This window comes from Gossypium hirsutum, chromosome D03 (genome assembly GCF_007990345.1).
Source record: "Gossypium hirsutum isolate 1008001.06 chromosome D03, Gossypium_hirsutum_v2.1, whole genome shotgun sequence".
NCBI classification, from domain to species: Eukaryota; Viridiplantae; Streptophyta; class Magnoliopsida; order Malvales; family Malvaceae; genus Gossypium; species Gossypium hirsutum.
In genome coordinates, this window is record NC_053439.1 from 14,670,052 (window position 1) to 14,742,140 (window position 72,089).

At 32.2% G+C, this 72,089-nt stretch overlaps 3 protein-coding genes and 2 non-coding genes across 8 annotated transcripts; 2 read left to right on the top strand and 3 right to left on the bottom strand.

Moving 5' to 3' along the window:
* Positions 1–8,895: 8,895 nt before the first annotated feature.
* Positions 8,896–8,968, bottom strand: TRNAA-AGC (transfer RNA alanine (anticodon AGC)). The gene has a single exon. It is a non-coding gene; the product is annotated as a tRNA-Ala (tRNA).
* Positions 8,969–28,022: 19,054 nt separating this feature from the next.
* LOC121215858 (U1 spliceosomal RNA) lies at positions 28,023–28,184 on the bottom strand. Its single transcript, XR_005911827.1, has one exon. It is a non-coding gene; the product is annotated as a U1 spliceosomal RNA (small nuclear RNA).
* A 74-nt stretch (positions 28,185–28,258) lies between these two features.
* LOC107949587 (uncharacterized) lies at positions 28,259–30,074 on the top strand. Its single transcript, XM_016884297.2, has 3 exons — positions 28,259–28,594; positions 28,899–29,015; positions 29,153–30,074. The coding sequence occupies exons 1-3, from the start codon at positions 28,429–28,431 to the stop codon at positions 29,779–29,781; spliced, it is 912 nt and encodes a 303-aa protein (XP_016739786.1). The 5' UTR covers positions 28,259–28,428; the 3' UTR covers positions 29,782–30,074.
* Positions 30,075–51,791: 21,717 nt separating this feature from the next.
* On the top strand, positions 51,792–53,634 carry LOC107949588 (ras-related protein RHN1). 4 transcript variants are annotated; one of them, XM_016884299.2, is made up of 7 exons: positions 51,792–51,955; positions 52,233–52,310; positions 52,401–52,568; positions 52,690–52,738; positions 53,003–53,076; positions 53,160–53,253; positions 53,326–53,634. In XM_016884299.2, the coding sequence occupies exons 1-7, from the start codon at positions 51,917–51,919 to the stop codon at positions 53,427–53,429; spliced, it is 606 nt and encodes a 201-aa protein (XP_016739788.1). In that variant the 5' UTR covers positions 51,792–51,916; the 3' UTR covers positions 53,430–53,634. The 4 variants fall into 4 exon arrangements, with proteins under 4 accessions (XP_016739788.1, XP_016739789.1, XP_040945763.1 ...); XM_016884300.2 differs by having other exon boundaries at positions 51,798–51,955; positions 53,003–53,070; XM_041089829.1 differs by having other exon boundaries at positions 51,798–51,955; positions 53,003–53,064.
* A 788-nt stretch (positions 53,635–54,422) lies between these two features.
* LOC107949589 (protein ALTERED PHOSPHATE STARVATION RESPONSE 1) lies at positions 54,423–59,446 on the bottom strand. Its single transcript, XM_041089830.1, has 5 exons — positions 59,312–59,446; positions 58,195–59,224; positions 57,097–57,278; positions 55,769–55,992; positions 54,423–55,442 (listed from the first exon to the last, which is right to left on the bottom strand). The coding sequence occupies exons 2-5, from the start codon at positions 59,213–59,215 to the stop codon at positions 54,641–54,643; spliced, it is 2,229 nt and encodes a 742-aa protein (XP_040945764.1). The 5' UTR covers positions 59,216–59,224; positions 59,312–59,446; the 3' UTR covers positions 54,423–54,640.
* Between the last annotated feature and the right edge of the window lie 12,643 nt (positions 59,447–72,089).

The window sequence follows — 72,089 nt, forward strand, 5'->3', positions numbered from 1 at the left end:
TTCCAAACACGGTCCACAAAAATAAACAATCTGAGTCATCAAAATTAGTATTGAGTAAACGATCTCTAAACTTAATGAAACAAGTAACTAATACTAAGCAGTACACATTTGGACCTGAACTCCAGTGAAGAAAAAGGTGCAAACTGAAGAATGATTAAAGCAGTAACGTATTCCCTAGTGAGCAACAAGACAGCAGAGGAAGAAATAAGAAGTAAATCAGTTATCAGGAGTCCTACTCGAGATATCTGATACAACATTAAGGGAAAGTAATTATCCCAAAAGCTTAAGCCAATACCAAAGAGCACAACTATCATCTTTAACTTTCAATGCATTTAGTGAGGAAACGGATTCTTTAGGTAAAGAGCTTGCCCTAGATTAAGTGTGAATGAATCATTAGGGGAAAGGAGTAAAAGACACCTAAAACATTATCTGTCATAAACTACCATCCAAAATTTGGTTATTTATGAAGAATAAGTGAACTGCCTTCACCGCTGTAATATTTCTATCTTCCATTAACAGAATTCCAGCTAATTTCACAGATTTAAACTAAAAAAAGGGGCAATTTAATTATATACCTGAGCTTTCTGAAGAAACATGCCAGAGCTGGTTCGAACTTCACTCTCAATGCTATCACCCGATTCATTATCCGCCACCATTGACTTCTCTAATTTATCCTTAGCCTGAAATTCACACATTTTAAGAAAAAAATGAGAGGGGGTTAACATCACAAATCGAAATTAATCAACAAATTAGTTTAAAAAAATGTTGCTTACCAAAGTAATAAGGTGATCACATTCCTCACTTGATAAAAATCCTTTGTAAAGGAAAGCCACGAAAATAAAAATAAAAACATAAAGTTCACAATTTTGAGTAAATTAAACAGAAAAAAAGTTACAAAATGCGAAAAAGAAGAAGAGAGAAATTAAAGTGACCTAGGGTGCCATGAGAGTTGAGTAACACGAGTGGGATCAAATGGAACCGAAGAAGTTCCTCTCTTCATTTCAAGCACCGATCCATTGATCTCAACTGAAACCAAACAGAGATGAAGCAAAATAAGAAGCAAAATCCTATAAAATACCAATGATCCATTAAAAGGGCAAAAAAAATCCTTTGTTTGGATTCAATCGGTAATAGAATAAAAGAGATGATAGGTCTTCGAAGACTTTTGCCTTGGAGTTTGGTGGGTTGTGTACTGCTGTTGATGTTGGGAGGGAGAGGGTGGGGTGGAGCAGCAGATTTTGGCTGGGGAGAGTAAAACAGAAACGATTAGCTAATCTTTACTTTTGGAACGGAATGGCTAATCGTTGTTGAAGCAGAGAAAATGAGGAATACATCCGTGTTGTAATAGGCCCGTAATAGGCAATACATCAAACCAAACATGGGATTAAGTAGGGATTAGTGGGGCCCACGGAATAGGGGTGTAATGGCTAATCCATTACACCAAACCAAACATGCTCTTAATTGCATAATGACATGACATATTTTGTATGTTGCATTGCATGCGAGGCAAGGTTACAAGCTTAGTCATTCAATTACCCTTCAAGAGGGTTCACATATATAAACACATCTCACACTTTGGTATTTAACCAATGTGGGATCTAAGCTTTTACTTTTCCTCAACAATATTACTAAGTAGCTTACTTTGAGCATCAATTTCTCATTCATCACTCAACCATTTTAAGTATATGATACACCGTTGTAAATGTTTCATGGAGTAAAATATGAAACCATAATAATATGATTCAATTCTCCACCTTTACCTATTAAGGATATGCCTCAAAGTTCCCATAAAATGTAATTTTTCCAACAATCCCCCACATGAATGAAAATTGGTAGTTTTATTGAAAAACATTGACTCGATGTGGTGATAGAATCTACAATCGATAGTTGCATAGGATAGGTAGGTATCCACCCTTGAACCTTCCCTTTCGAAAACATATTTACTTTACTAACTAACCAGTAGACGTGATGTCCTTGAACTGTTTTGCCTTTTGTGTAAACGATGATATACTTCACACAACTACCTCCCTAGCAAGGTTTTAGTTCTCATGGTTATATTCATATAGCTGTGAACATCTCCTAGTTCTGCAAGAGTTTGAGAGAACTATACCCCAATAGTCTCTTTGAAGCGGCCCTACTTTACTCTCACATAGGTGACTTATGTTGTTTGACTCACCGAAACGCACAATGGTTATTAAAAGCATTGCTTAACCTATCCTATTTTTAATCATTGTTTACATCATAGGAACGGACTTGGATAAGTACCCCCAGAGTGACCTTACAAGGTCTATGCAATTAAGTTGTCCCTTTGAACCTAGATATTGGGATCTTTAGTCAACTAGATAGGGTTTTCCTTCACATAGCGCCTTTTATATTCATGGGCTTTAGTCACATTCCTTTCGATGTTTTAACAACATGATATCCTTTTAAGCCTTTGGTTAGCGGGTCCGCAATGTTATCTTTTGATTTTTCAAAATAATAAAGATAACTCCGTTTGAGATCATTTGCTCCATTTGAGATCATTTGTTTAATGGTATTGTGTCGACGATACATATGTCTCGTGTTACCATGTTACGTTAGCAAGACACCCCTCACACTTTCAAGTGGTTGTAGGATGATTTTCTGCCTTTCCATAACTCATATGGTGTCTTGTCCCTTTTCTTGTGGGGTACCTTATTTAAAAAGGTAATTAACTCATAGAAACGCTCCCCACACATTTCATGTGATAACCCAGAGCTTTTTAGCAGTGCATTCATCTTTTCCTTTAGAGTCTGATTTCTTGCTCGGCTACTCTATTTGAGAAAAGTATGGTGGTATTATTAAGTTTTGTACATTATTCAAATGATTCAATATATCTTTTTATTAAGTTGATTTTCAACTTCTTGCTTATAGAGATTAAAATTCTCTTCGTCTTAGCTCTTAAGCAAATATACGTAGAGATGAAGGTAATAAACATTTTTATTCCTTTTTCTCATTTAAACAAGCTTTACAAGCATTGTTATGTATTAGATCAAGTGGTTTTTGACCTTTGTTAATTTTACCTCAACACATGTTTCACATTTATAATTATAATTATTGTGAAACAAAGGAATGTTCTCTAAGTTAATTTATGTATGTAAAGTATCATAATTAACATGTCCGAGCCTAATATGTCATAAATTAAATAACTTAAGCATATAAACAAAAAAAGAACAACATTCTTATTCAAAGTTTTTCTTTTACAGAGATAACATTTAGTTTAATACATATCTCATTCCCACTAACATTCCCCCTTTTTAAAGAACCTTCCTATTCATAGTTCTTGCGCATGTTAGGCACATAATTCCATATCGGACACTTCCTTGGAAATTTCTTCCACAACATTCTAACTTTTTTTAGGATTCTACAGTCGTATGACTTATGCCCCATCTTGTTGCAATTGAAGTATTTTCCTTAATTTTTTTTGCTTCTTGGAAACACCACATTTTGGTCCCAATTTAGACCCATTATACGGCTGTTTTCCCTTCTTGAGGTCTTTCTTGACTTCTACGAAGTTTGCCTTAGCAATATTGCCATTTGATGCGTTGTTGAGCCTCTTTTTTGTACCTTTATTGTCTTCTTCAATCTAAATTCTGACAATTAGGTCTTCTACTGGCATTTCCTTTCTTTTGTGCTTTAGGTAGTTCTTAAAGTCATTCCAAGCAAGAGGCAACTTCTCAATAATAGCTGCCACTTGGTAGGATTCACTTATTATCATCTCTTCAGTAAGAATTTCATGAATGATCAATTGAAGTTCCTACACTTGATTCACAACTAATTTAGAATCAACCATTACAAAATTCAAGAATTTAACAACGAAGAACTTTTTAGTTCTAGCATTTTCGGCTTTGTATTTATGGTCCAACGATGTCCATAATTCCTTAGTTGTTTTTTAACACTATAAACTTCGTACAGTGCATCCGACAATCCATTCAGGATGTAGTTTTGGCATAGGAAATCTGAATGTTTCCAAGCTTCAACAGCAGTGAAAGCAGTAACTTCATCTACCTCGCCCTCTTTAACAATAGGAGGGTCATCTTTCAAAAATTTGGCCAAGTTCAACATGGTAAAATAAAATAGCATTTTCAGTTGCCAAGTCAAATTCTGTCTTGAGAATTTTGCAGATTTCTCGTTATAGCTTACAGCAGCAGCTACCGACAATACTATGTTTTGGATTGAAGATTGCTTTTGACCCAAAGCTTTAGATTGCAAGTTGATTGAACTTGTGGGAGTTTCCATTTTTTCTGTTAAGAAACAAAACCAGAATTAGAAAACTTATCAAATATTGTTAGACGACAGGAATCTAATAAAACCCGAAACAAAAATTTATACGGTCTAATAAAAAGTACAATAAAATAATGCACTAGGTAGGTAACCCTAAAAGAGAGGTGGTGCTCTCAGCACGCTTAAATATCAAGTCTTTCAAATAACCAATCCGAGACATACATTCTCATATTGCCTTTTTAATTCATTGTTGATAAATTTCTTTTAATTCAATTTAAAGCCACAATTAAGACCACTATAAACAGAAAATTTTCTCTTTGATTTGCTAAACGGTAGAATAAAAATTCTGAAACGAAATCAAAAACAATTTTGTTCAATAGCAGGATTAAACCCCGAAACAAAATTATATCATTAAATCAAATTAAAATTTGTTAAACGACGAGAATAAATCCCAAAATAGAATTAGTTGATTACGTTTTTGTTTGGAAACAAAACAATATCGAATAAAATCTTGTTCAACGGCGGGAATAAATCCCGAAACAGATTTTATTTAATTCAATTCAAATTTGGAAACAAAATAAAATCAAATAAAATCTTGTTAAACGATGGGAATAAATCTCAAAACAGATTTTATTTAATTTAATTCAAATTTGGAAACAAAATAAAATCAAATAAAATCTTATTAAACGGCAGGAATAAATCCCGAAACAGATATTTAATTATATTCTAATTTGGAAACAAAATAAAATCAAATAAAATCTTGTTAAAGGAATAAATCCCGAAACATGTTTTATTTAATTATATTCTAATTTGGAAACAAAATAAAATCAAATAAAATCTTGTTAAACGGCGGGAATAAATTCTGAAACAGATTTTATTTAATTTAATTTCTCATTTTTGGCAACAAAATTAAAATGTAATAAATCCGTTGAACGGCAGGAATTAATCCCGAAATGAATTTTATTTTACTCGTTTTTGGAAATAAAACAAAATTTAGAATAAAATCATTGAACGGCGAGAATCAATCCCAAAACGGATTTTATTTTACTCGTTTTTGAAAAATAAAACAAAATGTGGAACAAAATTGTTGAACGGTGGGAATCAATCTGGAAACAGATTTTATTTTACTCGTTTTTGGAAATAAAACAAAATTTGGAATAAAATCGTTAAACGGCGGGACTCACTCTAGAAATGGATTTTATTTACCTTTAATTTCCCGTTTGGAAATAGAATTAAAATAATGGAATAAAATCCGTTGAGCGGTGGGAATAAATCCCAAAATGGATTTTATTTACTTTTAATTTTGGAAATAAAATCTAATAAAATCTGTTAAACGGTGGGAAAATCCCGAAACGGATTTTATTAGTTTTAATATTCATTTGAAAATAAAACAAAAATAGAGGAAAAAGAAATCTATTGAAGGAGGGAAGAAACCCGAAACAGATTTATTTAATTTTTAAAAGAAAATAGATTTTTGAAAAAAATATTTTTTTTCTTCGCCTTGGTGTCTCGTTTGTCTCAAATTAGAAAATTGAAAAAAAATCGGATCTGTCTTAAGATTGTTAAACAAAACACATTAGCTAACAAAAAAATTAAATATAAATAAACATATATGAAATAAAATATAAATAAAATTATTTATAATTAATTTATCAAATACGAAAATCAAATAAAACCGTAATAAACAGTTGAAATAAAAGAGAATCGAGATTTTACGAAACGTTGAGGCCTGTGAACAGTTTCCTTAAGACAGATTCTGTCACTCCTACAGTACTTGGAGAAACGTTGGTCGAATGTCTCCCAGGATACAACAACAATAGTGATCAAAGTAGTAGCACCTCTACAAAGATCAACGAACGAACTTTGCCTTTTTCTATCGCCGGAACGTTTGAAACTACGGAAAGGAAAAGGAAGAGTTTTGAAAATGAACAGAATTTTGGTATCAAAATATTGTTGAGGAAATAAACACATATCACACTTTGGTATTTAACCAATATGGGATCTAAACGTTTACTTTTCCTCAACAATATTTCCAAGTAGCTTACTTTGAGCATCAATTTATCATTCATCACTCGACCATTTTGAGCATATGATATACCGTTGTAAAGGTCTCATGGAGAAGAATATGAAACCATAATAATATGATTTAACTTTCCACCTTTACCTATTGAGAATATGCCTCAAAGTTCCCATAAAATGTAATTTTTCCAACAGATATAAAAGAGGAGTGTTATGTTAAATAGCAAACTAGCTTCAAAAAGATAGATGAAGGATAGATATCTCACCATATCAAGATGTTTGGTTGTTGAAAATTGTGATATTTATTACTATTGTTGTCTTGTGTATGCTATGAAGTAAAACATTAATGTTATTTATGAATGTACAATCTTACCCTTATATGTAGTAACCCTTTTTCTTTTCTTTTCTTTTTTTCCTTTGTAATATGGGTTAAATCTATCATCTATGAAGCTTTTACACGTGAATTAAAAAACACACACACACACACACAAATATAAAATATATACTCTAATTTTATTTTAAAAAGTATAGCATTCATGTGAAAATAGTTAACTTGGTTTTCAACTAAATCAAGAGTGGGTTATAGAATACATATCGGCAATTGAGAACTAAAGATATTAATGCTTGTTTATAGAGGAAATCTGGAAAAAAAGAAAAGAAAAGAAAAAATTGATAATGAGTCATGAACGACGACATCTTTTATTAACAACTTGGGGTATTTATAAATGTATCTAATATCGCCTCACAAATGATGAAATTTGAACAATTTTTTTTTCTTTTGTTTGACAACAATGGCAGTAAAAGGAAACAGAAAAAGTTGGAGAAGATGAAGTCCGTAAATAAGGTGTAATTTTTAGTTTTAGATGAAGTCGAAAGCTGTCTTTCCTCTTCTCTTCTACAGTTTAGTGTTTTTTTAATGAAACAACTTGGGACGCCACAGATTTGTGAATCAAAATTCAAATAATTTTTTCTTCAATCTTTGACATTGATTGTCAAATCGATTTGGATCTAAGGTATGTTATTCTACTCATTGATGGGTGTCGATCGACCGTATCGCTTGTTGATTGTCGCTTGGAGCTCACTAGTGAAACTTTTAAAAAAGAACTTAACATCCCAATGACTTAAATGAAAACTTTTGAATAAGTCAGTGACTTAAATGAAAAATTTTGAATAGTTCAGTGACTAAATTGTAACTTTTTTTAGTTAAGTGGCCAAAACGAAAACCTACTCATAGTTTAATGACTAATGGTGTAGTTTACCCATTAATAAGTACAAGTGCTTTTTGTCCAATGTGATACTTGTATTTAGTAATTTGATACCTGAGTTTGATAAATTTTATAATGAGATAAATGTGCTTTTTTGTCAAATGTGATACTTGCAATTGACAAAATTTATAAATTTTGATACTCCAAAATAACGGTATTAACTTTTTATTGTTTAATTTGGGTTTTAACGTTAATTTTGTGAAAAATCATAATTAACTAATAATATCAATAATTAATTTTCAACAAATGAATCCTAAAACTAGGAAAAAAAGATTGTATTTAACAAATTAAACAAATTCACAATTAGTGCTAAATTTATTTTATTAACAAAATTGTACAAGATTTAAACTTAATAATATTAGCAATTATTTTTTATTAAATCAATATCTAAACTTGAATTAAACATTAAAAATTTTCCATCATTATCATTGAATACCAAAATGTATAACTTTTACCAGATATAAATATCACATTACATAAAAACACAAATATTACATTAAAAAATTATTCTTGAATTCAGTAAAAAACAATGCATTATTAAAATAATAATAATAAACAATTTTAAAGCAATGATCCTTTTTCATTTCAATAAAAGAAATGCATTATGTATTAATAATAATTAATAAACTAAATTTCTTAGTTTTAGAAATGAATTTTAAAAAAAGTGTGGTTTTCAAAACCTAGAGTAGATGGAAGCAGCGGTAAGTTTCCTCCACCGGAAAACACAAGTCTTGAGAACTATGTCTCTCTTCTCTTGCTTACATCCTATTTTTACAAGTTACCTACTTTTCACTTTTGCTGCAAATTATTCTTCAAAGATTCTTTTTTTTAAATTGAGCAGTGTATTCTTTTTATTCCATAAACAATTTTAAAAAATTAATATATGTTTTTTTAATATTTTACTAGCAATGTATCAAATATTTTTCTCTTACTAAATTAAGAAGTTATTCAAAAATATTTTTAAAATTTTCAAAAAATATTAAAAAATTATATTTATAAAAACATCAAAGAAAAATTTCAAGCAAAACATAACAAAAATTCAAACCTTTTCATTATAAAAAAAATCATATTTTTGGAAATTAAAAAAAATCATTTTTAACCAATTTTTTAGTGAGGGTTTCAAGCTGTTATATAGAAATAATTAAAATTATTTTGTATTTACGAATTATTAGTTCAATCCAATTTAATTTTTTCAAGTTGAGGGAGTGAGGTAGTTACTAACCTTAGTCTAGGATACCCTTTCTTGCCTTATCATTTTATAATAATAAAAAAATATTTAAATAGGAAGTTGGTGGATTATGGGGATAAGAGGTAAGTGGGAAATTGAATACAATTCTGCTCTTGCGGCAAAAATATATCAAGAAGATTGTGGAGATACGGGGTATCGATCCCCGTACCTCTCGCATGCTAAGCGAGCGCTCTACCATCTGAGCTACATCCCCGACGCTCTCTACCTTCATATTTAGATACAAATCGTTTATTTTATTTTCATGTTTACATGTGATTTTACCCAATCTTATTTGCAAGTTAATGAAATAGCATAACAGTGCATTATTGTAATTTATATTTTTCATGGTTTCACTAATATTTTCTTTTCAACTATTATATTAAAAAACATACTATTAAGTAAATATATGTTTCATTATTGGTTTATCTCAAATAATTATATGGATTACTTTTTCAAATGCAATGATTGTTTAATGTACTTAAAATTTTTTATACTTGCAAAATGCTTAATAATATTTTATTATAGTTAAAATTTTATGTAGATAATTTAAAACACAATTTAAAATTACTTACAAAAATACATGCTCTGTAACATTTTACAAGTATATTGTTTATTTTATTTATAAAAACCATTTTTTTGAAATTAAAGTGAATATTAAAATGAATTTAAATTCACAATTTTGATTGATTTAATTAAAATTATATATAAAAAATAAAAAAGTGAAGGTATATTAAATATATATATATGAATTATTTTCCCCTCGGCCCGAATTTCAGTTAAATAAAATTTTAAAATAATTTTATTTAAATTTAATAATAAAAATATATAGATAATAATATAAAACTATAGATTTTGTTATTTTAATGTTGTAAATTATTTAAAATGAAATTTGTTTTTATCAAAAATTAAATTATTACTTTCTCTTAGTTAAAATGAGGTAAAATAATATATTTACTTGCTTTAGAAAAAGATTATTTATTAATTAATATCATTCGTTATTAAAATTTAATTCTAAACATGAGATCCGCTTTAAATATAACTAAAAAAGGAAATATATTTTAGACAAAAAAAGAGAGAAGATTTTGGAAGCCAAAGAATTAACTTTGAACTACTTTTGTTTCTTCTTTCATATTATATATAATTAGTTTGAATTTCTGTGCGATGCATGGATAGGTTTTTTTTATCTAATCTTTTTTATTTAAGCATCTATAAAATATTTTAAAACCAATATTTAAATGTAAATCAAATTATATGTATGTATCTATGAACTTAAAAGATTAAACAAATCAATATTTTAATATAGTTTTTATACCCGTGCCATGCACAAGTTAACCATGCGTATTATTTAACTTTTTAATAAATTATAATGTGAGAAAAAATTTTTGTAGAATGTACTGTTAATAAAGTTTTAAAAATAGAGAATTTTGTGTTTATTATTTTAATATGAAAATAATATTTTAAGGGTATTATTTCAATTTATGTATCAAACATAAAATTTATTTATAAATAATAAGTTAAATTCTAGAAAATTTCAAAAATATACATTCTAGAAAATTTATAATAAATTTTAAATTTTTAAAAATTATAAATTCTAAAAATTTAAAATAATAGGTCAAAATTTCAAAAATAGAAAAATGTTAAACTAAAAATTTATAAAGTCTACAAATTGAAAAGGTTTTAATATTAAAAATAAAAAAAATCAAAATACATATCTTTTAGGAAAAAAAATTAGTATTTTAAAAAATTCAAAAATAGTATTTTTTAATTGATATTTATAAAAAAAAATTAAAATTCAAAGTCAGTAGTTGATCAATGCCTATCAACTCTCGGCCAAAGGTCAATCAACGGTAGTCAATGTTGGTCAATAGGGGGTCAAAGTCAAATTTATTTTTAAAATTTTTAAATATATAATTTTCTTTTCTAATTTTTGAATTTAAATTTAAATTTTTTAATTTTAATAAACTCGGATTTATGTGGCACATTCTTATCCGCAACACAAGTCAACTTTTTTTTTTAACGCCGTTACAATAAATGGATTGAACTGAAATGATAATTTAAGGTTTATTTATAAATCATCAAAAGTGGCTTAAAACCCTTTTGAAAAGATTGTATAACTGTTGGTTACAACGGACAAATTTTGCATGGGTTATTCAAAAACCATGCATTCCCTCTATTCCCTTTTACATAGGAGAGTATATTTGATATATTTTACATTTCATAAGGAGGGTTAAGATGATGATAAGTGTTTGATAGGGTATATTAAAATATTTAAAAGTAAATATATAAAAGAAATATATTTATATCTTTTCATATATTTTTGTATAATTAATATTTTAATGATTTGATCGTCATATTTCATATTCCATTCATATAGGTCATACATGGCAAATTTGACATAAATTAAAAATTTCTAAATATTTTCTTTATGTAAAAAAATTCAACCGTTCAATAAATATTAACATATACAATATTTTAGATCGATATAATAGAGACATTGGGTCATCAAAATAATAATCGTATAAAAATATATGAAAGGACATAGTTAATTTTACACATTTATAAGCGGATCCCTCCCATATATATATATATTTCCAGTGATATCTCAAATGCAAGAAATAATTTATTATTTATTTTTCTTTCTTTTATAAGATTCACCGAGTGTAACACCCCGTTTTTGATGATGTTAGAAATAGTGGTTTCGAAACTACAATTTTGACAAGTGAGTTATTATTTTATTATTTATTTAATGTCTATGAGATTATATTTAGGTCGTATTAAAATTTCGTTAAGAAAATTTGATGTTTAAATGGTTAATTGAGTGAAAAGAACTAAATCGTAAAAAGTGTAAAAGTTGAAATCTATTAGTTAAAGGGGTTAAATGGCTATGGAATTTTAATTTAATGGACTTGAATGATAAATATACCATTTAATTAGTTAGTTGATAGTTATGGACAAGGTTTTAATGAAATTTTAATGATTTTAAAAGGTTAATTTGGTAACTTGACAATTAAGTTAAAATGTTAAGTAAATTAAAAGGTAAAAAAGATATCATCTTTTTTGTTTTCTTCTTTCCAAAACTGATTTTAGCCATTAAAGAAGGAGGAGAGTTTGGCCAAGGCTTATTTCCTTTGCATGGTATGGTTTTGTGCCCCATTTTTAATGATTTTTATGTTTTTTGAGTTCGTTTTAGCTTAATCTAGCTAGCCCAGGGCTTAATTTGTAAAATTTTTAAAGGTTGAGGGACTTGCCATAGATGTTTTTGAATAGTTTTTTTTATGTTAGTTGATATACTACTGGTTTTGGTTGTAAACAAACATGTTTTGTTAAGTGATTTTGATGAAAATGACAATTAGGGATTAAATTGTTAAAAGTGTGAAACTATGAGTTTTATTGTGAAATGTTGGTAAGAATGAGTTGTTCCAAGGTCCCTTATATCTATGGTCAACCTAGAGTTAGGCTAAAATGTATTATATAGAAGTTATGAGTTTAAGGACTAAATTGTGAAAAGTTAAAATGTTAAGGGAAAATTTGTAATTTTTCATAAATAAGAGTTATGGACTAAATTGAATTCTAGAAGTACTTAATTGAATGAAATTATTTTTTTAGATCAAGATAAACAACATTCAGACTTAAATCGAAGAAAAGTTAAAGCTTCAGATTAGTCGAATTATACTTTTACGCCCTTAATTATCGAGGTAAGTTCGTATGAAATATAATCGTTTTAATGTTAGTTAAATTAAATGCTTACTATTTTTTTAATATAAATGAATCTAAATATAAATGTATCGATGCTATGATGAATTGACGAATAACAAGTCTTGGTTGAACCTTAAGAATTCTTAGGATACAAATGACATGCCATTAGAGATTTCATGTTTTGGGTGCTGGTTTTGAATGTCCTATTGATGGTTGAGGTCCTGCATTTGTTGCAGATTCTCTACAACTCGTGTGAGCAGACCCATTTCATAGCTCGTGTGAGCATCGATGTAAAGGAAAAGTTATGGTTATATGTAAAGGCACACTATGTGTGAGCCTTCCCGAGTATCCGATATAATTCTAGATGGTTCAACTGGTAAGAAAAGGAAATGAAACAGTAAGTATACAATTGGGATGTATCATGATGTTACAAAAAGATTGATGAGTTAAATGATGTACTTATATATGAAAATCTACTTATGTCATGGATGAACTCATTTATATCATGGACAAGTGCACTAACTTGTGAATTGATGATGTTGTTTAGGCTTATACTAAGCTTATGGCATTGGTAATGGTTATGTTTAATCTATGAATTGTATAAATGAAATGGTAAGTTTAGTTTAAGTTTATACGAGCTTACTAAGCACTCACTGCTTACGTAGTTATTTTCCTTTGTCTTAAAGATTATCGAAAGCTCAATCAGTTGGAAGCTTGTCGGATACCTATCACACTATCCAACATTTATTTTAGTGGATTTTGAGTATTTTTGGCCAAGGTTAATAATGACATGTATAGGATGTTTTGTGATGGTGATTTGGTATGTTTATGCTTTGAAGATTATGTTTGGTTGATGGACTTGTAATGCTTGTTAAGTTAGGTCATTTTGACCATATTTAGGTAATTGAAATGCATGGTCTTTTGGGTAGGTTTGTAATGGCTTGATAATGGTCATATTTTGATATGTTTTGGTAAGTAATTGAACTAAGTTATAATGCTTGAAATATGGCAATGTTGACTTGTTTTTGTAAATAATGTCTTGATGCTATTGTGGTGCCTTTGAATGGCATATTAATTAGGTGATTTAGGATAATTGAAATGGCATATTTATGTATGTTTGAATGGTGTTTGAACCCTTTGAATGTATGTCTAAATGGTTTGAATGGTTAGGTATGAATTGGAATTGTAATGGCTTGATTTTAGGTAAATTTTGGGTTCGCACGGCCTGGGACACGAGCTATCACATGACTGTGTGACACACATGGTGATACGAGTCACAAAAGCCCAAATTCTTGAAGGCGAGGCCCAATAAGCAAATTCCCAGCCCAATCAAGAAATCCATCCATACTTAGTTGAAAATCAGGCCAAATTGTCAAAGTGGCCCAAGTTGTAAAGTTTTATTTTTATTTTTATTTATTTATTTATTTATTTACTTAGTTTAAATTTTTATGTCAATATTCAGTCCAAGAGTCCCAGATAAAATGACCTTTGACCGAATTTACATATTAAAATAATTAGGAGTTTTTTTATTTTAGTTTTCTAATTAGATTAGGACTAGTTATAAGGCCTATTTAAAGGCATGACTGTCCACCTTGTTAAACACTTATCATTATTATTAAAATTTCAGATTTGTTGAGAGCAGAATTTTCTTTGAGTTTTCTCCAAGATTTTTCTCTTGAGTTTTCTTTAGAAGTTGTTTTAACAATCTTGTGATTGTGGGAGCCATCTTCAACCTTCTTCTTGCCATTGATATTCTTTGGAGGGGAGATTAGAGCCGTTTGAAGGGAGTTGTGAGATCTTTCGAGATTTCAAGGCTTCTTAGGACTTATCTTTTAATTTCTTACTGTCAATTCTTTCTTTATTTCTACTTGTGCTGAATCATTATCTAATCTATTTTCTGTTCTTATTGTGTTTTCAGCCTTTTTCTATCTTAAGGAATCAGCCCAAAAATCCTCAATTTCTAGGGTTTTTCCATACTCTTTTTGGGTGAAATTAGATTGTCGAAATTTGGGGAAAACTATCTTGGTGTTCAATTGGGCAGAATCACAATCTCCTTGAGGGTTTCAAGAACCCTAACACTTATTTCTATTCTCAATTTGATTCTTTGCTGATTTGGGGATTTTATTTCAGATCTGAAAATTCAAAAAAATCTAATCTTTTAATTTTCTGTTTCGTTTCAGATCTAATTGTTTAGGGTTTTCGTAGGAGTTTCTCGTGACTTGGCAACTCGATCTTGGTCCGCGCGCAACCCCGTATCACATGGCCTAGCGACTTGGTCGTGTGTCATTTGAGATTTCTTAGTGTTTCAAGTCAGTAAGTTACATGGCCTAGCACACGACCTGGCACACGGGCATGTGGGGCAACTCAATGAGTTACACAAGTGAGGACACAGGCTGGGACATGCGTGTGTGTCCCTTGCTCGAATGTTACACGGCCTGGCCACACGGTCGTGTGACTCCTATTTTCCAATTTTTGCAACATTTTCTTAAACTTTCCATTGTGTTTCTAATTAGTCCTGAATTGCTTCTAAGCTATTTTTAGGGCCTCGAAGCCTCGATTTAGGGACAAGATGCATGCGATTGAATGAAATATAATATGTTTAATTTATTTAAATGTTAAGATGTTAAAATGTTTTTGATTGTTCGGTAATGCTCTGTAACCCTAATCCGACAACAGAGATGGGTTAGGGGTGTTACACTAAGACCTTATATCATAAGTTAAACTATGCCATAAGTCTTGTATTCTTCACGAATTTGAAATTTAGATCATGTAATTTTATCTTCAGGAACTTACAACCTGTTTGGTTGAATGGAATGAATCATTCAATCAGGCCTGATTCAATGGGCCCACTACAATACAATGTTTGGTTCATTGTAATAGGCTATTACAGCTAAATCTGTTTAGCTTTCTATTCCCCCAAAACGTCGAATATCATTCCTTTCATCCACTACCGAATTGCAATTATAGCCACTGACGAATAAAGAAAAAAACCATACCTGCCATTACTACCCTTTACCACTCTTCCTCACCAAGCACCTTAAGCCACCACACCCCAGTCTTAGTTCCTCATTCCCATTTGATTTAAGGTATTGTAACACCCTTAACCCCGTCTCCATCACCAGATTAGGGTTATAGAGCATTACCAAACAATCAAAAACATTTTAACATCTTAGCATTTAAATAAATTAAACATATTATAATCCATTCAATCACATGCATCTTGTCCTTAAATCGATCCTTCGAGTCCCTAAATATAGCTTAGAAGGAATTCGAGACTAATTTGAAAAAAAATGGAAAGTTTAAGAAAATGTTGCAAAAATTGGAAAATAGGGGTCACACAGTCATATGGCCAAGCCGTGTAACATTAAAATAAGGGACAGACGGCCATATCCCAGCTCGTGTCCTCACCTGTGTAACTCAATGAGATGCCACACGCCTATGTGTCAGGCTGTGTGCTAGGCCATGTAACTCACTGACTTGAAACACTAAGAAATCTCAAATGAGACACGGCCGTGTAAACCCAAAATTTACCTAAAATCAAGCTATTACAAGTCCAATTCATACCTAACCATTCAAACCATTTAAGCACACATTCAAAGGGTTCAAACACCATTCAAACATACATAAATATGCCATTTCAATCATCCTAAATCACCTAATCAATATGCCATTCAAAGGCACCACAATAGCATCAAGACATTATTTACCAAAACCAGTCAACATTGCCATATTTCAAGCATTATAACTTAGTTCAATTACCTACGAAAACATATCAAAAGATGACCATTATCAAGCCATTACAAACCTACCCAAAAGACCATGCATTTCAATTACCTAAATATGGTCAAAATGACCTAACTTAACAAGCATTATAAGTCCATCAACCAAACATAAGTTTCAAAGCACAAACATACCAAATCACCATCACAAAACATCCTATACATCCCATTATTAACCTTGGCAAAAAATACTTAAAATCTACCGAAATAGCTGCTGGATAGTGTGATAGGTCTCCAACGAGCTTCCAACCAATCGAGCTTTCAATAATCCATAAGACAAAGGAAAATAACTACGTAAGCAATGAGTGCTTAGTAAGCTCGTATAAACTTAAACTAAACTTGTCATTTCACTTCTACAATTCATAGATTAATCATAACCATTACCAATGCCTTAAGCTTAGTATAAGCCTAAACAACATCATCAATTCACAAGTTAGTGCACTTGTCCATGATATAAATGAGTTCATCCATTATACATCCCAATTGTATACTTACTGTTTCATTTCCTTTCCTTACCAGTTGAACCATCTAGAATTACCTCGGATACTCGGGAAAACTCACATATGGTGTGCCTTTATATGTAACTATAACATTTCCTTTACATCAATGCTCACACGAGCTGTGAAATTAGCCTGCTTACACGAGCTGTGGATCGAAATGTAAGATACACGATGCTACTCACACAAGCTGTGGAGAATCCGCAATAAATGTAAGACCTCAGTCATCGGTAAGACATTCAAGACCAACACCCGAAACATGACATCCTTAATGGCATGTCATTTTTATCCTAAGAATTCTTAAGGTTCAACCGTGACTTGTTATCTGCCAATTCATCATAGCATTGATAAATTTATATTTAGATTCATTTATATTAAAACAACATAGTAAACATTTAATTTAACTAACATTAAAACGATTACAGTTCATATGAACTTACCTCAAGAATTAGGGGCGTAGAAGTAAAATTCGACTAATCTGAAGTTTTAGCTTTTTCCTCGATTTAAGTCCGAATGTGGTTTATCTTGATCTAAATAAATAATTTCATTTAATTAAGTACTTCTAGAATTCAATTTAGTCCATAAGTCATATTTATGCAAAATTAAAAATTCCCCTAACATTTGAACTTTTCACAATTTAGTCCTTAAACTCATAACTTGAATATAATACATTTTAACCTAACTCCATGTTAACCATAGATATAAGGGACCTTGGAAAAACTCATTATTACCAAAATTTCACAATAAAACTCATAGTTTCACACTTTTAACAATTTAATCCCTAATTGCCATTTTCATCAAAATCACTTAACAAAACATGTTTGTTTTACAACCAAAACCAATAATTTATCAACTAACATCAAAACCTATTCAAAAAAGTTCATGGAAAGCCCCTCAACCTTTATCAGTTTTGCAAATTAACCTCCAGGCTAGCTAGATTAAGCTAAAATGAACTCAAAAACATAAAAATCATTAAAAATAGGGCACAAAACATAGCATGCAAGGGAAACAAGCCTTGGCCAAACTCTCGTCCTCCTTGAATGGTTAAAATTGGTTTTTGCATGAAGGAAACAAAAAATATGATATCTTTTTACCTTTTAATTTACTTAACATTTTAACTTAATAGTCAACTTACCAAATTAACCTTTTAAAATCATTAAAATTTCATTAAAACCTTGTCCATAACTATCCACTAACTCATTAAATGGTATATTTACCATTCAAGTCCATTAAATTAAAATTCCATGGCCATTTTACCCCTTTAACTAATACATCTCAAATTTTACACTTTTTACGATTTAGTCCTTTTCACTCAATTAACCATTTAAACATCAAAATTTCTTAACAAAATTTTACTATGATCTAAATATAATCACGTAGACATTAAATAAATAATAAAATAATAACTCACTCATCAAAATTGTGGTCCCAAAACCACTGTTTCTGACATCATTGAAAACGGGTTGTTACAAGTATTTTCTTTTCTTCTTCTTCTTCGTTTTTTTTCCTTTTTATACCTTCCATTTTTCTTATTTATTTTTCCTATCAGATTTGATCTTTTTCATTTTTTATATTTTTTTATTTTTATATCTTCCCATTCAAATTTTTTTTCCTATTTTTCCTATTTTCTCATTCCCAGGCAATTCGATTTTAGGCATCTTTCAATATGTGATTTAGAGTTTGATTTTCACTTTCTTTTGATTATGGGTATCTTTCTTTTTCCATCTTCCCATTTAATTATTTTTTTGTTCCCTCATCCCCATTCGATTTTAGGTATGCGTTTGATTTTCACTTTATTTTGATTCTAAGTATTTTTTTTAGCCATTTTTATTGTATTTGATTTTGTTTTGAAGAAACAATTGTAGTTTTTGAGTGATTGTTTAAGCTAAATGGAATTTTCATTCATTCAAGTATCTCTAACTATTATTACCCACGTAGTTGGTACTAGAATTTTTATCTACACATTTAACAAAACAAAATAGCTCAGGAAATGGCTAAAGCTAAACAACAAATAACAAGTTCCCAAGAAACATGCATGTAGCAGCATATACCAAAATACACGAATCTCTACAAGGTATAGATATAGGTGAAATTACCTTTTTCTATTTGGTTTTAAGAGAAAATAGCTAGCAATAGCATCCAACAGAGGTCTTTAAAAGAGACCTGTGGGGAAGTGCTTTTGCTTGTATTATGAGATTAGTGAAGTGAAGAAGGTGGGTTTAGAGGAGGGGAAATGAGTGTGGATTTATGTCTAATGGTGGGAATGGGAGGGGGTATTTGTTGGAGGGTACAAAGGCTTGGGAATCATGTCCAATGGACCCGTTTCCCACACTACCCATCAACAGACTCCTCTACTCCTTTCCAAGTTTTTGGTTTTGTAGGAGTGCTTTTTTCTCAATTGATTGTGGAGATTTATGGAATGTTTTAGGTTCTTGTTTTGAGGTTTATGCCTTGTGTTAATTTTTATTTTCTATTATTAAGAAGCACTTATTTTGGAGTACTAGTATTGGTTGTGGTTATAGAGTTACATCTAGCTGATGTTTTACGATTCAAGGAGTGATTTGGATACTGTTATTGATGCTCTTTTAAGGGAATTCTCTTTGAAAATAAATTTTGGTGACTTTGAAAGTTCATTGTTGTAATTTTGAATCGATGGCTAATGTGTCCTGGGTGATTGGTTAGTGTTTCTTTTATTATTCTTATTGTAAGTTTAGCTGTGTGTCTTTGCTGCAAGTTGTTAGCTATCTTGATCAAGGTGCGTGATTGTTTTCTTGTAGTAGTGTTGTTGTTAATGTTTTCAAATGTGTTTTTTCTCTGCTACTCATAGTGTTTTTCCTTTTATCACAAAAGTTGATGATTAAAGAAACAAAATCAAAAGTTTAAAGTAGTGGTATCCTCTATAAAATTCTCAACTATTATTTGGTTAACGTAGTCAAATTTTTTTATTTTCAAGTTTATCATGTAACAAAAATACATGTTCAATATTTCATATCATTATTTCACAAAAATACATGCTTTTCTAAGGTTTTTCATATATTTGGAGGAATCTTGGAGGTCATATCCCCATATTTGTAATAGCTCATTTTTAGTGGTGTCAAAAACAGTGGCTTCAAGACCACGAATCTGACATTTCAGTTAGTAAATATTAAATACATAGTATCATATTAAATTTTGGTTAAGAAATTATATCGTTTGGATAGTTAATAAGTAAAAGGGGCTGAATTGTAAAAGCTGCAAAAGTTAAGTTTATAAATTAAAGGGACCAAATGAATAATTTAACCCATGAGAGTTAAATTAATGGATTTAAATGATGATATACACATGTGGATAAGTTTAATTAGGCCTAATAATAGTTAATTAAGAATTAATTATGAAAGTTGAAATATTTACAAAAAACCTAAGTATATAAAATAAATTAAAGTAAAATAAATATGGTAATTGTTTCATTTTACTCATCTTCTCCACAACACACAAGGGAAACTAGGGTTTCCATAGTTTTCAACTTTGAACCTTTGATTTGCAACTGAATCCTAGCCCGTTTTTAGCAATTTTTATGTTTTGAGGTTCGTATTAGCTTAATCTAGCTAGCCCGAGGATCAATTTATGAAACTGTTAAATGTTTTAGATTGTCCCATTGTTGAGTTAGAGTTATTATTTAAATTTTATGGAGGATTATTAAGCTTTGATGTTATATTTGGTTATTTAGTAAAGTATTTTTTAATGAATTTAATGTTTAGGGGTTAAATTGATAAAGTATTATAAATCCAAGGACTTGATGTGAAATTATTACAAAAGTAGGTTATAATGGGAGCTATTGATATTCAGTTAGGTTGGTTTTTCAATAAAAATGGATAATTTGCATTATTAAGGCCTAGGGACTAAATTGAATAAAAATGAAAAGTTGAGGGTAATTTCATAAAGTAGTAAAAAGGACTTAATTGCGTAAAATGATTTAATTTTACTTTTGGATTTAGTTAATTAAATGAAACTATTGTTTTAGATCACGAATGTGTAGAGGAACAAGGAAAAGACAAGGTAATAGAGTAGTCCATGTACTTTGGCTATTACTACAAAGCAGTCGGTAAGTTCGTAATTTTTTATTCTTATAATTGGTGTTTCTTCCCATAAAATTTATGAATATTCAACTTGGAGAATTGCTAAGCTAATTGGATCAAAATGAGATATGGTAAAACGAATAGTTAAGGTGATTAGGCCTTGGGCCGGGACGTGAAGTGACGAAAGGACCACGTAATTCTTTTATGAAAATATGGACTAATCTGATGGTTGAGAATCCTGCTTAAGTTGTGGATTCTCGACAGCTTGTGTGAGCAGCATTAAGATTTAGTGAAATGACTAAATGCTTTGTTCTAATGAATGAACCATAACAATGGCTGAGGTCTTGCATACGTTGCAGATCCTCTACAGCTTGTGTGAGAAGCATTGTGAAACGGTCAATAATCTGGGATCTATCCGAATGAATGATACTCTGCGTTTTTAAAATGTTGAGCTATGATATTTGATCAAACTGGTTTAATGAAATGAGTGGCTCTTATCTGTGGTAGATTGTGAACGTCAGAGAATTATCTTTGTTGTTATTCAGTTGTATTATTAGGATAACTTGTGTTAAGCTTTATTGTTAAATTTTATGAACTTATTAAGCTTCAAGTAAGCTTACATTTTTTTGTTCTTTGTTTGTAGATTTCGTTTTTGCGGTTGAGAGATCAGATCAAACTCGAAGAAGCACACTATCCCAAGGACTAATTTGGTAGATTTTGGATATTTTGGCTATATGGCATGTATAGGACCTTAAATAGTAATAGCTCTTGAATGTGTTATGATCATCTTGGTACAAAGATATTTTGAACTTAAGTATTGTTTGATGGATTTTAAATGCTTTGATAAGTTTAAGTCTTTTGGTCATTTTAAGCACTTGGAATATAAGCCTTATATGGTATGTTTAAAGTAAAAATGTGAATGGTTAAGTCGATTGTTATGTGGTGGTAGTTAGAAGAACTAAGTTTGTGCTTGAAATGTAGCTAAATTTCTTTACTTTGGTGAGAAATGTTTTGATGAAATGTGGTGCCTTTGACTGACATATTGGTTAGTTCGAATTAGGATCTTGAAATGACATTTTGATGTTTGTTTGGGTGATGTTTAGGTTCCTTTAAAGTGTGCTTAAATGGGTTGAAAGGTTATGCATTAAATTATTTGAAATGGCTTGATTTTAGGTAAATTTGGGTTCACACGACCTGAGACATGGGTGTGTGACTCAACCGTGTAAGGCATACGGCCTGGCGACACGGTCGTGTGTCATCTGAGGATTTCAAAAGGTTCAATTTAGTGAGTTACATGTCCTAACACACGGCTTGGCGCACGGGCATGTGGGACAAGTCAGAGAGTTACACGATCTGGTACACGGCTGTGTGACCCTACTCAATGAGTTACACAGGTGAGGACACGGGCTGGGACACGGCCATGTGTCCCATGTTTGAAAGTTACACGGCCTGGGGTGATTCCACACGGCTTGGCCATAGGATCGTGTGACCCCATGTTTCTAATTTTGGCAACTTTTTCTTGAACTTCCTATTTTGTTTAAAATTAGTCTCAAAATGTTCTTAAGCTATTTTTAGGGCCTCGGGGGCTTGATTTAGGGATAGTATGCATGCGAATGAATGATTTATAATGTTAATAGTATGTGAAGGATATGATGTTTAAATGTTTTTGATTGTTCGGTAATGCTCCGTAACCCTAATCCGACGACGGTGACGGGGTTAAGGGTGTTACAATATTCATATCCATTTATTGGATACGAGTACTTTGAGCAGTTTGTGTAGCATAGCTTCTATCTATATATGTGCGTTCTTTCCTTTTTTTTCTTCGTTAACTATGATTTTTTTTCATCCATTTACGACAATACAATAGACGAGATAAAAAAAGCTCCCAAACGTGAGGAAGAGAAACGAGTGAAATTGCCAATCTTCATGGTATGATTTTACTTCTCTGGATATTTTTGTATGGAGAAGTTGGTCGGTTCCACTATCCCCTTAATTCCCTCTAGTTACTTGTTCTTAGATCACACCTCTTGATTTATGAACCGTCGAAGCATTGCTCAAAGTTTCTTCAGTATTTCACTGGATATTACTTTCTTAAGTCTTGTATGATTATCTCAAGAAATTGGTTATGATATATTAGGTTTATATTTGATAAACTGATTATACAAATTAAATGATGACACATCATAAAAAAATTTAAAAATAAACACAAGTGGATTTATTTTTAATTATTTGATGACTCACAGGTAGTTATACACTATGAGTGCATCATGTTAGATTTTAACATTACAGTATATTAAGTTTTATGTTAAGTCAAAATTTAATAAATAATAATTGAATCAAAACAAAATCATATACAAAATTAAACAAAAACAAAAAAAGACCTAACTAAATCATATTAAATGTACAAGGACTTGATCTGCAATTATCATGATGCTTATAATAACTAAAAAAACTCTTCGATAAACAAAAACAAAATCATGACAATCACAATGAAATTATTACCATTAAACTACTTTTGTTCTATAAGTTTTTAAATGCACTTTTGTTAATATTTTTTAAAACTATTTTTATTTTCAATATGTTTCATTTATGTTATATTTAATTTTGGTCTTTAAACAATTTTTTATATTACTTATATTGTTTGATTAAAAATTATAATTAACACTATGAACATATTTTATTTAAAAAAAAACTGGGCATATTTGTTATTTCATAATTTGCAAATCATTCTACAATATATATACAAATCATTTTATCCATTTTCATCCACTTTTGGATTGCATGCTTCAAGTTACTAAGTCAATGAAATCCTATACTTTTTGCTTAATGTAAATTCTAGAAGCAAAAGTTTTATGTACAATTGTTTAGATGTTCATCATTAAATTTTCTTTTTAAACAACTATAATTTTTGTTCAAGAAATTATTATTTGCAAAACAAAAAGCTAGTTTTGTTGAATGAAATTTGATAAAGAAATGAATTTCAAGTTTTTTAATTGCAAAGATAGTTGTAATTTCTATTTTGTGCTTTGCAAAGATTTTTAATATGTATTGTTCATTTTCTTTGACAATGTGTTATTGTTTCCTCTTCTTCTTTGGCTTGTTTGATTGCTTCCTCCACCCACAGTGGAGCCTCTTATATTCACTGAATCATTATAAGTTCTTTGACAATTAAATTCTTTGATTTTGTTTTACTGTTATTGAAATTAGTATTGAAGAAACGTGACCCTTTTACTATGATTTGAAGATATGTAACATTTTAATATCTTGCATTAATGAATCGCCTGCCTTTAATAATACAAAGTGAGGCGCAAAAGAATTGGCCTTGCATTGACAGTATGGTTGCAAATGTGTACAGTTGCGAGTTGGTTCTTAGTTACATTGGGTGTCATCTATAGCCTACATACTTATAGACCAAGGATTAGATCATATGTTTTAGATTTTTATGAAAAACGAGATTATGTGAAAAGACTTGTATATGCTAGTGATGAGACATTTATTGAACAAGTTAGGATGAATAGAATTACCCTTTTAAACTATGTGAGATGTTACAAACTTTAGGAGGATTGAAGTTGTCAAGGAACATGTTTGTTGATGAGCAAGTGGCAATATTTTTACATATCATTTCTTATCACTTTAAAAATCGAGTTATTAAGCATCACTTTAATAGGTTCGGGAAAACCATTAGTAGATCATTTTCACAATGTTTTAAATGCTGTCATATGCTTATAAGATGTGTTATTTAAAAAGGAAGAGTCTATTACAGCTAATTCTACAAACCCAAGGTGGAAATGGTTCAAGGTATTGGACTGAGTTCCATATATAGCTCATACATAATTTAGTTTATTTAGATTTAAATATAGTAACCTAACCTGAGGTTTTATACATGTGATGTACAATTGTTTAGGTGCTTTAAATGGAACCTACATCAAGATTAGGGTTCCAACAATTGATAAACCTAGATATCGAACACGAAAAGGGTGACATAGCAACAAATATGTTAGGTGTTGGTACACCTGATATGCATTTTTTTTATATTCTTCTTGGTTGGAAAGGTTCTATTGCTGATGAACGAGTTATTCAAGATTCTATTAGTAGGAGACATGGACTAAAAGTTTCTCATGGTAAAGTGCAGAATTGGATAAATTTGAATTAATTTTTAATATCAAACTTTTTTTAGGAAAGTTAATCATGATAAATAGTTTTTTATTTCTTTTTTATAGGTTGTTATTATCTAGTTGATGTTGGTTACACAAATTGTGAGAGATTTCTCGCGCCTTTTAGAGGATAAAGATATCATTTGAATGAGTGGTGTCGGGGTTACCAACCAAGTACTTCAGAAGAATTTTTTATATGAAACATGCTTCAGCACGCAATGTTATTGAAAGATGCTTTGGATTATTAAAACTTAGATGGAGAATGCTTAGGAATTCATCATTCTATCCTGTGAGGGTGCATAATAGAATCATTATTGCATGTTGTTTACTCCATAATTTTATTCGAACCTATGAGTCTTAATCCTATTAAAGAAGATTGGGAGAAGGATTAACTAGTAATGTGATAGATGACGATGAACCAAATATCGTAAATATTCATCCATCAGATACATGGGCTACTTGGAGGATGGAACTTGCCAATCAAATGTTCTATGAATGGCAAGTATCTAGAAATTAGTTAGGTTTATCAAAACATAGTAGAAGATTAATTTGTTTACGGTAATTCATGTATCTAGTTTACGAAACTTTGGTGTTGTTTGAATTGTCTTTATGTATTGTAATGAACTTGTTGAATTACAACTTTAATTTATTTTTTTATTTTGATTCGTCATGTGTCATAATTTTATAAAATGTCAACCTTCTGATTCATAATATCGAACCTAATTTTAATTTGTATTCTTTCTTAGGATAGTTATGTCAGGTTTTTCACATCAAGTGTTTCTTCCCAAAATTCTCAAGGAACCACAAGGAAATGGGTTCTAGAAGAAAATGTTGTGTTGGTTACTTGTATGGTCGACTTGTACAATACTTGAAGCTATAACGCAGATACGGGATTCAAAGCTGGTTATTTAAATGAGCTGGAAAGAATGTTAGAAAATATTTTACCTCATGCTATGTTGAAGGCTAAACCTAATCTTGAATTGAGGATTAGGACATTGAAAATGGATTGGACAATCATTTACGACATGCTCAGTGGAAAAGACAATAGCAGCTTTGGTTGGGACGAGCATAGGCAGATGGTTGTTGTTGAAGATGCTGTATGGAACTATATAAGTGTAAGAATTATTTCCTGTTTTTATTATCTTATTTTGACCAAACTTATATCTAATGTAGATTCCTTCTTTTTTTATAGAGTCATAAAGCAGCCAGTCAATTCAGACATCGTAGTTTCTCTTATTATGACCAACTTACTTCCATATATGCAAAAGATCGAGCCACTAGGAATGATGCTCAAACAACTGCATATATTGTTGAAGAAATAGATGCTGATGATGTAACTACTACAAATAATCTTGAAGAAAGAAACAATTACCGTGGATACGAAGATGATGTTTCCTTGGATGAGATAGATGTCTCTGCTACACAATCGTAACCGCTGAAGCCAAACCAAGGTGGTTCCACATCTTCAAAGAAGAAAAAAAAAGATGGATAATGGAATTGAACAAATTTGTACTTCAATTACTGATGCTACCATGTTATTGGGGGAAAACATATGAACTATCGGCCTTGAATTAAATAGGAGCATTGCCTCCGAGAAAGTGATCCAAGAAAGTACTCAAAAATTATATCCGACCTTATGCGAGTAGAAGGATTAACTGAAGATGAGCGCTATCATGCATTAAGCAAAATTCCTGACCATCCAACACAAATGCTCATTTTTTTCAGTCTACCTTCTTCAGTTCGATTGGAATGGGTGAGAAGATTTCTTTCTAACCATTAAAAATCATGATTGTGTTGGTGATGTTTTGATAACTTTTTGTATATGTAATATTTGGATGGTAAGATGCCATTAGTAGAATGCCATAGACTGTTGTAACTTTTTAGTATTGTAAAATTTAATATTTAGTTTATGACATATAAGTTAATGACATCATGTAACTTTTTGTTAATATATGAAATTATGTTTAGATGTAAATTATATTAGTTCTAATATTTTGCTTTTTAGTTTAGAAGATAATTAAATTATTTGTTTCACTAATGATATTTTAGCACATTGCAATTTAACAATAATAAAGTAGATTATATGTTATTTTCTAATATTATATATTATAATTTTTATTAATTCATATTTTAATAATAATTATATTTTATTAAATTATATATTATTTTATTAAATTTTATTTAGTAAAAAATTATGTTAAAATATGACTAAATTATATTTAATAATAATCTTATTAAAATTTAATAACAATAACAATAATCATCTACCTAAAAAAATTCTATTAAGGGTACTTTGGTCATTTAATACTTTTTCCTTATGCTATTACATCTATTCCATTCAACCAAATACAAGAATGCTATTATACCTCTATTTCATTCCATTCAACCAAACAACTGAATTACTAATTACAGTTTTATTCCATTATAGCTCTATTCTATTACAACTCTAGTTCATTACAACCCTATTCCATTCCCCCCAACCAAATGTGCTGTTAATCTTTTTAATTTTAAGATTTCAAAGTTCAGGTACAATTGCTAATACAGTAAATATTTTTTTTGTTAAATTTGTTGGTGTGAAATTTTGAAATGAAGAAAAAAAACTCAATTGTTTGCATTCAATAGAAAAATGATGTTGTAATGAACTTGAATTTAATAAAATAATTTTAACAGTAGAACTTGAATTTTGAAATCTAAAAAGTAAAGGGACTAAATTCTTAAAAATAAAAGTACAAAATTACATATGTTTATTTAAGTAATGTGTGATGCATGAAAAACTAAGCGTGTTAAATATATTATATAAACACAACACTTGATCCAGACAACATGGAAGAAACAAATGCAAGTTGATTAACAAAGGATCAAAATGGAGCAACAGAAGGTCGAAAGTGAACTTTGAAGTTGTGAAGGTGGATCAAAGCGAAAGAAATGAATACCGACTTATACTTTACTTGGTCTTCATGTTATGAAGAAAAATACACATTCTGAATTTGACGTGGGACTAGATTTTTCTTGCGAACAAATAGAAACAATCTGTGATACAAAGCTTTGTTTAAAGCGAAGAAGAAGCAACCATCAAAGAGATGATATGAAATCAACGATAAAATCTTGGATACCCGCTGCCACAAATTATGACGTAGGCTCTCCTACCTGAGGAGACCTTACAGCAGCACCCCTCAAAAGTGCAATGAAGGTCACCGTCCTAGGCCATGAGCCTTAATGATCGCTCATAGACCCCGTCCAGGTAAGTATGTTGGTTAGTTGCAGCTTGCTTCATATTTATACGGTACAGCGCTTTGTAAACCCTCATCAATAAGCAATGTGGGATTTTTTAATTTACAAATTAAGGGAGAAAAACACGGGGGAGAACGATAGAAACGACAGCGTTTCCCTGAAATTTCTAACAGAGTAACAAACCTACATTTTTCAAAGGCGCAAAGAAATAAACAAAAAAAGAAATTCAGAAGCAGAGACAGAGACAGAGACAGAGACAGAGATGGCAACGGACGGCGAGAAAGAGATAGCAGCTGCTAACATGGAGAAAGAGGAAAGGAAAAGGAGAAATGCTGAGAAAGGGTTGAACCGGATGTCTCAAATCCGGTCCGCACGTCCTCAATCTCAAGAACATCACCCCATTCCACCTTCATCAACCCATGCCAAAGGTAACCTCTTATAAATCTACTTGTTAGCTTGCATGGGTTTCCCTTTTCTAATTACATCAGGCTTCTGTGAATGTTTTGAGACTGGGTTTTTGTTTCTGATCTGCTAAACAATCTCATCGGAGCCTGTTTTTGTCATATATGTTCTTTATATAGGCTACCATCAGTTTTACCTGGAACATACATCGGTTTGAATAGGGGTAGTCTTCTTCGATTGTTTGATAGGAATTATTCGTATAATTTTTGTTTTTCTCAAAAAATTTCTAATTAGTTAATTGGATCGTTAGTCTTATTGAATTTCTGACAGATGCAAGGAGAGAAAGCTTAAGCTTTGATGCACGGAACGACGGAATTCGAGATCGTAACGCATTTTTCTCCGACGATGACCAGACATCGCAAACAAATCAATCTCACAATATCAGTGGTACATGATGTGCTTGGTTCTTATTCATCTCCCTTCTATACAAAAACAAAATATTCACTGTTTAATGTGTGCAATACATAGTTCTTTCTTGAAGGAGATAGCAGCGCTCTTTGATTACTTTTATTCAATTTTGGCAGCTGGACCTGCGGGACCGAGTGAAGCCTCAACTTCTAGTAATCTTATACAAGGTGGGACGCATGAAATATCAAGTGCCAACTCCGTAGATGTTGGAACTGATAAACATCCGATGTCTGGTCGTGCGGTGGGAGAAAAGGATAAATCAAAGGCAATGCAGGACCAGAAACCATCAACCAATGCGGAATCAGTCCAAAAAGCATGCAGGAATCAACCTAATTTATTCTCGTCAAAACTAGTGAATTCCTGCATTATAGCTTCTGAAAGAGCACGCAGTTTATGTGCCCTATTCATAGCAATTTGTGTGCTTCTTTCTCATATTAATTTTCCCTTGCTTGGATTGAGTATAGGCAGGTCGGACAGCAATGTAGCCTCAAAGCCTCTTTACGTAATCTTACTCACCGACTTGGCCATTGTGCTCAGCCGACTGTTTCTGGACAAGAAAGGAGTGGTGTCGGCAGAGGTGGAGGAAGAGAAACCTGCAGCAGCATCTCAAGAAAATAAGGAAAACTGGGATGGAGCCGTTATGCTTTTGGAGAGAGGGTTAGTGGCCTATCAGACAATGCGAGCACTTTTCATAGATTTCAGCATTTATGCAGTGGTGGTCATTTGTGGCACTTCTCTACTCTAACCCCCTTTTTTCTTTTCGGTTGGCTAGAAGATACACTATTCTTCTGCAAATGATGCTGGGAAACAATTTATTTGTTTCATTTACAGCGTTTAACTCAACTTCTTATATTCTTCTTTATCTGTCATATATAGGATTCATTAAGTGTTGTAGGTGGAATTGGTGAAAGGCTTTATATATAGGTTGGTTACCAGCTCTGAATGCTGGCTAGTAATTAAGGATGAACCCACTGGCTCTGGTACTTGAGAAATGAGATTTCATTACATGGAAAAATGGCAGGGATTTCTTCTGGACCACCTATTTAGCCACTAAGGTTTATGTTGCTCCAACTTTTCGTTTTTCTTACATATAATACTCCAAATACATGAAAAACCCTTTTATTTAAAAAAAAATTGAGTATAACTTTATCAAACACAAACCTTTATATTATTCAAATACATAAATTTTTTTTTTTAATACATATATTAGTACTTATAGCATAGAGGCAACCAATCCATGCACCAAATGACAGCCAAATACTACATTATTCATATTTAAACCTAGGTGTTGGTATATCCAACAATATTATAATTTTTTAAAAATTTCAAATATATCAAACACAGAACGTAAGTTTTTATCAGAAATGATAAATAGTCGAAACACTTAAAATTAAATATGTGTTTAACATTGAGGCTAAAAAGTACTTTTTAAGCGAGATTGATTTTTCATGCTAGAAATAACCAAAAAAAGGAACTTTTCAAGTTAAACCAACTCTTTAAACCAGTTTTAAAAAAAAATCAAACTAATTTTTCAAGCAAAACTAAAAGGTTGAAAATTTTAGTTTTCCAATTTTTAAAAGTCAATTGAGTGTCAAATTATAAATTTGTCCCTCTTTTATATCATCTGTCGAGTATAAGGCATAATACTAAATGTAGCACTTAACGCTTACATTTTTTGTTAATTTGGCTTTTATTTTTTATTTTATCTAAATTTGACCATTAACCTTTCAAAAATAATTAAATTGTTTTTTTAAATATTGACTAAAATATTAATTTTTTAACGATGTTGGCGTGATAATTCGTTTGGCAACCGGCTTATACTTCATGTTGACATAGTACTATTTGTCTTATATGTCACTTCAACAAATAATTTAAATTTTATAAAAACATTCAAAAAAATTATAAAATGTTCATAAAAATTCAAAAAGAAGAAGAAGAAGAAGCATGTAGTACATGTGGATTGTCATGCAAGCTATCATGTCTAAAATTTTGATATTTTAGTAAGTACTTCTGTTAAAAACAAAAATTTAACTCTTTTTGAAAGGTTGATGGCCAAATTCAACTCATTTTAAAATAGTTGAGGGTCAAAAAAAAAGGAATAAAGACCAAATTGACAAAAAAATGCAAATATTTAGGGCTAAATTTGACATTATGTCTAATTATAAATATGATTTATACATCCAAATTATTTTAAACAATTTATATTGATTGTTTAAAAGTATTTAAAATTGATATTTAATATGTTATAATATTAATGATTTTGAATATCATTTAAATTATTTCATGTTAAGTTATAACATCATGTTTAAAATGGACCTTTTAAATTTTCACCAAACCTTTTGGTAGCAATGCTAAACACATGAAATGTGAAATCAAACCTCTCAAAAGTATTTTTCAATAGTAATACTAAACTGCTCTAAATGTGAATCAATTTGTGAATGATCATTAAACAATTATTAAATAATAAGATACAAAAAAGATAATGGAGGTAGAGGCAGAATGTAATTGGAGTTAGGGGGCTTGACCCCAAAATTTTGGTAATTTTTTATTAAAATTGTTATGTATTTTTGAAAATTTTAATTAAACCTTAAATATTTTGAAAATTCTAATTAAAAAAAATTAAACTCCTAGAATCTAAAGTACTAAATGGAGGGGACTGAAATCCAAACAAGGCCCCACCTTGGGCTGCTATGGTATATTGTTGTTGTTATAATTTGTAATGCCCTAATTTTTCTAGTACAATAAATGGAACTGTTCCGAGACTTGCTACAGTAAAATTTTGAGAAAAAAAATAAAGATGAGACCAATAAAGGGAATTTTTAAAAGGAATTATAATGATTAATGGTTGAAAATCAATGAATTAAATTTTGGATGTGAAAATATGGATAAAAGGATTAAATTAAAAAGTTGGAAAAGTATGAGAATTAAAGAGAAAAGTGACCAATTAGAGAAATTATGGATTGATAATAATTTCTATCAAGAAAACTGAGTTTTGGGCTAAATGGAATAAAAATAAAAGTATAGGGACCAAATTGAAAATTTTCCATTTTTGGCCTAAAAAGGATTAAAATGTAATTTTTGTATGGTTGGACAGTATTATGGAGCTTTATGATGTTATGTAAAGATTTAATGTGTTAAGTGTCATATTTGATATTATTAAGTGAAATGATAAGAGAAAGCGACTAAAAGTGTCATTTCTCTATTAAAGAATACTTTGAGAATTTTCAAGAATATTATATTAAGAATTTATGAATTTATTTTACGTGTAGAGAAAGAAAATTAGTGGCAATGGATTTGGAATTTAAATCATGGGAAATTGTGGCTCATTCATTTAAATTTTGGGTTTGACTTTGACTAATTTTATGTGAATAAAAGAAAAGGCATTTATGTACTTTACACTTTATCTTTTTCATTTCAAATCATCTATGATTCTTCACAATAAGTAAAATGTAACGCTCCAAAAATTTACATATTTGTCTGTTAATTTTTGTTATAATTAAGCATTTGTATTTGTGGCGTTGCACTCTAGTTATGTGTTGGCGGTTAGGGGTTTGAGTCTTTGCGTAAGTGAAATGGAGATATGTTTTTGCTACTCTGCAGAATTAATTTAGTTTTTCTTTTGAAATATATTTTTATTTTCGTATTTTAAATGTATCTTCCTTCTTCCCTATCTCGTTCCCCTTCTTTTTGGTTCTTCTATATTCTTTTTCTTCTTTTCTCTTTTGCTATATAGATTATTGAGTTCTGCCTATTAAATTTTTGTTGTTGTGGTCGGGAAAGTTTCTTTTTCTGTTGTTCTTTAACTGAAAGTTAATTCTATAAGTTTTGGTGTTAAAGTTTTGCTAACATTTGATATTGTTCACTTTTGGTCAAAAATTGGTTTTCTGATTAAACTGCTCGAATCCTTTGTCTAAATGTTCAATTGGTGTTTGTTAGGAGAAGGTCTCGAGGAAAATTGTTCCTCAAATGACTTAGGTTCATGAATTGTTGTATCGTGCGAAGGTAATGGTTGTTTTTAAGTTGGAGATTTGCGTTCAAGTTTCAAAATAGTTGGTTGACTGTTGTTTATGCAAACTATTTCGTTTTTTCCGCTGATTGAACTTTTGATTGTCATTTTTAGGGATTTGGATCATTTCCTATTATTCTACATCGAATCTCTAATAGGGGTGTAAGGAAAACCCATTTTTCTACAACTTTCAAACGCCAAAAAAAAAGACTGTCGATGCCACACGGTCGTGTGTCAGACCGTGTGACAAGCCGTGTAACTTACTGTTTATGAATCAGAGTCACACGGGCCAGGGAAACAGGTGTGTGTCCAGGCCATGTAACTCACTATTTGTGAAACAGAGTCACATGGGTTAGAGACACAGGTGTGTGTCCAGGCCATGTGAGAGATATTGTGTGTTTTGAGTCACACGGACGTGTACTTGGCCGTGTGCTAGACTGTGTAACTTAATATTTCAGCCACATTGGTGTGTTCTAGGCTGTGTGGACCACACAGGCAAGTCTTCTAGGCCATGTGAATCCATACGTGCGTGTGAGCTAAAATTTAGATTTTTCATTAGGGTCGTAAACGTCATTCCAATCAAACATAGGCCTACCATAATGCCCGTATGATCTGATTTGTGTAAATCCCCTTAACCTGAATCCGTCTTTGAATTAGGGTTACGAGGCATTACTGATCAAAACACAGTTCAGAATAGTCATTCATTACAATTTAAGCACAAAGTAATATAATCTCCTTTACAAATTTTTTTTCTGAACTCAACTAATAACCATCCTCTTATTCCTACTAATCAAATTCGTAAAATTGAATCACATAGTCAACCCATATCACACTACATATTATTCATTAGCATATAAGACAATAGCTAACATTACAACATGGCCAATATACTTTTGATACTACTAATTTATGCGTAATTCACCAGAATAACAATAGTTATTTCTAAGTTCAATTGCCGAACCAAACATACCAAACTTATATGCTAAGCATCATGCCAAAATTTCATATACACAACTAATTCACTTCTCATTTCTTCAGCTAGCAAATTAGCCTCAAAATTCATACCAATTTCCATAATTCAATATTAAGCTAATTATACTATTTCATAACCTAATACAAACATCAATATGTCACTTTATAACTATATATATAACCAACAAAACATACCTAAAACATAGTCATTATTTACCAATTAGAACCGTACCTAAATAACCAACCAATCAATCATAAAACATATTCATTCTTTGCCATCATTTAATCATCAAAATGTCACCTATCATAATAAGCATGCTAAACACATAGCTAATATACATACACATCAATTACCATGATTCATCTCATAACATAATCCTAAACACAACTCTATCATATATACCATTTCCAAGCCAACTCACATGGCTAGAATTACAATTCAAAATATACCAAAAGTTCACTAGCCTATACATGCCATACACCATATATACAAAGCTTCAAAAGTACCAACAAGATGATCGATAGTGTGATGATGTTTCCCGACGATCTCCAAGTCCAAGCTAGCTTCAATAATCTATAAAACTGTGGAAGAATGCACAAAGTAAGCTTTGGAAGCTTAGTAAGCCATAAACAAATAAATCATTTCAATGATATCTATAATTCAATTCAACTAGGTCGAATTAAAATATATCTCAAACACATATACATTTAACTAACTCATATAAATTCATATGATTACATTAAGTACTAAACTTACCTTTATATTTCATAAACATATAACTTCACACATACCTGAACCATTCATCTCAAATTCACATTCGGATTTGTTAAGAACATATAGAAATCATATAAAGCTCGTACAATACCATATCCCGGATATGGTCTTACATGTTAACGAATATCGATGCCACTGTCCTAGACAAGGTCTTATACGAATCATATACGATGCCAATGTCCCAGACATAGTCTTACACGTTTTCTTACTTCGATGCCAATGTCCCAGACATGGTCTTACACGAAATCACACCTCCGAAGTCCTAATATCATGTCATCAATATCAAATACATTTTCTAAGGTTCATTCAGAGCTATCGACTTCGTAATTAAATCATTTCATACACGAAACCAGTCATCTAATGCTCAAATCAATTCAACAATATATATATTCATATACGAATCAAAGTCCGCAATGTATAATCATATACAAATCAATTCGGCAATGTATAACTATATATGAATCAAGTTTGGCAATGTATAATCATATACGAATTAATTCGGTAACTTATATCCATATACAATTCAATTTCAACAATGTATAACCATATACAAATTAATTTCAGCAAAATATAATCATATACAAATCAATTTGGCAACTTATCTTCATATACAAATAAATTTTGATAATGTATAACCATATACAAATAAATTTCAGCAACGTACAACCATATACGAATTAATTCAGCAACTTATATCCATATACAATTCAATTTCAACAATGTATAACCATATACAAATTAATTTCAAAAATGTATAATTATATACGAATTAATTCGGCAACTTATCTTCATATACAAATCAATTTCGATAATGTATAATCATATACAAATAAATTTCAGCAATGTACAACCATATACGAATTAATTCAGCAACTTATATCCATATACAATTCAATGTTAACAACGTATAACCATATATAAATTAATTTCAGCAATGTATAATTATATACGAATTAATTCGGCAATATATATATAATTAATCAAATTCGGCCACGTATATAACATTTACATTTAAATTCAAAAACATTTATTTACATATGAACTTACCTCATTTGGAAACGAACGGATCGGAATGACAATTCGACAACTTTCGATTTTCCCCGATCCAAATCTGATTTCTTCCTTTCTTGATCTAAATCAATTCAAATTTAACTTTTTCATATTCATTCAATTTCATCCAAAAACACATAAATGAGAATTTTTCACTTTATCCCCTAACATTTCACATTTTTACAATTTAGTCCCTATTTCACAAAATCACAAATTACACAAATTTTAAATACACCCATGCTTAGCTGAATTTATTAGAGGTCCCTAGCAGCTGAAAACTTGCATTTACTTCACATTTCAACCACTCAATTTCCACATTTCTCAATTTAATCCCTATTTGAGAGTTTCATCAAAAATCACTTTATAAAATATTAAAATCTAACATCAAATATTCATATTTCACCATTAAAAATCAAAGAACACATAAGCTCATCAATGACAACTATCAAAATCTTTAACAGTTTTGAAATTGAAGACACGGGTTAGCTAGTACTAGTTGCAACGACTCCAAAAATATAAAAAATCATTAAAAATAGTACAAAAATACTCACCATGCACCCAAGTATACCATGGCCGAACCTTAATAGCTTAAATGGTGTTCTCCCTTAGCCAAAATCAGTTGAAAATGGTGAAGAAAGATGATAACTATGTTTTGTTTTATTTAATTTATCTTTATTTACTAATTTACTTTAATGCCATTAATGAAATCATTAGAAAATCATATAATGGATGACCATTTATGTCATTATCCACTAACTATGGTCTAATCACATCATATGGACCTCAAATTTAATTAATCATAGCAATTGAGCACTTTAACAAATAGTATGCAACTTTTGTATTTTACGCGATTAAGTCCTTTTATCAAATTAACTAACCAATCAGTAAAATTAAATCACGAAACTTTCACACATATTAAATAACATACTGTAAATATCAAAAATAATAATTAAATAATTTTACGACCTTAGATTTATAGTTTCGAAACTACTGTTCCGATTTAGCTAAAATTCAGCTGTTACAATTTGGGCTATAAAACCCATTAACTGATGACTTATTTCTGTATAAACTGTTATTATATATATCATCAATTTGTAGAATAACGAGTAATCGTATTCCAAATCAACTGAGTATAATCTGGATCTGTAACACCGTATGCTTATGTTTGTATTTGTAAATCTGCATCTGCATTGGGGTTAGGATTGAATAAAAAGGAAGTTGTGGGCAGTTTAATTATTTGTTGAGACTGGTGGCTAAGCCACACATATGTATCTGATTCTAGTGACTTATTACTTTCTAATCTGGTAGCTAGTCTGTGACATTTTGAACGTGACATATAGTCACCATGTGGTGTGTAGAGATAGGTACTTGATACCCTTTGTGGTGTGTAGGATTGGACAAAGATAGTGTGTAGCCGATGGATGTAGGAAATCTGTATACTGTATTTATCGTCATCTGTATCTGTAACTAATATATTCTGTTCTATTTTGTATCTGATTCTAAGAATTGTTGAACAATGAGAAATTGAAGATATGTTCTATAGTTTATGTTACATAAAAACTATAAGTTACACACTGAGCCTATCAACTTATTTTATCTATTTGAACGAATTTCAGGTAATCCATTGACTTAGGCGGCTCAGCGTGGCGAGAACTTGGTCATCCTCATTTAGTATTTTACTATTTTAATTAAACTTATCCTATAGTATGCTTTATCTTGGATTTCAGATGTTCAGTTTGGATTTCTACGTTGTTTTAATTGTTTAAATGATTTCTGATAATTAACCTTTAAATAGTTCAAAGTGAGATTTTCTGAAATGATTTGATGTAGCTTCCCAGATTTGGTCTTAACGTCTAGGCCAGGTATGGGGCGTTACATTTAGTGGTATTAGACCTAGGTTTACAAAATTCAAACTGTTTTTCTGGGCTCCTATTTTTTGCTAAAATGTTTTTTTAAAAGAAAAATTAATTCGAGTAACACTGAAAACTGATTTATAAAAGACTGAGTCTCCGACGCTAAACCTGTAAGTACTTTTACTTTATCTAGACTAACTAGCTAGAAAACTACTGAACTTGTGGGTTTAGTTATAGATTGTGATATAGACTATGAAATAAACTATCTGATGAGGATTTCGAACTGATTTGTGAACTTTTGACATTGTAGATAAGTGGATATAATGAGTTTACACGGTAGTCGTGGACGTGGTTTGCGTGGTCATCATGGACGCTGGGAAGGAGCTCAAGCAGAGTCATCCTCTACGGGCAGTATGCCTAATTTGGAGACCAGCGAGACTGTTGGTAATCCTACTGTTGAGACTGGGTCTCAGACTCTAATAGCCAGGGATGACGTACTGTCCCAAGCTATGTTACGTATTTTAGAGAGAGCCGTTGAGACCCATTCTGGATCTCGGGGCTAAGGGTCGGTTATTGAACTACTCCGGTCAAATGGTGCTGAGTTGTATAGAGGTGTCACAAGAGTTGCCCATACCATAGCCGAGTATTGGTTAGTGGCCATCGAGCGTATTATGAACGACATCGACTACACTTCCGCACAGAAACTGAGAGGTATCGTATCTATGCTTCGAGATGAGACCTACCAATGGCGGTTGATAGTTAAGTAGGATGCCCAACCTGAACAGGCTATGTGGGATTTCTTTAAGAACGCCTTCAGAGTAAGTATGTTGGGGCAAGTTATGTAGAGGCTTGTAGACGGGAGTTTATTAGCTTAGTTCAGGGTGAGAGGTCCGAGGCCGAGTATGAGGTTGTGATGTATTCATAAACCAACTAAAAATTCAACAAAAGCAAGTGCGCCTATCAATTAATAGTATAGCTACGGTGAGCACAGATATCGTTCCTACAAACTAAAAATACTAGTAATTATTGTCTTTCTATTATTTAACCGACAAATTGGAGTGATTGATTAAAACTAAAATTAACTAAATTAATTAAGTAAAGAACATGGTAAAGAACAATTCAGGAAAATAAAAGAATCCACCTAAACTTCATCTGTCATTATCAAGCTAAATTAAGCAAATTCTTCACTTAGTATCTTAATCCATAGAAATCCCTAAATTATGCTAATATCTCTCTTCAAGACTAAGAACAACTGACTCTAGGTTGATTAATTGAAATTTCTTTCCAATTAAAATCCCTATTGTCGCATTAGCTCAATTTATGGATCCCCCTATTAGATTTGACTCTAATCTGGTAGATTTATGTCGTCCTATTTCTAGTATTGCATACAACTCCACTTAATTATGCTAGATCTACTCTTAAACAGGGTCTATTTCTCCTCTAATTCAAGCACATCAAACATGAATTAATAGTCTAGAAATATTAAACCACAAATTAAGCACACGTAATTGAGAACAAGATCTAAATATTTATTGCATAAAAATAGAAATCAAATGACAGAATCCATCTTAGGGTTCATCTCCTCTAGGTATTTAGAAAATTAGTTTATAATCACAAATAAAAACATCTCAAAGACAATATATTCATAAGAAATTAAGAAACTTATAATAAACTTCTACACAGACTCCGACTCCAAGTCTTGTTCAGCTGCCGTGGCACGGTCAAGGGTGGTAACAGTTCTGGCCAAGGTTAAAGGGCACCAGGTAGAGGTGCGGGTCAGACTGAGGCACAATAGTCACCCTTGTGTATACAGCAAGGCACCGTGAGGATAGAGATGACGCCGATGTTATGGAGAGTACATTTTTTATTCATTATATTCTGTATTTTACTTTGATAGATATTTTATCTACTCACTCGTATATAGCTAGCACTGCTTCTGTGAAACTGGATATATCTACTGAGAATACTACTAGAGAAATTTCTATAATTAGCCTCTTAGGTCAGTCAGTCCGAGTTAATAAAGTTTATAGACGGGTTCTATTAGAGGTTCAGGGGGTTGTGTTTTTGGCTAACTTGATAGAACTTTTGTTTGGAAAGTTTGAACTGATTCTAGGAATGGATTGGCTCGTGGACCACCGGGTCAGTCTAGACTGTGCCTCTAAGAGGGTAACTTTGAGACCTAATGTAATCTCCGCTCTGGTAGCTGAAAAGCTAGTTCGGAAAGGTTGTGAGGCATACTTAGCCATTGTGTTTGATTTTGGTTCTAAAAATTTTTTTGTTAAGGATATTCAAACTCTAAAAGACTTTTTAGATGTTTTCCTCGAGGAATTGACAAGAATACCTCTGGACAGGGAGGTTGAGTTTGCTCGAACTGTTACCTGGTACTGCTCCAGTGCCCATTGCTCTTTACCGCATGGCACCAAAATAGCTTATAAAATTAAAAGCCCAGCTTCAGGAACTTCTTGATCGAGGGTTCATTCGCCCCAGTATGTCTCTATGGGGAGCATTGATTCTATTTGTCAAGAATAAAGGCGACACAATGAGAATGTGTGTGGATTATCGTCAGCTGAATAAGTTGACTGTAAAAAATATGTATCCATTTTTTAGGATCAACGATTTATTTGTTTAGTTTCATGGGGCATCGGTATTCTCCAAAATCAATCTTCGTTCTGGGTACCATCAGCTCAAGGTTAAGGAGACTGATGTGTATAAGACCGCTTTTAGGACCCATTATAGGCGTTACGAGTTCCTAGTCATGCCTTTTGGTTTAACGAATGCCCCGATTGCATTTATGGATCTGATAAACTGGGTGTTTCAATCGTACCTAGATTAGTTTGTCGTAGTCTTCATTAACAATATTTTAATTTATTCTAAGATTGAGAGTGAGCACGATGAGCATCTTCGGATAGTTCGACAAATACTCCGTGAGAAAAATTTGTATGCTAAGTTTAGCAATTGTGAATTTTGGTTACAAAAGGTTACTTTTTTGGGTCATGTAGTGTCAATTGAGGGGATTCGAGTTGATCCTAAAACGATTAAGACTATGACCAAGTGGAAACAACCGAAGAATGTGTCTGAGATCTATAGTTTCCTTGGGTTGGTAGGTTTCTACCGGAGGTTTATGGAAGGGTTCTTGTTCTTCGCAACTCCCTTAACTAAGTTATTGCGTAAAAACACACCTTTTGTATGGTTTGATGTGCAGCAAGCGAGCTTTGAAAAGCTCAAGTCCGTTCTGACTCACACACCTGTTTTAGCCTATATCTAGTAGAGGGTTTGTTATCTACAGCGACTCTTTGCACGCCGGATTGGCATGTGTTCTGATGCAAGATAGTAAGGTTGTGGCTTATGCGTCTTGATAGCTTAAGTCATACAAGGGCAACTGTCCCACGCACGACCTTGAGTTGGTTGCAGTTGTCTTCGCTTTGAAAATCTAGAGGCATTATCTATATGGTGAGAGGTGTATCATCTACACCGACCATAAGAGCCTCAAGTATTTGCTAACATAGAAGGAGTTGAATATTAGGTAGCGTAGATGGGTTGAGTTGCTTAAGGACTACGATTGTATAATAGAGTATCATCCTAGTAAAGCCAATGTTGTGGTCAATGCTCTTAGCCGTAGATCGATAACTGATCTAAGAGCGATGTTTGCTCGTCTGAGTTTGTTTGATGACGGTAGTCTTCTGGCTGAGTTGTAGGTTAAACAGACCTGGGTTGATCAGATTTGACCTAAGTAGAAGAATGATAAGTCTCCGGTTTCTCGTTTTAGTCAGATTAAGGATAGTGGGACTTCTGATTTTGGATTAAATAGCGATGAGATTCTATGTTTTAGGGGTCAGATCTGTGTGCCTAACGATGTTAAGGTAGTCGATTCTACGGAAAGTGCATAGTAGCCCGTATGCTATGCACCCAAGTGGGAATAAGATGTACAGAGATCTCCGTGAGCTTTACTAGTGACCCGGTTTGAAATAAGAGGTAACTGTTTTTATTTCACATTGCCTGACGTGCCAGAAGGTTAAGGTTGAGCACCATTTGCCCTCATGTTTGCTACAATGAGTTAAGATTCCCTTTTGGAAGTGAAAGCGGGTGACTATGAACTTTGTTAGTAGCTTGCCTTTGACACCCACTAAAAAGGAATCGGTTTGGGTCATTGTTGATCAATTGACTAAATCTATTTACTTTCTTCCGACCAGGATTGATTATTCACTTCAGAAATTGGCTAAGTTGTATGTTTCTAAGTTAGTAAGATTGTATGGATTTCCAGTTTCGATCATTTCTGATAGAGAGACCTATATTTTACTTCTCGATTCTGGAAGAATCTTCACAAGGCTTTGGGTACCCGATTAGAGTTTAGCGCTGCGTATTACCCTCAAATCGATAGACTGTCTGAGTGAGTTATTCAGATTCTGGAGGATATGCTGCGGAGTTGGGTAATCAACCTCCGGGGTAGTTGGAAAGATTATCTTTCGTTAGTTAAATTCAAGAATAACAACAACTTTCAGTCTAGCATTCAGATAGCACCTTATGAGGCTTTGTATGGTTATAGATGTCGTACCCCTCAGTGTTGGACTGAGTTAGGTGAACGCCGAGTATTGGATCTCGAGCTAGTTTTCGAGATTGAGAATATTGTTAGATTGATTTGAGACCATCTTAAGGAAACTTTCGGTCGACAGAAATTGTATGCATACTTAAAAAGGTGGGATATTGAGTATTCTGTGGGTGACCAGGTATTCTTGAAAGTTTTTCATTGGAAAAAGGTTCGCGGTTCAGTTGTAAGGTTAACTTGAGCCCAAGACTCATCAGACCTTATCACATTCTAAAACATATCGGACCTGTTGCTTTTTAGCTAGAGCTACCTTCTGATTTGGATCGAATTCACGATGTATTCCATGTCTCTATGTTGAGACGGTACTGATCTTATCCATCTCACATTGTTCCTGTTAAGGAGATTGAGGTACGACCAGATCGAACGTTTAAGGAAGAGTCTATTCAAATTTTGGAATGAGACGTCAAGGTCTTGAGAAAGAAAACCGTTCCTCTGGTTAAGGTTGTGTGGCAAAATCATGGCACTAAGGAAGCCACTTGGGAACCTGAGGATTCAATTCGTCAGCAATACCCTCATCTGTTTAAGTCAGGTAATTTTCAAGGCCGAAATTTCCTTTAGGAGGAAAGAGTTGTAACACCTTAAAAATTTGCATATTTGTCTATTAAATTCTATCATAATTAAGTCTCTGTATCAGTGGTGTTGTGCTCTAGTTATGTGTTGGCGGTTAGGCTGAGATATGTTTTTGCTACTCTACAGAATTAGTTTAGTTTTGCTTTTGAAATTTTTTTTATTTTTTTATTTTAAATGTATCTTCCTTTTCCCTCTCTTGTTCCCCTTCTTTTTGGTTCTCCTATTTTCTTTTTCTTCTTTTCTCTTTCGCTATAACACCCCCTACCTAAGACCGTTGTCGGAATCGAGCACGAGGCGTTACTTGACTTAACTTACTAGTTCAGAGCATAAAAAAAGTTGCTTTTAAAATTAATTCACTCACATTTAATCAATATGTCCCTAAAAGAACTCTCAAGACCCTAAAACATGCAACGGAAATGGTTCGAGTCCCAACCGGGAACATTAAAAATTTTCGATTACTTAAACAAATAAAAATAATTTATTTTAGTATTCACAATAAAACCATCCACCTGTGCAGCAGTCACTAAATTAATTATATCTCGAGCTACAAAACTCAAAATTTAAATCCGTAAATTTTCCTGAAACTAGACTCATATATATTTTTACCATAAATTTTTCAAAATTTTTTGTTCAGCCAATTAGTACAGTTTATTAGTTAAATCTCCCTTGTTTCACTGATCGACTATCCTAACCTCTTGTCACTAAAATTTAATTGTCCCATTGTACAGACTTCATATGATGTTCTCACCTATTTCTACAGAAAATAGACTCAAAAAGAAATCTAGAAATATAAATTACAACTCATAAATATTTTTGTAAATTTTTTAATGATTTTCCAAAGTCAGAACAGGGGATTCCGAAAACCACTTTGACCTTGTCTAACTAAAATGCAACTATATCAGAATACATAATTCCTTTTTCTACACTGTTATTTTTTCTATGAAAATAGACTCAATAAGATTTAATTCTATATCTCATCCATGCTCTAATTCATTTTCTACTATCCTTGGTGATTTTTCAAATTCACGTCACTATTGCTATCTCAAAACTGATTCACTGCCAATTTTTACTTTTTCATGATTTCTATGCATAATTTATCACCTAGACTTTTATAACAACAAACACCGTCATACTTAGCCATTTTAATAACTATTCATCATCAAATATTTACATATCATCTTTTGGTCATAATTTAAGAATATACAATCGAAATGACTAAGTCCCTATACATGCCATAGCTCGAAACATTTATCGTCTTAAAATACCGAGTTATGGTGGTTGATAGTGTGAACGCTCTCCGAAATCTTCAAGATCCTGACTATACTTGATAATACTATATAAAGAAAAAGAAATAAAAGAAGTAAGCATAAAGCTTAGTAAGTTTACAAGTAAATAAATAACAACATTTAACACAAATAATGATATGCAAATATCATGTTCTTAAGTTTCCTCTTTACTTACTCTCATTTACTTGTTTATTTACTTACCTATTTAGATAGCTTAAGATTACAACTTACTCTTCTCTTGCTGAAATATTGGTTCTCATTGATATCATAACATATTCTTAACTGTTATAACTCACCTGAAGTTGCTAATTATACTTTTACTTAAACTTCCATAGAACATAATCTGTTTTCTATCCCATTGAGCGACATTGGAATAATAAGGATACTTGGGTCTCATATTTGATAATAACATGCCAAAGCCATGCCCTAGACAGGGTCTTACATGAGATGTTTCTTGTACTGCCAATGCCATATCCCAGATATGGTCTTACAAGGGAGTTCTCATATCGGTGCCCATGTCATGTCTCAGACATGGTCTTACGGGGGACTTCTCATCTCGGTGCCAATGCCATGTCCCAGACATGGTCTTACATGGGACCTCTTTACCCAAATGTCATGACATTTGTATCCGATACATTCCTTATGTTTCAACGGGACTTTTTAACATTGATTCTCTATCATCTCATACTTGAGTCAACATTAAATAAATTCATTAAATAAATATATAATTGCTGGAAAATAACAAAATTAATAATAATTATTAAAATATTGTATTTATTTATCGTAAACTTACCTCGGTACAAAATTTGACCAAATCTAGCAACTTAGTCCTCTATCTTTTTCTTTCCCCGGTCTAACTCCGAATTTCGTTCTTCTTGATCTATAATAGAAAATTTATCTTATTTAATACTCACATTCATCAAAACAATCCTTGACTTAAACTTTGGAAAAATTACAATTTTGCCCCTAAACTTTTGCATAATTACACTTTTGCCCCAAAGCTCGGAAATTAAACTTCATCTCTTATTCTTATGTTTTATGACATGATGAACATTGTTTCCTTCTATGAAAACATCAAATTCCCACTCTAGCATGTACTTATGAACATTAGGTATTTTTACCGATTATGTCGATATAATCGTTCACTTAAAATCGACTAGCAAAAGTTTTTCAACAAAATTTAAATCTTAATATTCTACCATAAAACATCAAAATAAACACATTTTACCTATGAGTATTTTTCCAAATATAAACCCTAGGTTAAATTATTGCTAGAATAAGCTAAATCAAGTTACCAGGACTCCAAAAACGTAAAGAACATTAAAAACGGGGCTTGGAATCACTTACTATGGAGCTTGGAAGCTTGAAAAACCTAACTATGGCTTGCCCCTTACTATTTTCGTTCACCATGGAGAAGATGAGCACATTTTGCCATCTTTTTCCCTTTTTAATTCTTTTTATTACTAAATTATCAAATTGTCCCTAACTTAAAAATTTCCTATTTCACTTATCTCATGTCCATTTTTGTCTACCAACTTAACCAATGGTCTAATTACCATATAAGGACCTCCAATTTAAAGTTTCATAACAATTGGACACCTCTAACATGTAGAACTCAACTTTTGCACTTTTTACAATTTAGTCCTTTTGACTAAATTGAGTGCCCAAACGTCGAAATTTTTTAACGGAATTTCACAAAATCATTCTGCAAAATCGTAGACCATAAAAATATAAGAAAAATAAAATTTTCCTTATCGGACTTGTGGTCTCGAAACCACTGTTTCGACTAGGCCCAAAATCAGGATGTTACATTCGCCATATAGATTATTGAGTTTTGTTTGTTAAATTTTTGTTTCTGTGGTCGGGAAAGTTTCATTTTCTGTTGTTCTTTGACTTAAAGTTAATTCTGTAAGTTCTAATGTTATATTTTTTTTCTAATGTTCGTTGTTGTTCGATTTTGGTCAAAAATTGGTTTTCTAATTAAATTGCTCAAATCCTCTGTCTAAATGTTCAATTGGTGTTCGTTAGGATAATTTATAGAGGAAAAATATTCCTTAGATAATGAATTAGGTTCCTGAATTGTTGTATCGTGCGAAGGTAATTGTTGTTTTTGAGTTGGGGGTTTGCGTCAAAGTTTTGACATAGTTGGTTGATTGTTGTTTGTGCGAACTATTTTGTTTTTGCTGTTGATTGAACTTTTGATTGTCATTTTTAGGACTTTGAATCTTTTCCCATTGTTCTACATCGAATCTCTAACAGATGTGTAATGAAAACCTATTTTTTTTACAAGTTTTGAATGCCAAAAAATAGGGTTGTCAACGTTACACGGCTATGTGTCAGTCCGTGTAACTCATTATTTGTGACTCAGAGTCACACGGGCCAGGGACACGGACGTGTGTCCAGGCCGTGTAACTCATTTTTTGTGAATCAGAGTCACACGGATCAAGGACATAGGCCTGTGTTCAGGCTATGTAACTCATTTTTTGTAAATTCGAGTCATATGGGCCAGGGACATGGGCATATGTCCAGGCCGTGTGAGAGATATTATGTGTTTTGAGTCACACGGGTGTGTTATTGGCCGTGTACTAGACCGTGTAACTTACTGTTTGAGCCACATGGGCATGTGCTAGGCTGTGTGAATCCACTCAGACGTGTGAGCTAAAATCTAGATTTTTCGTTAGGGCCGTAAACATCATTCCAATCGAATGTAGGCCTACCATAGTGTCCATATGATCTAATTTGGGCTATGAAACCCATTAATTGATAATTTGTTTCTATATAAATTGTTATTATATGTATCATCAAGTTGTAAAATAACGAGTAATCGTATATCGTATCAACTAAGTATAATCTAGATCTGTAACATCGTATGCTTATGTTTGTATATGTAAATCTGAATCTGCATTAGGATTGGGATTGAATAAGAAGGAGTAGTGGGCAGTTTAATAATCTGCCAAGACTGGTGGCTAAGCCACACATATGTATCTGATTCTGACAACTTATGGCTTTCTGATTTGGCAGCTAGTCTGCGACATTTTGAACGTGACATATAATCACCATGTGGTGTGTAGAGATGGGTATTTGATACCCTTTGTGGTGTGTAGCGGATGGGCGTAGGAAATTTGTATACTGTATTTATCGTAATCTGTATCTATAGCTGATATATTCTGTTATAGTCCTTTTCATATTCTGAGAACTGTTGAACAATGAGAAATTGAAGATATGTTCTACAGTTTATGTTAAATAAATACTATAAGTTACACAATGAGCCTATCAACTCATTTTGTCTATTTGAACGAATTTTAGGTAATCCATCGATGTAGGCGGCTCGGCGTGGCGGGAGCTCGGTCATCCTTACTTAGTATTTTACCATTTTAATTAAACTTATCCTGTAGTGTGCTTTATCTTGGATTTCAGATGTTCAATTTGGATTTCTACATTGTTTCAATTATTTAAATGATTTTTGGCAATTAAACTTTAAATAGTTAAAACTAGGATATTCTAATATGATTTGATGTAGCTTTCCAGATTTGGTCTTAACGTCTAGGCCAAGTATGAGGCGTTACATAAAACCATCCCATCCTAAAATTGTAATGGTGTGAGTATCAAAGTTAAACCAACAACTTCAACTCACATTTATTGGATAGGTAGTAATAGTAATCTTTCATCCTTTTCAGTCAAGCCTAGGGGACAATATTGAGGTTTGGAAATTAATAGTCAGTTTAGCATTCTTCTAAGAAGCATTTTTGGGACAAAAAGTACTTTTGAGATAAAATATTTGCTAAACAAGATGCTTTTTAAGAGAATTTGGGCTTTTCAAACACACTTTTTTGGCCAAACGCAAAAGCATAAATTTTTAGCTTTTTTGCAACCAAAAGCACTTTCGAAAGTTGAATTACTTTTTCACCCTCATTAAAACACACCTACGTAAAATATTATTACTACACACCAACCAAAATTACTTTTCTCTAGTTCTTTCAACTTTTGCAGTAGTTCCTACTTTCCCTTCTTTCATTATCTTTGAATAGAATTTGATTTGTGAAGTAGCAGTAGGACTTGCCCTTCTTTTTCAAAGATACATCTTTTGATCTTTGTTCCTTCAATGTATACTTTTTTTTATTTTCTATTTCCTTTTCTACTTTCTCCATGAGAGGTAAATGGCTTTGGTCTCCATCTAAAAACAGGCTAAAACAAAGTTTTATGATTTGCTTGTTTGCTTCACTGGCTAAAACGAATATGTCTATATACATGATATTTAACTTGTAAAATACTTTTTAAAATTTTTTTTTGAAATTCATGAACAAACATAAATAGTATTGTCGCATGCAGAGGATAATTGATATATACAAACTACATTTAAAGATTATTTATTTATATTTTAAGAATTTTTTTGTAATATTGATTTTCAACTATATATGATGAAAAGTACTTCAGTTGTTGAAGTTAATGGTGAAAAGGCCAAAGCAATATGGAATAAAAGATTGACAGAAATATGTTGTGATATTTGTATTGAAGGGATATTGAAAGGCAATAGACCTGGTACTCATTTCACAAAAGAAGGATGACTGAAAATAATGACCAACTTCAAGAATGAAACAAACAAGGCTTATTCACAAAGACAATTTAAAAATAGGTGGGATGCCTTAAAAAAAGAATGGAAGGCTTGGAAAAAGCTTAAACGTGAAGATACTGGTCTACGGTGGAATACTATAAAAAGAACCATTGATGTATCAAATGATTAGTGAGAGAATAAGCTAAAGGTACATTTGTAATTCTTATCATTTTTGTTTTTTCTTATTTATGAGGTTATTGATAATTTCTTATTAAACTACAATTTATATGTAGGTCGTGCCTGAAGCTCAAAAATTTAGAATTTCAGGCATTGATCCTGAATTCAAAGGTAAGTTAGACTAGATGTTCATCGGGCTAGTTTTCACCGGTGATAAAGTAAGGGCACCTTCTTCGGGTACACTCCCTAGTGAATTTTTTGAGGATATTGACAATGACATACTTGAAGAGAATGAGGAAGAAAATGTGATAAATGATGTTCACATTGATGGAAACAATAAAAAAAACACCTGAGGCAGGAACTTCACATTTTAATACTGGAAGGAAGAAATTCTCAAAGAAAATCGAAGGGGATATAAAATTGTCAAGTCAAATTGAAAATTATGCAATGCAGTTGACAATATAAGTCAAGCCACATATAGTTTGACTCCTGTTATGGATTCATATGGTATTCCACAAGCATCAAAGTGTTTAATAACTTGTCAAAGGAAGTTCCAGAAGCTAGTCCGCTATACTTTTTCTCACTGAAATTATTACTCAATAAGGACAAGCAAACTATGTTCTTATAAATTAATCCTAAAATTAAAGTTTGATCGCTTAAGACAAAAATGAAGGAGAGTCCAAGATTTTCTAGTCTTCTAGGGTTTTGAGATATCTACTATGTGATTAAAAGCATTGTTGCTTCTTTGAATCGATTGTTTATTGTTTTAAATTGATTCTTCCAATTGGTTTTTCAAAAAAAAAATCAAACTAGTTTTTCGAGCAAAACTAAAAGGTTGGAAATTCTAGCTTTTGGTTTTTTTGAAATTCAATTTGAGTGTCAAATTATAATTTTGTCCCTCTTTTATACCATCTGCCAATTATAAGGCATAATACCAAATTTAGCACTCAATGTTTACATCTTTTGTTAATTTGGCTTTTATTCTTTTTTTTACCTAATTTTGACCATTAACCTTTCAAAAATAGTCAAATTGCATTTTTTTAACGAAAATATTGAGTAAAACATTAATTTTTTAACGATTTTGGCATGACAATCCGTGTGGCAACTCACTTATACTTCATGTTGACTAGCACTATTTGTCTTATATATCACATAAACAAATAATTTAAATTTTATAAAAATATTTAAAAAATCCAAAAATATATATAATATTCATAAAAACTAAAAAAAAAACATGGAGTACATGTGGATTGCCATGCGAGTTACCATGTCTAAAAATTCGATCTTTTAGTAAGTATTTTCATTAAAAACAACAACAATTTGACTTTTTTTTAGAAGGTTGATGGCCAAATTCAGCTCATTTTAAAATGGTTGAGGGTCAAATTTAGCTAAAAAGAAGAATAAAGGCCAAATTGACAAAAGATGTAAATATTAAGGGTTAAATTTGACATTATGTCTAATTATAAATATGATTTATACATTCAAATTATTATAAACAATTTATATTGATTGTTTAAAAGTATTTAAAATTGATATTTCATATATTATAATATTAATGATTTTGAATATCATTTAAATTATTTCATATTAAGTTATAACATCATGTCTAAAATGGACCTTTTAAGTTATCTCAAAACTTTTTGGTAGCAATGATCTTAAATTCGAAGGGAATTTGGACCAGATGTTCATGTGGATAGTTGCCACCGGTGATAAAGCATGGACACCTTCTTCGAGTACACTCCCTAGTGAATTTTTTAAGGATGTTGACAGTGACATACTTGAAGAGAATAGGGAAGAAAATGCAATAAATGATGTTCACAATTCAAATGATGTTCGCATTGATGGAAACAATCAAAAAAGAAAAACACCTGAGGCAAGAACTTCACATTTTAAAATTGGAAGGAAGAAATCTTCAAAGTAAATTGGAGGGACTACAAGATTGTCCAATCAAATTAAAAAATTATGCAATGAAGTTGATAATATGAGTCAAGCCACATGTAGTTTGCCTCCTGTTATAGATCCATATGGTATTCCACAAGCAATCAAAGTGCTTGATAGCTTATTGGAGGAAGTTCCAGAAGCTAATCTGCTATACTTTTTTCTCACTGAAATTATCACTCAATAAGGATAAGCGAACTATATTTTTATCAATTAAACTCAAGATTAGAGCTTGGTGGCTTAAAACGGAAATGAAGGAGTGTTCAAAATTTTCTAGTCTTCTAAGGTGTCTAGATATCTACTGTGTCACTAAAAGCATTGATGTTTATATGAATCAATTGTTTGTTGTTTTAAATCAATTTTTTGCTTCTTTGAATCGATTGTTTATTGTTTGAATCGGTTCATTATTGTTTAAATCGATTCAAACTCCAATAGTAATCTTTGTTTGACTATTTATTTATATTATACTTATTTATGTGTAATCTAATTTTATCAATAGTTGTTTATGTTTGGTTTTTGGATATAGAATTTGTTCACAAGTGATGAGTATGGTTCACAAGTTATCATATTCAAATACATCTTTTATTCCTTAACATTATTATGTCTAAAATAGACATTTTATCTTTTTAAAAGCACTTGCTCACAGCCATGCTAAACACTTAAATTTTAAACCAAAATTTTCAAAATCACTTCTAATAAGCATTTTTTAAAAGCGCTTTTCAACAGCAATATGCTAAACTAGCCATTAGTGAACAATAAAGCTTTATCGATAACAGCAAATGGAGATGAAAATTAAGATATTTACACTTAATATGCATGTAAATTTTTTAATCGATGTGACATCGATATTATATTTATTTATTTATCACAAAACAAGCACAATTCATTGTTTAGAATCAAAGTTGTAAACAACCGGTCAAAGTAGGTAAATAATATAGTACGAGGAAATCCAAGTTTCAAACCTACCATTCTCATTCAATCCTAAACAACGTTCCTGTTTTTGCCTTTTATGAGATTGTACCAATTCTTTGTCTATCTAAAACTTTCTTTTGCCTTTGTAATTTTCAGTCAGTCGTACAATTAGATCTACACTGGACAATGGCAAGACCTGGTACCAGGATCATACAAGCCAAGCTGGTAGGTATGTCTTACCCTTTTTCTTTATTGTTTGAAATTGGGGATCAACTTGGTTTTTGATCTCCCAATCAACCTAAACTCTAGTGTTTTCCCTTTTAATTTCTTTGCTTTTAATAGTCCAAACTTATCATGCTTTGACTCTACTTGTTCAACATATATCCTAACATGATTTGAGAAATGTTATAAGGAACTTATAAATACATAAATAGATTTATTCCATTGAGTGCAACAACAAGGATTAAAAAGGAAATAGTCCATAAATTGAGAATAATTGCAGGTGCTTGTAGGAGACATGGGAACAGGCAAAACCAGCTTGGTACTAAGATTTGTGAAAGGCCAGTTTTTCCATCACCAGGTCCCTCCTTGTTTTATTCTCTCTATATATATATATTTGGTCTTCTGATTGAGGAGTTGATGAAATTTGGAGTAGTATTGTACATTATAGGAAGCAACGATAGGAGCAGCCTTTTTCACTCAGATATTATCAGTAAGTGAAGCCACTGTAAAGTTTGACATTTGGGATACAGCGGGACAAGAAAGATACCATAGTTTAGCTCCCATGTATTATCGAGGTGCTGCTGCTGCCATTGTTGTTTATGATATCTCAACCATGGTAATCCATCTCACTTTCATCCATTTAAATGCATTGCTAATGTTAACCTATTAACAACACAGACAGAGAATGTGTTATTTCAATGGCATCTCTTATGTTATTTTTTTTCTTCTTTTGACAGGACACCTTTGCACGAGCAAAGAAATGGGTTCAGGAACTGCAAAAACAAGGTGAGGAAGATGCTGTTATATGACACTTTTCAGTTCATACTAAGTTATGTTTTCTAGACACTGTGCCTGACTGGCTCGTGTCATGCCTCGTTTATTTGTGTATATCATGTCTGATATTGGGAGGTATGCTGGCCTACCCAACTCTATGTTTACTCCTATGCTTTAACTTTCGCCTGCAAATTTTTCTTGGTAAAGAATGATTGGTTAGCTATAAATCAACAGCTAATTATTATTTTATATATGATCTTATATGCCATGTGTAAGGAAATCCAAAGTTAGTGATGGCTCTGGTGGGAAACAAATCAGACTTGGACTCAAAAAGAGAGGTTCAAGTTGAGGTTTTTCCAAAACGCTTCCCTGTGTAGCATAATTATACTATCTCAAGTTACTAAGGGCACACACAAATCTCATTCATTGGCAGGAAGGAGAAGAATTTGCTCAAGAAAATGGTATGCTTTTCATGGAAACATCAGCAAAAACTGCAGAGAATGTGAATGAGCTCTTCTATGAAATAGGTAACACATTATTGATGCTCATTCCATACACCTTTGGCACATTTTCATCATTTGCTCCTTTCCTATGTGCAGCTAAGAAGTTGGCAACAGCTTCCCCTCCCAACCCATCAGGGGTAACTCTAAACCATGAGGAAACACAGGAAAGAAGAGGAAAGCTATTTTGTTGCATAGGTTGAAACTGATACCATCTCCGCACCCATATCCCTTTCAACACTTGTGCACTCTCTCTGTTTGTCATTTGCGGATAGCTGATTGTGTAAATTACTTCAATAATTATGAATAATATGCTTACAAGCTATCAAAATTGTTGTAAATGACTAAATACCGGAACCAAGGAAATACTGCTTCATAGTTGGTATCGATGCTTATGAAGTTTTATTACTAGTTCTATAAATGGTCAACAAGGACTATACTAACACACACCTTTGAATTGCTTTACTTCAGAGCGGGCAAAAGGACCTCTGTTCTAACTCTTTTAATTTATTTCAATACATTTCCGGGCATAGTTATGATTATAACCTTCAAATATCTTCAAGATATATGGAAAATTTTTATAAAAAATAAAACATATCCGTGTTTGATAGACTTGACCATATACCAGATCATATAGTCAAGCCCAAAGACCCGTTCAGAAAGTGAGAGAGTTTGGATTAAAATATAAGCCCAAAAAATGAACTTGAAAAAAAAAATCTATTTTCTAAACAGACCGAATCTTAGGTAAAATTTTTGACCGGCCCGTCCTATACATACCTGCATTTGATGCTCACACTAGAGTTTGAATAACATAAAAAATAAATAAATAAAACTCTTTCTTTCTTTCCAATCAATGGTAATTAATTATTGTAATTAATTATTGTATGTAATTTGGATTTGGGTGATACTTATGAGTATCCTAATCTAGTATGTAAACAAAGGTATAAAATACAAAAACCGGAATAATATAACCAGCTAGTTAGTCTTATTAGTTTTAGGGAAAGTAAAGAGGTGATTAATCTGTACATTTTGACAAATTCACGGGGGAGTAAAACAAGAACATAATCATATAAAGGTAGGGGACAACCATCATTAGGGCAACACCCTGGTTCAAACAGCACCACACATATTGTTTCCACCTAGAAAAGATTGGGACCTCCATCCTCAAAAACATCAAACCAAGGAGCTTTGGTACATGGAGTAAAAACTTCAATTATACATATATGGAGTATCATATATTCACACTCATTTCTGAATATATGCCGCATATAGAGTACTTAAAAAAAAAATGAAGAATCCCGGTAACATACCATTTTAGAGTTCATTCTATACCTTTCTGTTGGTCCGAGTGTATCCATATAAAGCACATCGAACACATTATACATAGAAAATTGCTTAAACATACTATTAAGTTTTATGAGCTATGATTTGGATTCCTTGAACGTGATATGGCCCTTAACTCCCCATACATTTTTGAACAAGCAACGGCAATAGTTGACATTGCTCTGAAGAGCTCTGGCAACCGAGTTTTAAGGCTCACTAAAGACTTCTCCCTCACCTGAATACGTAAAATCCTGTACGCCTCTTCCTCTTCTCCCAACCTCTTTTTCACTGCTTCCACCATAAGTTGCCTTTCAGTAACAGCATCATTGTTAGAGTTGTCGTCTGTCCTCGTTGGATCCAACTCCTCCGGTGTTCTTCGCTGCATATATTTATTGTACCAATCCTCAAACTGCTGTTGCTTCTTTTTGAGCTCCTTCTGAGATCCCTCGCATTTTTCCTTCAGCTTCATTTCATCTAGTTGATGCTGCATGATAGCGTCAATCACATGAGCAAAGTTATTAATAGCACTTCTCGCAATCTCATCTGGAAGTTTGTCAAGTTTGTCCTGCCAAGCAAAGATAAGCCTCTGAATAGGTGGACTTTCGACCCTTGGAGGTGAAGAAACTTTCTCCTTCAGGCTGCTTTCGATGGGAATGAGATTTAGCCTTAACCAATTGTTCAGGGCTTTTATGTACTCTTTCTGGTGGTCTATAAGCTTACAAAACTGCATGTGCCAATCCTGCACAATTGCTAACAGCTGGATCGTACGCTCATGGTGATGCTCGCTTGTTTCCTGTGCCGATTGAGAGAGGTCCAGATGATCCCTCAGTATAGCCACTATCCTACATTGGCTGTCGTGTTCTTCTCTCATGGTTTCCCACATTATCACCATCCTGCGAATTGACACATTGCAACCCATATCATCCAAACTTGAAACAAGAAAAGAAAATTCAATGATTTCATCAAATGTTAAAGCATCTTAGATACACCCTATGCAAATACAGTAAATTGATGACAATAATTAAGCCTCGTTGGAGAAAACACAAAGGCAGAAGACAAAAACTGTGTAAGGTTACAAGTATCTAAGAGTGATTGTTAATACTCTGTTTTTACAGAAAAAGGGGAACTGCCCTGCCATTCAAATCCTCTCTTGGATCAAGTCATAGGCCTTTTTCTGAGAAAGTCTAGTATAGAGTTAAAAAGATGAACTGCAACTTACTTCTCGACAAGCTCAACGAGTTTTGGATAGAGCTGCTGATCTCGTAATCGATTTATCTCTGAAACTGTAGAATCCATGGATTGCATGTCGACAATATATCTGGTGTGCAGATGACTTACTGCTGCTTTTGCCTTTTCGAGTGCCTCAGAGTTGGTACCTCGTTTCTTTAGTTTGTTTAGAGTGGCAACCTTCCTTTGGTACTCAAACTTCATAAGCTCACCAGCCTATCCATAAAAATTCAAACCCAAAGAAGATCAAGGAAATGCTTAATTCAAACAAAAGCACGTAAATACTGTCATTTAGAAAAGTGCAGATGTACTGCTGTGAATTACAAAAAGATATGTATGTTCATGGAAGCAAAACAGACATTAGCATTAAAGAAAATTGGAAATTAAATAGATAGTAGCAGTATCTTGAACATAAGTAAGCACCAGAATGACATTTTCCTTTTCCTACAACAAGGCTGCTGCAGGTTATTTCTAGGAAAACAAAATATAATTTGAGGCCTCATCCTTCATATGTGCTCCTCCTTGTAGCCATTTTTAATGCGGGGCTTCTCTAGTTAGGACTTAAGTGACCACTGAAGATGAGATTTCCTTTAGGTGCAAGGATATACTAGCCAAACTGAACCTTGAATTAGTAACTAAGTTACTGATCTAAGAATATGCATTTTGTTTTTGGTGTGCTGAGAAAGGGAACAACACACTTACATCCCACTAGTTATATACTACAAGAGGATTGGCATTTGGAACAATTACTTGAACATAACACGATGAATGATTTGACAAAAAATGAGCAAATTACTTCTATGTGAATTACACCATACCTAAAATTACTTGAAAATTTGTTGCTTCACGTAGATATAGCTTACTAATGGTCTCTGTCTATCCAAGCGTGAATGTGTTCACTTATGATCCAAAGAAAAAGATTCGTGGCAAAGCAGTAACAATCTGAACTATGTTGTCAAAATCAAAATTATTGGCCTAAAGGCAAGTACCAGTGGTGCATTTACCCCCAATTATAACAGTTCTAGCCTTGTGGTCAATAACTATTCAAGACAAGGTAACTATATGTACAGGCAGCCCTTTGATCGAGTGTCAATCATGCAATAAGGAATAGTAGCATTATAAAATAATTGAATGTCCTATACTGGTCGATCGGCCAAAGAAAACCATATTATGCTGGTTTAATTTATCAAGAAGATATCATATCATCAAGCATTTCAAACCAAGACATTTTATACTATCAAAGTTATGCAACAGTATAGTGGTCATTCAGTAGATAATGAATAAGAGGACAAATGACATATGATAATAATAATTATATACCTTCACTTCATCATAAAGCTTTTTTTCCCATGCAAGCATTTTATCCAACACAGTGGCATGAGTCTCATTATCCTCTGAATCAAAGTCATCGTTTGCGTTATCAGCATTGTCTAATTTAAGTCCTTTAAATGAACGGTTCCAAGTAATAACACGCATTACTCTCTGCGAGTGATCAAGGTGTCCTGCAAAGTATTAACCAAGATAATATACAATCCATTTAAGCTACATTATGTGAACAAAATAATCACATATTCAATTCCACAAGAAAGGTGAAAAACAACAAATTTATTGGCCAAATTGTTAGACTTCACCTTATGATTTTGCATAGCTGATCTCTAGTTAATAGTAATTTATGTGTTTATTTATATTTGTACAAACTGACATGGTTAGACTCTAAAACAGAACTGGATAAAATACTAGTCATTCATGAAAAGAAGAGCTCTCTACAAACTGAAAGCAAAAACTTCTAAGCCAAAGTAGACCGGAACTTATTTAACAATGTTTAAACTATTGATATGCAGTACTCTCTAGTTCTATCCTTCGTGCAAGATTCCTCAACAGTCAAAATCCAAATCCTCAAAATTACTCATTCTAATAACTCAATGTGACAAAGGATGAAAGGAATGAAAACCCATATTTACTTATAGAGACAGTCAACCAATCTTCTTAGCTTATGTTGCTCCAACTCTTTATTTTTCTTGAAGACTGGTGTTCGATACAGTTTTTGATATGGATACGGGGGTATGACCCTCAAAACACCTTTCAAATGCATGAAAAACTTTCAAAATGATTGAACATACCTATACCTGACACATAACCATATCTGACACTCACACCATCAGTCTGAGTAACAAAGTTCTTGGCAATTTCAGCAAGAGGCGTTAACATTTGAAACCCAATCTTAGAATTCTAAAGTTGAAATGCCGATACCAAACATCATGCAACCGAGCAATAACAGAACTTGTCTAAAATTCTATTTATCAATGTAAAGGAGATAACAGAAATCTAAATGTAAAGGAGATAACAGAAATCAAAATCAAAATCTTAAGAATTGCACTGATGGTCAGTTTCATGATACAAAATTGAAAAACCCCTTACCTCGATTATCAGCAAAATTAGAGTGATAATGCAACCTAGTAGCTTCCAATAACTTGGAAACCTCATGGGCACTCTTTGAGGCCTTCAAGAAATGATCATCAAGCTCAGTAAACACCTGCAACAAATTAAAACTCCCCTTACCCAACCTCTTCTCTACTGTACTACCAACCCCCATTTTCCCACCCTTCTTACTCCCTTTCCCTACCCCAGATATCGGTGGCACCGGCTTCTCCACCTCCACTGGCGTCTTTAGTCCCTTGTCCACAACCACCTCCTCCTCCCTCAGCTTCTCCTCCTCCACCACCTCTTCCTCAATTCTTGCCGGCATTTCCTCAAATACCTTCCTTTCAACCTCTCCGTTATCCACCCTCATTTCTTCCACCACCCCTAAACTTGGTCCAGGTACACTACCTTCCGCTGGAAAGAAGTAATAGTAAGTCGAATCCTGGGGCGGCTGTGATTGCATTGCACGCGCCTGAACGGTGGTAGACGTCACTATTTCCTCCTCTTCGTCCTCTTCCTCCTCCTCCTCTCTCCTACTCCTACCGCCACTACCACTTCCCCTATAATTCCGGGATTTTCGCTTAACCAACGAACCACCGGCGTCCAGGTCATCGTCCTCCTCGTCATCTTCCATGATGGTGGTGGTCGACGTCTCCCTTTGCTTTCCTTTCAAGGGCATCTGTATGGGCATACTAGCGGAGCGTTGGATCGGAACGACCGGATCGCCGGAAAGACTGACGGGAGGAGGAGGCGGAGGTAAGACAGGTGGTTGCGGCGGCAGAGGAGGGGGAGGACCGACGAAGGAGGGGCCAGGGGGAGAAGGGAGATTTGGGTTCTGGACCTCCCCGAGGGCGTAATCGCTTAAGGCGGCGCCAGTGTTCTTTAAGGACATAGCATAAGCAGAGTGGGCGGCGGCAAAGGCGTTGCGGGCGGCAACCGCTTCTTTCATGAATTGTTTCCGCTCTTTGCATCGGGCAACGGCTTCTTCGTTCTCGATCCTCGACTGCGAACAACCCATAATTTCTCCCTAGAAAGAAAATTACCAGAATTGAATCCAATAATTGAATAACCAATCTTCCCCAATTGTTGAAAGTTGAAAGAGAGAGATTCTTACAAGCTAGCTCAAACCTCAAAGTGTTTTGAGAGTCTGAAAAACGACGTAATGTTTTGGGTACAGAAGAGAAGACAAAGTCAGTCCAGGGCGGACGGCAGGGTTTTCTATTTATTTATGGGATCAATAAATGAAATATAAATTATTAAAATTTTATTGGCAATAAATGGGTCCCACTGTAACAATGGAGTGATAGAGATGCATTGCACTGCACACACTCACTCTGACACACAATCCTCACTTTACTTAACGACTCTGTCAGTAATTTACCTCTTCTTTTGATTGTTGGATCATTCTTCCATATTCAGTCAACGTTTTACAAAAGAAGTAATAAAACAAGGTGAATTCCCTCCCCGCACTCCCTATGTAAATATGTCTCCCAAAATTGTGAAGAATACCATTTTTGTCAATCCATCTGCAATCTTATTCCTTTTTTTTCAGCACATGTCTAACACAGATCATTTATAAATGTTTGATAAGGTCTTTAATAACACGCCCCATAGTTGAAAAAAGTTGTTCATTTTCATTTGTCTGGATCACTTTGATATCTTCAGTACTCTCCATCTCGAGTATCATCCTCTTTATGCTTAGACCCCATGCTAATTGGAGCCTCTCAAGAGCACCCCATAGTTCCACCAAAACTACATAACAACACCCAATATTTTAGGAGAAAAGCATTAATTTTTAATGTCACATGTATGGTATGTAATTTATGCGTTTTAAGTTAATTTTTTAAATATTATAATTGTTTCATATTGTTTTACCTTTTTTACTTTTTTAAATTAACATTAGATCTTACTTTCTTATATAATTCCAAATTTATATATTATTTAAAATAAAAAAAATTATCATTACCAATGGTAGATCACAATAATTAAAAATACCTTATTTAAAGACTAATTAAAAATTAAGCGTGTAAAATTACATGGAACTTGTAACATTAGAAACTAATTATTAATTAAACTTTTCACAATTCAATTTTTTTCTTAACAATTAATAAATTGACCATAATATAGTAATAAAGTTAACATTAATTGTAGAAAAAAAATCCTAAAAATTTAATTTTTTTAAATTAAAATTCAATTTCAAATAAAATATTTTATTTACATAATCATAAAAACTTTAAAAATATTAATTTTGTTAAATAGTAAAAAAAATTTAAAACAATAAATATTAACTATATTATAATTTTATCTTATTTAATTTTTTAATAGTATAAGGACTAAATTAATCTATTTAATAATAAAGGAACTAATTTAATCAGGACCCTAAAATAGAGAAATCTCTCGATACATTCGATTTAATTTTTTTCTTAAGACTTATTCAATTAACATGACTCCTGGTTAATAAATTAAAAATAATAATTTGATTATTTTTATGTTATAGAATTGTTTATCTTTAAATGAATGAAAAAATTAAAATTATTATATAAAAATAAAATTTCTTAAATTAAAAAAAAATACCTTATAAATTCAAGGAATTCAAACAGTTAAATAAATTTTCTAGTATTCCGTTATGTTTTAAAAATCCTAATACTGCGTATTAATAATAATTTAGCTTTTCAAAAACTTACCTAAACTATTATCATAACTAAAGCTAGAGATTATTTGGACTGCAAGCTCAAATATTTTAAGGTTGATGCTAATTATGCAAATAGAAAATGTTTTCTTGCGTTATATCATGGAGTATGATACTATTTGAAAGAATGATATTAGACGCAAACACCATAGATAACTCACGAACTCTTTAATTTAAGGCATTCAAGACTTCGAATGTGGTTGACAAGATATTTGTTGTTCTAAGAAAATAGTTCTCATATTAACAATATTACCTTGGTATAGCATAAAAAACAAGATTAGATTGTAGTAGCATGTTGCGTATTTTATAACTTCAATCATAGGTTGAATTGAGATGATTCGTAATTCGAAGACTACATGAAAGAAAGAGATTTTGATTATCTTAATAATGGAAATTCAGATGATAAAAAGCATATGTTAAATATTAAAGAGGGAATAACCCAACAAGTATGCACAGGAACAATTAGATAAAATTACATATGATGTTTATTTTTCTTGTTATTTTTATTAATAATCGTATTATACTAACATAATATGTATGATGATTTGATTTTAATTTTTTTACTTATTTAAAAATTATTTTTTTAGTAATTAATATTTTTTTAAAATATAAATTAGGTAACTGTGTAATTACAATTTATACTATCAAACATAACATAAAAAATTAAGATGTAGTTATACTCTCCTAACTAAACATGTTTAAAATAAAAGAAAGCAAAACTTTATCCTTCAAAATATATTTTAGATGTTAGAGTTTTGGTATAAATTAATTTGTGTTTTTGTAAGGTTTAATTTTTGAAATGTTTTTTATGATTGTTAATAGATTTTATTGTAATTGTACTATTTTTTAAACTTTAAAATGAATGCAGAGATTTATTTCCATTTATTTAATTTTTTTAAAAAAACAGAATAAAAAGATGTTGAGAAGGGACGGGAGTCTTCTTTCTTTTCATTATATTATTCTACTTTTTCAGCTGGCTCTGCAAGTGGGGTCGGACCGACCCATACTTAACTTCCATTTTTAAAAAGAAGATTTAACAAATTTAAGCAATTAAATATGGAATTTTAATTTTAATAATTATCTCATAAATAATAATTATATATAAAAAAATTAAATTCTTTTTTAATTTAATAAAAAAATAAATCTTGAATACTACAATGTATTTAATAATTCATTGAATTTTCGTTTTGAATGAAAAGAAAATTTTCAACATTTAATTTTTTAATTATGTTTGATAACTGTTATACTCCCACCATAGCAGGATACATAGCAAGCTATTGGATAGTCTAAAAATGACCTCCTCTAAGAGCAGCCTCTATACAACCCTTTGCGAGGAAAGTCTGTAAGCAACCCTTCCTGCGGGACTGTCCGCAAGCAACTCTCCATGAATCCTGTTTAAGCTAGCTTAAAGACGACTCACTGCGCAACCCTAGTTGGGACCACCAAGGCATAACTTCCTCATACAACCCTAAGGACAGGAATGTTAGAGTAGAACTATATAGTACACTTTATGACAATAATTGACCTGCAACGATCTTACCACTTGGCAAGCTTGCACAACCATGCAAGACATAGTACTATCGGTTACGTGGCACTGCAAGACAAGGGGTGACCCCTTATATAACCTTAAGTGCACAAAGGGACTAGGGATTAGCTCTTTTTACTCAACAACCCTAAACAATCTTTTCATTCTCCTCTTGTCACAGGTGAACTGACACTCCCCTCCATCGTCTTCTCTTCCCTGTTGATAACTCGTATCAATAATTGGTGCGTTGAGCGTGGACCGAACCATCATGACTCATTCTTCTACTATAATCCCTGAAATTGCAACCAACCAAAACCAAGAACTCCCTTCAACCCAAACACAATCTAGCAACTGCTTTAAACCGCTCAACCACCCATTAACTTAGACTAACAACAATAGAAAACCCAATACTCTTACCCACCTCCACTAGAGACATCATCTACCACTCCCCATGTCGCATATGCCTATCCACTGTACTACCAATACCTACCACCACCACAATGGTGGTATTCTCAACCCTACCAAGGCAATGCTAATGCCCCATCGATGACCAGACTTCTCAGAACCCTTAGTTAAGCTCCCAAAAATTTATTGAGATTCAAAAAAAAAAAATAAGGCTCCTTGAAACCCAACTTTTAAAATAGCAAGGGTTGTATCAAGAATAGTAGGAATATTAGCATTTGTTAGACCATAAGAATGCTAGAAATGAGTTGGTAGGGATCCTGCGAGATTTGATCGTTCAGTCCAAGAGGAAGAGACATCTCAGTTTTTCTTTAATAGACAACAAAACCTCCAGTAGCCATACGATCTATTGAACTAGCCCCTCAGCCCCCTCCTCTAGTGGACCATCAAAACCGAGATCTTTGTGACCTCGGTATCTCATTAGAAGAGCATATGTAGGCATTGAAAAGGGAACTGCAAGAGTTTCATAATGATAAACTTAAAGAGACTATAAATAGAAGGCCTCCCCTTATTTGTAACCCTCTCATTGTATCCATTCATTAGTAAGAGAATACCAATTGAGAACATTTACTCAAACACTTAGGGTGTTTTAACTTTTTTGTGACTATTTTGTTTTTTCGAGCTTTCTTATCTTTGAGTTACTTTCACTTATTTTCAGTGCCTTAGAAAATTTCTATTAAGAATTTTCACTTTCCGAGAGTTAAGTTGACTTAGGTCATTTGAAGCGAAAAAATTGCCTAAGGCCATACAGATTGCGAGATTAAAGTTTTAGCCCCGTGGCACATGCTTGATGCGCACACATAGACAATCCAATTTAAATAATATGAAATAAGTTTTACATAAAATTAAATTGAATGTAAATTCAAAATACCTTTTCCTTTTTGAATAAAAGGAAAGGATATCAATCCTTAATCCTTGCATTCAAATGTTATAAAATAAAATCCATGCATTCAAATGTTATAAATAAAAACAAAAAGGATATAATAATAACCCCATTTTTACTTGTCCGAAAAAGACATAACTACCAATTGTGTGTTTTCAGATTAGTACAAAAATCCAAAAAGTTTATTCTCTCTAAAATTTTGCGTTGCGGTTGAGTTTGTGATACAAGTTGAGGAATCAACATCATTTAAATGCTGCTTTTAGATCATTTAAGGTATATCTTCGACCTTTTTCCAAAACTTAACTTCATTCCTCGTACATGGATCCTCAATTGCGATCATTGGAATAATTTTTTTGTTGCACCATAGGGCGTACTGACTGTAACACCCCTAACCCGTATTTGTCGCCGAAACAGGGTTACAGAGCATTACTAGAATAAACAGATCAAATACAAACATTTCATATTATTTAACATTCATGTCAGATATTATTCATAAAGTCCCTTATATGAGCCATTGAGGCTCAAAACATACATTAGAAACAAGTCGAGACTAAATCAGGTACTTAGAGAATTTTTCGCTAAATTTCAAAATTTTTCCTTAGTGCAAGGGACACACGCTCGTATGGTCAGGCCGTATGGCTCACATGATCAAGAGACAGGCTCGTGTCTCAGGCTGTATGGGCATTCGAAATAAGGTACACGGTCGTGTCCCAGCCTGTATCCATACCCGTGTAACTCTCTGACTTGGGTTACACGGCCAAGTCACACGCCCGTGTGCTAAGCCGTGTATAGTTTCAGGGGTCACACAGCCAAGCCACACGCCCGTGTGCCAAGCCGTGTGAAAAATCCTAAGCATTCTATTTTGAATTTTAAAGATGCAAGGGACACACGGACAAAACACACGCCCATGTACTAGGCCGTGTGTCACACACGGCTGAGACACACGCTCGTATCTCTGCCCGTGTGGACAAAATAAGACCATTTCCAAGCCTTATTTCTCACTAATTTATCTTCCACCTACATAAATATTTTAACACATTCACAAGCCAATCCAAGACATTTAAACCAAGCCAAAATCAAGTCTTATGCATGACATATCACATCATAAATCCTTATATCCAAACTTACCTATTTAACCAAAAATACATATAGACATACTTATAAAGTTTACTATCATTCAACCACACTAAACACTCATATCAAACATGACATTATCTCATATGTATACTTCCAAAACACATTCATCATAAGCCATTCTAATGACTAGTTATAACAAAACATTTATATGCCAACATTGGCTATTTAAACATATACATGCCATTATGACCAAAATTACTTTACTATTTATACCGAGATGAGCTGATGGATAGTGTGATGATATCTCCGCCAAGCTTCCAACCCAACGAGCTTCCGAAATACTATAAAACAGAGGAAATAAAATAGAGTAAGCATTTAATGCTTAGCAAGTTCGTATAACAGGAAATAAACTTACCATTCATTTACATTTAAGGTAAGTAAGTAAACATATTCAAACCAATTTGGCCAATTGCCTAACACATATCCTCATTAAGTATGTTAGTCATATAATTCACATAAATACCAAGAAACATGAATGAGCTCATCAATATTTAATTTCCACATACATGTATTTATCACTTCAAGTATCCATGAGCATGTACATATTATATTTTTGTATTTCAAGTATTTCTCATAGTAATTCATCTTGAATTCATATCATCTCATATTGAAAATTTACTCGTTGAATCATTTAAAATATCAATGGATACACGGGTAGTACACACGAAGTGTACAAATTTGTAATCTGTCAATTCATATTCAGGAGTGCTCATTAAAGCACATAATCGGGAAGCCCTCTCTTGAGTCATATATCGAGAAGCTCATATAAGCCATGTAACAGGAAGCTCATCCGGACTGTATAACGGGAAGCTCATAAGAACCATAATTGGGATATAAATATACATAATTTAGTTACATGAACTTAACTTGACAATGTTCGTGTATACAAAATCTACTAATCCGTTACTTTGTCTTTTCCTCGATCCAATTCAGTATTTGGTCTATCCAGATCTATAAGAGTAAATTTAACTCAACTTAATACAATTCATATTCAATTCAATTCAATTCACATCTTAGGCAAAATTACCATTTTGCCCCTATACTTTCATTTATTTATGATTTTGTCCCTAGGCTCAGAAAATGAAATTCATGCAATTTAATTGTAACACCCCTTACCCGTGTTCCTTGCCGGAACAGAGTGTGAGGTATTACTAGAACTCAAATCCTCGTAATTGTTCCAATTGAGATACTTTATTACAATTTTTTTTAAATTTCGGCAGCATTTCTGCTTATTTTTACATAAAACCCCCTGCAAATTTCAAAATTTAAACCAAACCAATTCCAATAATTCAACCAATACATTTATATATATATAAACACAGTTAAATCATTTACAGCATTCTAGGTAACCTTGTTAGTAATTTAAAGAAAAACAACCTTTCAATTAATCTCCACTAACATTTTAAACCATATAATAATTAATAGATATATATATTATATCACTTTACATTAAGTCATCTATAAATGCCATAATTCAAAAGTAATGGTTATAAAATACTAAAAGATGTAGATAGTGTGGATGATATTCCGACTCTGTCCAATTTCCGAGCTGTACTGATATCACTATAAAACAAAGAAAAGTAAAAGGGATAAGCATATAGCTTAGTAAGTAAGCATATGACAAATAAACAAATTTCTAACATGATTTCAATGAAACATAATTTTATTCACACATAAATTTCATTGTTTGTTCAATTTCCAGCAAGCTATTTTTTCTGCATCATGGTCACTATTTTATTTTTATCTGGAGCTACAGGGCTCCAAATTAAGTTCCGTAAATTTTCCTTGAAACTAGACTCGTATACCTTTTTACCATAAAACTTTCAGAATTTTTGGTTTATCCAATTAGTACAGTTTATTCTTTAAACCTTCACCTGTTTCACAGCTCGACAGCTCTGACCTCTCTTTACTAAAATTTACTTAACTCTTTGTACAAAATTCAAACGATGTTATTGTTTGTTTTTATTAAAAATGGACTCATTGATGAATTCAAGCATGTAAATTTCAAGCCATAATTATTTTTGTAATTTTTTTGGTGATTTTCCAAAGTTGGAACAGGGGATTTTGAAATCAATTCAACTCTGTCTCACTAAAATTCAAATATCCCAAAATATATAACTCTTTTGCTTTCTCTGTTTCTTTCATGTGAAAATAGACTCATTCAGATTAAATTTCATACATTATTCAACCTCTAATTAAATTTCCACCATTTATGGTGATTTTTCAAAGTTTCTCAACTTCTGTTATTCAAAACTATTTTATTTCTAAATTTACTCTTTTGTAGTTTTGATATTTCATACCATTTTACACATGGGTCGACTAAGTATCAAACCCAATATTTCTCACATAATCTTGTCCATTTCGTATATACATTCACCTTTCCAATTTCCCTGTTGAACACTCGGAATATTATCCGTTACTCGGTGGATTCCGCACTTAGCAACCACCATAAATTTAGTGATACGGGGAATCAACACATAGCAACCCCTTTCACAATTAAGGATTCGGTGGAATCAGCACTTAGCAACCACCTTTATATTCAACGATACGGGGAATCAACATCTAGCAACTCATTTCACAATTAAAAATACGGTGGGATCAGCACTTAGCAACCACCTTTAGAGTCAATAATTCAGGGAATCAGCACTTAGCAACCCCTCAGGGAATCAGCACTTAGCAACCCCTTTTTATTCAATGTATTCCGGCCTATTTTAAGTGTTCAACCGGAAACCTTGTTTTTCAACATTTTACCACCTTTCCCAACTTAACCATATTTTTAGGATCTATATCGAATATTTATTCTATAATCAATCAAATCTCAACAATATATTGAATAACGTTAAAATATTACATTAATTCATATGCATACTTACCTCGGTGCAAAATATTGTAATTTCGTAATTTACTCCACGATCTTTTCCTTTCCCCGTTTGAGATTGTCTTCTCGTCTTTCTTGATCTATAATAGCAAATTTAGCTTACTTAATATTCACATTTATTAAAACAGTCTTTGACTCAACTTTTTGCAAAATTACGATTTTGTCCCCAAACTTTTGCATATTTACAGTTTTGTCCCAAAGCTCGAAAATTTAATTTCACTCCTTATTCTTATGTTTTACAACATGCTGAACACTTTTTCCTTCTATGGAAACATCAAATTCTCACTCTAACACATACTTATGAACATTAAATTTTTTACTGATTATGTCAATTTACCTGTTTTCACTTAAAATCGCTTAGCAAAAGTTGTTTAACATCATTTCTAGCTTCATATTCTACCATAAAACAGAAAAATAAACACATTTCACCTATGGATATTTTTCCAAATATGAACCCTAACATGAATTATTGGTAGAATAAGCTAAACCGAGCTACGAGGATCTCAAATATGCGAAGAACATTAAAAACGGGGCTAAGATGCACTTACTATGAGCTTGAGAAAGTGAAGAAACCCTAGGTATGGTGTCTTCCAAAATTTGGCAACAACTAATGAAGATGAACACCATTTTTCCATCTTTTTCCCATTTTAATTCTTTTTTATTACCAAATGAATAAAATGCCCTTACTTAAAAAAATCTATTTCACTAATCTTATGCCCATTTTTGTCCATCAATTAACTAATGGTCTAATTACCACATAAGAACCTCCAATTTAAAATTTCATAACAATTGGACACCTCTAACATGTAGAACTCAACTTTTGCACTTTTTACAATTTAGTCCTTTTGACTAAATTGAGTGCCCAAACGTCGAAATTTTCGAACGAAATTTTTACGAAATTTTTCCGTGAAATTGTAGACCATAAAAATATAATGATAATAATATTTTCCCTCGTCAAATTTGTGGTCTCGAAACCACTGTTCCGGCTAGGCCCAGAATCGGGCTGTTACATTAATTCTTATTCCAAGCCTAGCTAATTTTTACATATAACATTTGCAGCCCATGTAATCGATAAAATTCAGAATTTTTCCATGAATTTTACATTTTTACAATTTAGTCCCTAAATCACAATTTCATCAAAATTCACTTTACAAAAGTTGTTTATCTATCAACAACCTTTCATTTTCTACCATAAATTTCATAATTCATGCATATTCATCCATGGAAAAACCCTAGTACTTTGATAAATTTACCAATTAATCCCCGAGATAGCTAGATTAAGCTATTACAATCTCGAAAACATAAAAATAATTAAAAACGAGACAAGAATGCTTACCCAATTAAGCTAAATAAGCTTGCTTGAGTTCTCTTCTCTTAGCTAGGGTTTCCAATTTAGTCATTTTCTTTTCTTAAATTTTCATGGATGAATCATCATACTTATCTACTAACTCTGTTTAATGGTCTATTTTCCATATAAGGACATCAAATTTTGAATTCTATAGCTATCTGATCCTTTTAGCTACTAGAATTCAACTTTTGCACTTTATGCAATTTCGTCCTTTTCTCAATTAAACATGAAATCGGTAAATTTTTTCTTAACAAAATTTCTATACGATATTCCTATCATAATGCAGATCATGAAATAATATTAAAATAATTTTTCTTACAGACTTGGATTGTGGTCCCGAAACCACTGTTTCGATTTCACTAAAAACGGGTTGTTACACCGATGATCCAACAATTTTTCCTTGAAAAGATATTAGATAGTTTATAGGCTCAAATTTCAACTCAATTTACACGCACATGCAATCAAGTTCTAAAATAACTGCTAAATCGAAAAAGTGCTAAATTTTTAGGACAATAAATTATAAAAAAAACATAAAATCCAAATTATGCAAAACTAAATTTCAATTTTAAAATACTAAGGCATGGTCTATCATCATCAAACTAGAACTAGCCGATTTTGTTTTTTACATAACACATAAAACATGCAAATAAATGAAAGATAACAAACAAAAATTGTCTCTTGTCCAAACTTAAAGATCGCATTTGTCCTCAATGTGAGAGATACATAAACATAAAGCATAAAATTATGAAAAAAATAACAACACCTGATTAAAAACTAGAAAATACGAGACATAGAAAGTTCAAACAAGCCAAAGAGCCAGAAGACAAACTACAAGAAAACATTAAAATAATGAGAGACATTGAGAGAAAACTCCCCTAATTTACGGCCAAAACATCATCATCAGTAGGACACAAGCTGCCATCGAGGTGGTTGAAAGGCGACCAAAATAGTGGGTATTGGCTATTTTGGGTGAATTGGGGTTGATGGGGGTTGTGGGGACTGTTTGGGGTGGTGGATGGGGGTAGAAATGGTGAAGGTTGGCGTATGTAAGGGTTAGGCATAACTTACAAATGTTGTCGCGACAGAGTGGCTGCTGGACTGTGTTCTAGGTTGAAAAGTTGATGCCTGTTGGTTGCGATTGTTGGAGGAGTCGGTGTGGTTGAATCGGGTTTGTTGTTGTCGATTCTGGAATAGTGGTTTAGTGAATAGAGTATACGCAGTGTGTGCTAAACTAGGCACGAGGCTGGGGGTGGCTTGGTGGTGCTACGCAGGGTTCGGTTGACCTGTTCTAAGCAATGGTTAAGGTTAGTCGACATTGGAGTTTGGTGGCTGACAGTTGGTTGGGCTAAGCAGTACTGCTATGGTGCTCAAGGTTATGGGGTTGGGAATGGTGGCTAGTGTTAAGGTTAATTTATGTATATATGCTAAAAAATATTTAATTGAGAAACTATATTAAAATCCTACAATGCGCGTTTTCACTTTGCTAAAAATTGTTTTTTTTCTTTTTTTTCTTGCGGCTGGAAATTAGAAGTTTGTGGATTTATTTTTATCTGTGTTTGAGATAGACATGGTTATAGTTTTAAGGACTGTTTAAATTTACGGTGGTGTCGTGGAGCTGGGTGACCTATAAAGTTCATATGCCATGTTAGTATAGAGCAATCTCCTAGAAAGTTGGATTGCGTTGAACTCAAGGTCCCTGTTGATGGTGATTATACGGTTTGGGGTTGAAGTGTGCCAAGAACTTAGTTCAAAATTCACATATATACACATGGTCAAGATATACCTAATGCACAAAAAAAATACAGCCACAACATTTCATAATGAATTATGAGACAACAACTATTCAAAACAAAACAAACTCAACATGTCAACCTTATTCACTCATCAAATAAGTCTCAAATAACATAACATATGCCATAATCAACCATTATACCAAAAGGCTCAAAACATAACAAATACTTATCACATATAGTAACCCCAAAAATCTTATCTACATGCCACTTATAACCTGGTCAAATTAAACATATAACTACCAAAAGTGTTGACAGATAGTGTGATCTCCAAAAGCAATCCAATCGACAGCTCGAATCCAAAAACCTATAAGAAAAACCAAAACGAAGTAAGTTGTGTAAAGCTTAGTAAGTTTGTAATAAACTTAAACTTACCGTAAAAGATGTAATTTAAACATTTTACAAGATATTTCAAGATCGTGGTCATGAGTTCATTAATTACCTATACACATCACAAGTCTCACAAGGTTAGTGAGTTCATATATGAAACATGTAACTTTATAATGTTATCAAACATATACATGAAAAACACATTTGGTACATAAACTAATCATCACATATTCGTTTAACATTTCACATTTTCTTTTCAAGTATTCATTTCAAATATCCCTTTTCATATATATATATCCATATAAATAATTCGTATGTCCATTTCATATTACCATTTCTATTTACTCATTTTCCACCCGATGAACCATAATGAAATAGTGTTGGATACACAAGAACAATACTCATACAAAGTGTGACTGTAACTCTAAATGCTCACACGAGCAGTGAAATGAGCCTGGTTATACGAGCTGTGGGTCAGGATGTTAGGCTATACGATGCTGCTCAGACGAGCTATGGAGAATCTACAACAAATGCAGGTCAGCCATTGATAAGACATCCAAGACTAACACCCGAACTGTAATAACCTTAATGACATGTCATTTGTATCCTAAGCCTTCACAAGGTTCATACGGGCCACATTACATATCCAAATCATTTAACTTTATTCACATTATATCATTACAAGAACTCATCCATATAGTGTACATTTTTAGACATAACCATCAACTTAGCTAACTCTGCAATTTATTCCAATTCATTAGTTGCCATATACATAAATCAATTAATTACATTCATTATATATAATATGTAATAAATCATCAAAAACAACAATTAACTAGTTTAATCAACA

Coding starts and splice junctions, on each gene's coding strand:
- LOC107949587 (XM_016884297.2), top strand. CDS start 28,429: ATGGCAACGGACGGCGAGAAAGAGATAGCAGCTGCTAACATGGAGAAA. Junction 28,595..28,898: donor TTCATCAACCCATGCCAAAG/GTAACCTCTTAT, acceptor AATTTCTGACAG/ATGCAAGGAGAGAAAGCTTA. Junction 29,016..29,152: donor TCAATCTCACAATATCAGTG/GTACATGATGTG, acceptor CAATTTTGGCAG/CTGGACCTGCGGGACCGAGT.
- LOC107949588 (XM_016884299.2), top strand. CDS start 51,917: ATGGCAAGACCTGGTACCAGGATCATACAAGCCAAGCTG. Junction 52,311..52,400: donor GCCAGTTTTTCCATCACCAG/GTCCCTCCTTGT, acceptor TGTACATTATAG/GAAGCAACGATAGGAGCAGC. Junction 53,077..53,159: donor AAAGAGAGGTTCAAGTTGAG/GTTTTTCCAAAA, acceptor ATTCATTGGCAG/GAAGGAGAAGAATTTGCTCA.
- LOC107949589 (XM_041089830.1), bottom strand. CDS start 59,215: ATGGGTTGTTCGCAGTCGAGGATCGAGAACGAAGAAGCCGTTGCCCGA. Junction 57,279..58,194: donor TAATTTTGCTGATAATCGAG/GTAAGGGGTTTT, acceptor AATACTTTGCAG/GACACCTTGATCACTCGCAG. Junction 55,443..55,768: donor CTCGTTGAGCTTGTCGAGAA/GTAAGTTGCAGT, acceptor GTCAATTCGCAG/GATGGTGATAATGTGGGAAA.